The sequence below is a fragment of the Callithrix jacchus genome, chromosome 6, assembly GCF_049354715.1.
Source record: "Callithrix jacchus isolate 240 chromosome 6, calJac240_pri, whole genome shotgun sequence".
Classification (NCBI taxonomy): Eukaryota; Metazoa; Chordata; class Mammalia; order Primates; family Cebidae; genus Callithrix; species Callithrix jacchus.
Genome location: NC_133507.1, coordinates 155300564 through 155372652, shown reverse-complemented (window position 1 = coordinate 155372652; position 72089 = coordinate 155300564). Strand labels below are relative to the sequence as shown.

General features: G+C 41.7%; 1 protein-coding gene across 5 annotated transcripts; it reads right to left on the bottom strand.

The window, feature by feature from the left end:
- Nucleotides 1–30092: 30092 nt before the first annotated feature.
- On the bottom strand, nucleotides 30093–63106 carry SPP2 (secreted phosphoprotein 2). 5 transcript variants are annotated; one of them, XM_078329190.1, is made up of 8 exons: nucleotides 62957–63106; nucleotides 62733–62857; nucleotides 55109–55231; nucleotides 53264–53374; nucleotides 44478–44532; nucleotides 43791–43841; nucleotides 41343–41438; nucleotides 30093–32529 (listed from the first exon to the last, which is right to left on the bottom strand). In XM_078329190.1, the coding sequence occupies exons 1-7, from the start codon at nucleotides 63069–63071 to the stop codon at nucleotides 41353–41355; spliced, it is 666 nt and encodes a 221-aa protein (XP_078185316.1). In that variant the 5' UTR covers nucleotides 63072–63106; the 3' UTR covers nucleotides 30093–32529; nucleotides 41343–41352. The 5 variants fall into 5 exon arrangements, with proteins under 5 accessions (XP_078185316.1, XP_078185318.1, XP_035161998.3 ...); XM_078329192.1 differs by lacking the exon at nucleotides 30093–32529 and adding an exon at nucleotides 33382–33660; XM_035306107.3 differs by lacking the exon at nucleotides 30093–32529 and adding an exon at nucleotides 38940–40040.
- Nucleotides 63107–72089: the final 8983 nt, after the last annotated feature.

The window sequence follows — 72089 nt, the reverse complement described above, 5'->3', positions numbered from 1 at the left end:
AGGAACCCAGTTCAGCTTAGTCAAGTTGGCACATTATAAAGCCATGATTTCAAAAATCAATTTGAAAAAATATTGGCCCTTTACCTCTAAATGCTTCATTCTTCATGCCCAAGGCCCACTCTTCTACAGCAGAAGAGAACAGCTGACCAAGGAATGTACAATGGCAAATGCTCGGCTCTCACTTGTGGCGTGGATATAAGTGTCTACACGTGTAAGCCCATGTGTGATTGCCATTTGATGCTGCTCTCATTTAACACAGTATCTTCTTTTTAAAAAAAGATTTTGTTAGATTCATCTGGCCTGGTCTGGAGATGATTTTTATTTTCTTCTACCAAATGTAGAATGAAACCATCAAAATTCTTGTGACAAATATGAAACTTTTACAAATTTCTGCAGGAAAAAGCAGCACAAAATTTGTGATGGGGATACTGCCTTCCCACTATTAGCTTAAGCATTAGGGTTAGCCTTTTGACAAATATTTTTGTCTCCTTTTTTCAAGCTATTGCAGCAAAATTTCCATCCTGGAAAAGACAAACATTCCAAATCTTTCTTCTTAAGATCAGTACTAGCACTCTTATGAAAAATATCACTCTCCCTGTTTTGTTTTGTTTTTCTCTTAGTACTGGTTGGATAGCCATCGCTAGAGGAAAGACTAAAACTATTAAAAAAATGTATGAATTTTCTCTCATTAGAGTCAAAATATCCCTTTAGGTGCAGGAACTTGAGCGGAATTAGAAGCAACAGATGAAGAATTTGTAACCAAGCAAAACTCCATAGCAACAAGTAATTAAAGTTGATTATAATTGTAAGACATTTATTAAGGATTTCTTTAATTTGTAAGAAAAATTCAACATGAAAGAACATGTCTCAGGATTTCAAGGCACATAAGTTGGCAACAAGTAAAAACCATTCATGTTAGATTCAGTCATTCAAAAAGGGGTGCATATTTTAAGCTTGAGAAAAAGCTTTGCTGTGAGAATTCCAACGAAGTCCGAAATCCCAATTAAGCCCAGGCTGAATTCTGTATATAAGCTGGTTGCAACGCTCAGTAGATTCTTCCTCAGTGGAAACTTCATTCCTGGTGGTATGATTTCCAGGCTAGCACGCAAAAGCTTATTTAACCCACAAACACCCACCAGATCTAATCATACATTTTTTACATCTAGCTACATTGTTTTGTGAAAAATGCCTTGTGAATTCCCAGTTGCAATGTCAAGAACACATCTTTCCAGAACTCAGGAGCCTGAACAAACAACTGCAATAGAAAGGGGAGATGTTGGTCAAAGAGTACAGAGTGAAGAGCACAGCTGGACGGGGTCAGGAGATCAAGGCCATCCCGGTCAGCATGGTGAAACTCTGTCTCTACTAAAAATACAAAAATGAGCTGGGTGTGGTGGCGTGTGCCTGTAGTCCCAGCTACTTGGGAGGCTGAGGCAGGAGAATTGCTTGAACCTGGGATGTGGAGGTTGCAGTGAGCTGAGATTGTGCCACTGCACTCCAGCCTGTTGACAGAATGAGACTCCATCTAAAAAAAACCAAAAAAGTCTTTCTTGAATTAAAGTGATATGAGAGATTCCTTGTTACTCAAAGTATGGTCTATATATCCAGGAGGGCCTGATATCATGATCTGGGAGCTCATTAGATGTGTAGACTATCTCCAATTCTAATGAACTAGAATTTACATTTTAGTAAGAACCCAGATCATTCAGGGGGACATTAAAATTTGAGGTGCGGGCCAGGCACGGTGGCTCAAGCCTGTAATCCCAGCACTTTGGGAGGCCGAGGCGGGTGGATCACGAAGTCAGGAGATCGAGACCATCTTGGTCAACATGGTGAAACCCCGTCTCTACTAAAAATACAAAAAAATTAGCTGGGCATGGTGGCGCATGCCTGTAATCCCAGCTACTCGGGAGGCTGAGGCAGGAGAATTGCCTGAACCCAGGAGGCGGAGGTTGCGGTGAGCCGAGATCGCGCCATAGCACTCCAGCCTGGGTAACAAGAGCGAAACTCCGTCTCAAAAAAAAAAAAAAAAAAAAAAAAAATTGAGGTGCGCTCTTGTGGATAATTGATTTAAATAACCAGGCAAAAAATTGGTGATCCTGTGTTCCAACAGAAGGGGAAGGATGTTAGAGCTTGGCAAGAAACCTACCCATTCAAGTCAAAGGTCGTGAAGTTAACTTGGTCCACAGTGGGGATTCAGGTGGCCAAACACCACTCAACAATAACAACAAGCCTAATGTAAAAATAGAACTGGATATTGCAAAAGACGGTGGAAGGCTCCCACTCCAAAGGCTTTGACACAATGAGTAAAGGGGTCAGTCTGTCATTGGCCAACAGAACTTTCTAAGGTATGGTAGGGTCTTGTTACTGGGTTGGGATTCAGCAAAAAGTCCACATTCTCCCGGGGGAGAAGTTGAGAGGAGCAGGAGAAGGCCAAACAAAGCAAAGCAGAAGCCCAGATCAGGAAACCGAGGCCCAGAGAGACCAATGAGGCTACAACATGGGAACTGGGTAGCTCTGAAGATGAGAAGGCATCCAGGACTGAACCACCACAGGTCAGCTGTCGAGGCTCAGATGCCATCTGAACCACTCTGGAACCAGCGTTAGGGCAGAACAGCCAAGGGGAAGGAAGCCATGGGGATCTAGGGAGGCTCACAGGGATGAAAAGCCACAGGCTCCCCATGGACATCATTGGATATGAGAAGTCATCCCAAGCACCTCCTCCTTTCACAAATGCACACCAACATGACAAGATGTCCTTGTAGAAGGATCGCTCGAACGTTTGCTGCAGGAAAAATAGCAACCCTGAGAGAGAATGCTCCCTTTCCTATCCTATTTCTTCTTATCCTTTTTTTCTGATTGGGAGAGAACAACTTCTCTCTACCCCCATTGGTTGTGGCTGATATAATATAAAACTGTGCACATCTTTGGGTTTCTTTTTTCTTTTTCCTTTTTCTTTTCTTTTTTTTTTTTTTTTTTTTTTTTGTTGTTGTTGTTGTTGAGACAGAATCTCACTCTGTCGCCCAGGCTGGAATGCAGTGGTGCTATCTCGGCTCACTACAACCTCCACCTCCCAGGTTCAAGCAATTATTCTGCCTCAGCCTCCTGAGTAGCTGGGACTACAGGCGCCCAGCACCATGCCCAGCTAATTTTTTATATTTTAGTAGAGACAGGGTTTCACCATGTTGGCCAGGATGGTCTCGATCTCCTGACCTCATGATCCACCTGCCTCGGCCTCCCAGAGTGCTGGGATTACAGGCGTGAGCCATCATGCCTGGCCCACATCTTCTGGTTTCTTGCTGACAGACAGTGAAGCTTAAACTGTTGGCTCATCCTTTTCATGTTATTTTTAAATACATTATTTATTTCTTGAATAAATAGTACGTGTCTGTGGGTCAAAATTCAGGAAATAACAAATATCAAATAAGGGAAAACATCTCCCTCCTTTACCTTCTCCACTACTCGGTTTCCTCGTCTCCTGGTTTTCATCAGCTGCATAATTTCTGCATACCAACAACCAGAGCGCTTTGGTCTTAATCCCACACCTTAATGGAGTCAGTCAGTGCTCCCTGGTGGTCTTTTTACCATATTTTTTTCCCAGTAAAAAATCGGTTGAACATCATCCTCTAGTAGTTTCTTCGAAAGCAACTCATGGGAAGCACAACTCCCTTAGCGCTTGCAAGTTCAAAGATGCTTTTCTGCTGTCTTATTTATGATGCATGGTACAGGCGGCCACAAAATTCTCAGGCACACGTTTTCTCTTTAGGACTTTGTAGACGTTGCTCTGCCGACTTCAAGGGTCAACCGAGGCTGTGAAGTGCTTTGAGCCAGGCTGATAGTTTCCCATTCAGAGGTAATTTGATCCCTTGATCTACCTGTCCAAAAGATTCTTTCTTTCTCTCTGACGTTCAGTAACTTCACTCAGATGAGGCTCCGTATCAATGGTTCTGTAAATATTTCCCTCTAAGACATACTGTTATGCTCTTTCAAGTTGAAGAGCCAAGTTTTTCTTTATTTTTAGTAACTGTACTGGGATTACATCTTACTTTGTATGTCTCGGTAGAAAACTTGAATTTATTTTTTAATGACTGGTAAAACTGTGCATATTTACTCTGTGTGACATATGGTTGGAGTTTTGTACAAATTGTGGAGTGGTGAACCCCAGCTAGTTTTATCATGTTTGTGGTGAGAACACTGGACTTCCACTCCCAGCATTTTTCAACAATACAAAATATATAGTCATCGTGTTACATAATACAATAGATCTCTTGAATTACTCCTCTCATGAACCAGAATTCTGTATCCTTTGAACACCATCTCCCCAGTTTCTACCCCCGGACCTTCTTAAAATATGTAGTAACCTATTAGGCTGTTTTCTTCGGAGGCATCTATTATGGGTATGTTTGAACTCCTTTGTCTGTCTTGCTTATTTGTTACTTTCTCTGCAATCCTCTTATAACTCTTGGCTCATACTAATTTGATTTTTCTCATCTTTCTGCATCTTATCATCTATTACCTTTCGCATTTTCAGCATCAGCTCTTCCCTTCTGCACTGCTTCCCATTTGGCTTTCCACTCTGTAATTGTTTTGTTTCTCATCCACCCCTTTCAAGACCTCTCTCAATTCATGCTTTATCTCATTTTCTTATCTGACCATGTCATCCCTGAGTGCTTATCTTTGGGCTCTGGTTTTCTAAATAATTCTTTTTTTTTTTTTTAATTAAAGCAATATCTTGCTCTGTTGCCCAGGCTGGAGTACAGTGGCACAGTCATAGCTCACTGCAGCCTTGACCTCCTGGGCTCAAGTGATCCTCCTGCCTCAGCCTCCCAAGTAGCCAGGACTACAGGTGCATTTTGCCATGTTGCCCAGGCTAGTCTCAAACTCCTGGGCTCAAGCAATCTGCCCACCTCAGCCTCCCAAAGTGTCGGGATTATAGGCGTGAGCCACTGTGCCTGGCTTATTTTTGAAAAACTCACTATTTCTTCACTAAGATTTTAGAAAATTCTCAGCAATGGGTTTAATCAGAATGTTCACCGGATCCAATGTAATGTTTTTCCTATGAGGCCTGCCTATCTGCTGTATGTTTCCTTTTTCTTTTCTCATTTTTTACATACTGCTGTTGTATAGATTCTGTGCTGATTCCTTCTTTATTCAGACTCATTTGTTAGCGAGCTAAGCTCCTGGACAAACTACAGCGAGAGGCTTCTGGAGACTATGGGCCGGGGCCTTCTCCCAGCCTACAGGAATTTTTCCTGGTGTCCAGTGAACTTGCTCAAGACACAAGTTTATAAAAACTCATAAGTGCGTGTTTTTGTTTTGTTTTAGGGTTAGGTTTCCAATTTCCTTAGTCAAGAGAGATCAGAAGTTGCGGAAGAGACCTCCCTTCAGCCTTTGAACACACCTGGTCACACACATAGACGGATTTCTGCACACACCACGTGCCTGTGAGGGCCTCTCAGCCCTTTGGTTCCAGACTGGCTTTAGAGAAGATCATGTTGCTTCCCTGCGTATCCCTTTCCACATTTCCAAACAGAAGTTTGGGATTTTGCCTATTATTGATTTAAGAAGGAAGGGTGGATGGAGTGAGGATAGGAAGACTATCCTCAAAACCAGGGATAAAGTCAGGATTGGTGCATTTTCTCTCTAAATGAGTTAGTTCGTGTATTATTCTTTTCCCTGGGACTATGAGAAAAGTTATACTTGACTGACTTTTTTTTTTCTTTCTACCTTGTAATTCCTTCCTGCTATTTGGAACAGTTTGCCAAACCCTATAGGCAGGAAGATGGATAGATGGACAGACAGGTAGATAGATGATAGATAGATAGATAGATAGATAGATAGACAGACAGGTAGATCCTGAAGTTACTAGTTTATTGGGAAAATTCAGGAAAGAGGCAGGAAAGTGAAATATAGCCTTCTTTCTACCAGAGCTTCAGGAGGAAACTGGCAAGAGAGGAAGCAGTGGCTCAGGCCCTGGCTGAGAGAGGCAGGGGAGACCTGGGAAAGCATTTGCTGCCAGTCCTTGTCCCAGGAAGGGCAATGAGACTCTTGTTTCTTACTTACATTTTGGTTGATAGAATAATACCTCCCCAGCCCTGCACTATGAATGTGTACTTTATATGACCAAGGGCCCCTGCAGATGGGATTAACTTAAAGGGGAAGAAGGTAACTCTGGGCAGCAACAGGGAGAGCCAATGCTGGGGCTACATAGACACCAAAATCAAAATAGCGCTATTATGGAGCACATTTTTGGAAATTCTCCCATGTGACTCTCTCAAAAATGCTATGAGGTAATAAAGGCTCAGGTAAGTCAAATATTTGCTCAGACAAATTCAGCTAAAAAGTAGCTGCACGGTAATTTAAGTGTACGCCTGACTGTACACAAGGTCTGTCCCAGTAACCCCGCCATTTCACATCAAAGGCGGCTGACAGGAAGCAGCCACCTGTAATACCCTTTCATACAAAGGAGTCTCTGTAGTCCAGTGGTTTGGTGTGCACAGAACTTGCCCAACCTGCTTCTCCCTGCTGGAGTCTGCAGGATGACAAGGACCTGTGCAGGGCACTTGGGCTCTCCTGCCTCCATCTTCCAACCTCTGTGTGACCTCTGACCCTGATATCTCCAAGCCTAGGGTCCCATTTTCTCTTCTCATCCCATCCCTTGACAAGTCATGGAAAACTCCAAAGTGCAATAAACTTGGTGCTAAAAGAACCTCTCACTCTTTCCCCTACCTCCACCAAACCTTTGCAAAACTTCAAAAGAAAGTTGAGCTTTCTCTTTCTCAGAATGGAGGGACTATTAGAAGGAAACAGTAAGAATGGAAAGGGGATGAAGAAACAAGCCTTGAAGGGGGAGAAGAGGAAGCCAAAGTTTGCCGAACACCTACTACGTATCACATGTCACAGTTGGCGCGTGTTCATTCTTAATCCTCCCAACCCACTGTGGTAGGTGGTAGCAGCCCATCCTACAGATGGGCAACCTGAGGTTCGGTGAGGATAAATAACACACCTGAAGTCAAAAGACCCTTAAGAGGCAAAACTGCTTTGAACTCTCAATCTTCCTAGCCCATGCTTTTTGCCCCAGAGCCGGCTAACAAGTGGCCCGCTAGGAGAAACAAGCAGTAGACCCTCTCCTCAAAAATATCTCACAGACAGCCGTATCCCTGATGAGGTGTTAACAAGGAGCCAGATTGCTAACAGCCCCCAATGTTGGCCATGCCCACCATGCCTGCTCTCTGGAGGATAAAAGGGAAGAGACTGTACAAGACTCTATGTGTGTGTGCTTGTGTGTGTGTGTGTGTGTGTGTGTGTGTGTGTCAGTTTGCCTTTCTCTCTTTTTCTGTCTCTGTTTCCTTCTGTCTCATTCTGTCTCTGTCCCTTTATCTTTGTGTCTGCCTGTCTCTCTGTCTCTGTCTCTCCATCTCTCATCACCCTCTCCCCACCCACAGACCACAAAGGTATTCCCCTCCACTTTGCCATGGACAGAGCATTCACCGCAGTCTCCACTATACTTCCATGGACAAGTAGGCAGTCAATTTTGGACTTTGGATCAAACTATAATTTCTAATCCATCAGCCACAAAGCAGTTTTTATTCATAGTTGATACTTACATTTCTTTTTCTTTTCTTTTTTTTTTTGATGGAGTCTCACTCTGTCACCAAGTCTGGGAGTGCAGTGGCGTGATCTTGACTCACTGTAATCTCTGCTTCCCAAGTTTAAGCAATTCTCTTGCCTCGGCCTCCCGAGTAACTGGGATTACAGGCATGCACCACCATGCCTGGCTAATTTTTTTTTTTGTTTTTAGTAGAGACAGGGTTTCACCATATTGGTCAGGCTGGTCTCAAACTCCTGACCTTGTGATCCACCTGCCTCAGCCTCTCAAAGTGCTGGGATTACAGGGATGAGCCACCTCATCTGGCCAATACTTATGTTTCTAAGCAACACAGTTTAGAACTCTGATGACAAGGGATTTAGTTACTTATCCCTTTAAATCTTAACCACAAAACTTGTCTTGTGATCTGCCATATCTCCAGTGCCAAGCATAGCCCCTGGTGTATACTGCAGGCTCAGTATATATGTAAAGTGGTAGATATATGGATTAACGTTGTGTTCTAGAAAAGTAGCTTAGTATGCAAATACAAGTATTGGGCACACAATTTTGTGTTAAATCTCAGCTATGCTGCTGTTGTTTTTGCTTTCACCTACAGTCCCAACATTTCAGAGGACTAAGGCCTTACCACAGATTTCCCTAAACTATCACAAAAGGAAATGATAAGAAGCCTTCATTTTTAAATCATCAATCTATCTTATTTTGACATAGTTAAAAATATTACATTTCCAAAAATATATGAACTACAGAAAAGATAACCAAACATGTAGTCTTAGTTTAAGCAACAGTTTCCTTACAGTAAATATATTCTGCTTTTGTCCCTAAAGATTTTTTTTTTTTTTGAGACGGAGTCTCGCTCGGTCACCCAGGCTGGAGTACGGTGGCCCGATCTTGGCTCACTGCAACCTCTGCCTCCAGGATTCAAGCAATTCTGTCTGCCTCAGGCTCCCTAGTAGCTGGGATTACAGGTGCTCACCACCATGTCTGGCTAATTTTTGTATTTTTAGTAGAGATGGGGCTTCACCATGTTGGCCAGGCTGGTCTTGAACTCCTGACCTCAGATGATTAGCCTACCTCAGTCTCCCAAAATTTTGGATTACAGATGCCCAGCTGTTCCTATGGATTGAACAATTAGATTAAGATAAGCTATCTTTTCTCTTAGTATCTGAAGATAGATGAGCCTCCATTGCTGATTTAGGAGCCTACCCCAAGCCACCTCTGTCACCTGCACACTAACTGCCGCTGGGACCAGACCCCACCACCAGTTTATGATGGACTCTATCTCAATTGATTCTTCAGATGAGACACCAGCCCTGGCCGACACTGACTGCAGCCTGTGTGAGACTCTGAAGCAGAAGATGTAAATGAGGCCCAGGTTCCCGACCCATAGAAACTGAAATGGATGTTGTTTTAAGTGACTAAGTTTGTAGTGATTGGTTACAAAGCAATAGATAGCTAAGTACAGCACCATTTGGAACACCTCCTCTTCTCAAACGTCTTATACACTGTATTAGTCTCACAGAGCTTCTATAACGAAGTTTCCCCAGCCCTCCATATCTGTGGGTTCTGCATCTATGGATCTGACCAACTATGGATCAAAGGTATTTGAAAGAAAAGAACTAATACCTGCATCTGTGCTGAAGCATGTACAGAGATCTTTCTTGTCATTATTCCCTGAGCAATACAGTGGAACCACTCTTGACATAGAATTTTCATTGTATTAGGTACTATTACAAGTAACCTGGAGATGATTTAAAGTATATGAGAAGATGTACCTAGGTCATATGCTAATTACATTATATAAAGTAATATGCAATACACTACTTTACATAAAAGACCTGAACATCTGTGGATGTTGGTATCCATGCGGGGTCCTGGAACCAATCCTCCAGGGATACTGAGAGATGACTGTGCCACAAACTGGGGGGCTTAAAACAACAGAGATTGATTGTCTCACAGTTTTGGAAGCTAGAAATGTAAAACGAATGTGTTGGCAGGGCCATGCTTCCTCTGAAACCTCAGAGAAAAATACTTCCCTTTTTTGTGGTTGCTTCAATCCTCGGCATTTCCTGGGTTACAGCTGCATTAACTCTCATCTCGCCGCTGTTGTCACATGGTTTCTCCCTGTGTGTCTCTGTCTTCATAGACCCTCTTACCATAAAGACACCAGTCATATTGGATTAGGGGCCTGCCTTAGTCCAGAATGACCTAATCTCAATTTAACCAGTCACATTGCCTGGGTGCATTGGCTTACGCCTATAATCCCAGCACTTTGGCCAAGGTGGGCTGATCATGAGTTTAGGAGATCGAGACCATCTTGGGTAACATGGTGAAACCACGTCTCCACCAAAAATACAAAAACTTAGCCAGGTGGCGTGGGTGTGTGCCTTTAGTCCCAGCTACTCAGGAGGCTGATGCAGGAGAATCGCTTGAACCCGGGAGGTGGAGGTTGCAGTGAGCTGAGATCGCACCACTGCACTCCACCCTGGGCGACAGAGAGTGACTCCGTCTCAAAAATAATAATAAAATAAAATAAATAATCACTCACATCTGTGATGACCCTGTTTCCAAACAAAACGACATTCTGAAGTACTGAGGGTTGGAACCTTACATGTCTCTTTTTTCAGTGGGGCAGTGGGAGGCAGTGAAAAATTCAACTCATAGCCTGTACCAAGGATGCTTTTACTAGCATGCTACCTACAGTCTGAGTTGGACAAGCTTAATCTGTTTTGACTGCAATGTTTTCACAGGGAGTAAAGGTTTGTGTTTTTCCTGATCCATATGAGACTGATTAAATAAAAAACGAAAAGTGAGAAGTGGCAGGGACATCCATCACTTAAAATATTTAGCCAGCACTCTCAAAAGCCAATGGTGCAGGACTGCCGAGTAAACGCTTCACCGGGTGACCTTTCTCATATTGCCGGTCGACATGGTTATTGCTCAGTAGAGGAAGGTGACAGAGCATGAAAAAGATGGCATTTTGTTTTTCTCTCTAATGTGAGTAATAGAAGAGCTGGGAAGTTTATGGAGGTGGAAGGGAACATGTACTTGAAGAAGAAATAAAATGTTTTATGTAGTTTCCAGATGAGTGTTTTATTAATGGTAACAAGACCTTACGTTTAGATAATGCTCACAATTTACGTTGATATTTCCTCCCTTGCAATGTGCCTTTTACATGGTGGTTACCCAAAACATGTTGGAGAACTGATCATCACAACAAGGTTGGGGTGCACAGCAGCTCAGATGAGAAATGTGCTAGGCCGATGTTGTTTTCTTCATATTCAGATGGGTGGACAGAGTCTGGAGACCTTAGGTTACTCTGTTCGTAGTCATTTCCAGATGTTAAAGCAGGTTGTCTGATTTGCTGTCTAGTAACCTTTGTTTTCAGTATATTGCCCGGAACAACAACAACAAAAATGCGTGTTAAGGAGGGAAGGATTCTGGGGAAGAATAATGTGAGTCACAAAGAGGAGAGAGATAGAAGACAGTGGATTTGCCCACTCTGAAAATGGTCCCAGCCTATGGGAGGGAGGGATGTCCACAGGCTTCCCTGGTCCTCTCCTTCTCCCTGAGGAGGCACAGGCTAGAGTAGGCATGTGAGGAAGATGTCCTCAGGAGGCCAAGGCTCTTTCTGAGCATTCTAATAGCAACGGGCAGAAACATTCCCATCAAAAAGCAAGAACTAATTGGAAAGCCAGATTCTCAATTAGCATGTCTGCTCATATCAAAACGCTAAAACGTGACTGGCCAGGCAGGCACCTTAGTGCTTCTGCAAGCCTCAAGAAAGACCACGGGCTGGGCGAGGGGGCTCAAGCCTGTAATCCCAGTGCTTTGGGAGACAAAGAAAAGGAGGATCACTTGAGGCCAGGAGTTTGAGACTAGCCTGGGCAACGTAGCAAGACCCTATCTCTACACAGAATTAGATGGGCATGATGGCAGGCACCTGTAATTTCAGCTACTCTGGAATTTAAGATGGGAGGACTGCTTGAACCCAGGAGTCAGTTCCAGGCTGTGGTGAACTGTGATTGCACCACAGTGCCCTGGCGCCCTGTCTCAAAAACAAACAAACAAACTAGAAAACCTCAAAAGTTGGGCCATAAAGATATGATGTCCCAAACAAATGCTGCCTCACTGACTTTATCCACTCTCCTAACATTGAAGATCTCTCGGAGAAGCCTGTTGATCCACCAAAGCACAGCATGTTTAGAAAGGCGCGAGGAAGACGAACTGTGGGGTGGAAGGAACTGTAGACGGTTATCAGGAGACCGGACCCTGGCTTCGGTCTTGTTCTCAATAACCAGTGATCTTGGACAAGTCCTTTAGCCTTGGCCTGCTGGACTCTGGTTTCTTGCACAAAATGAAATGCATTGAACACGATAGTGTATCACGCTTACGACACTTCAGCAGTAACAGGCAGCCCAAAATGACTTAAACAGTGAAGAAGGCATTGGCTCTGGAAGTGCAGGATGGGTTTGAGGCTTAATTGAACTCTGCGGCTCTGGCTGAGTGTCTCTGATTCTCTCTCCTCCTAGCGGCAACTTCAGCTTCAGCTACATAGAGGAAGGAGAGACCCGTAAAGCAGGAAAACGTACCCAGCAGGCTCCAGCAAATTCGTTCTTGCCCATTCCAGCCTGAATGGACTCATGGGCCCATTTCTGAACCAGTCACTGGAAGGAGCTGGTGTTCCTACCACTGGCTGAGACCACATTGGCCCAAGAGACAGAAAGGATGTTGAAAGAGACTTTGTACTGCAGCAGGTCTCTAAAGTTTCATCTAACTCTAAAAAGTCAACAAGTTTTGTAAAACCATTTTAAAAACTTAAAACTTAAGAAAATCAAGGAAACCAAACTAGAGGAATACTGTTCAAGAAACATAATTCCAAATAATTTAGCAAAATTGTCCCTGGGTCTTCTAGTGATACTGTGTGCAACTTTAGGACCAATGACTTTCAGCCTTTCGTATACTTCAAATGGGATGTTATATGTGAAATATCCTGCTCATGACAGTTTCACTAAGACAGCCTCTGTTCATGCTATATGGTGGTGTTAGCTCTTCCTAAAGAAGAGACACTGGGGAAAAGATGCTGCAAAGAGGAAGGTGGAGAGCCAGCATGCATCTGCTTTGGACTTTTTGTGTGTGTGCACATGTGTGCCCGTGTTCATATGCACGTGTATGTACATGTGTGTATGAATGGGTGCATGTCTGCTTGTGTTTCTTCTTTAGAATCAAAGAGTGTTACTTAATAGTTATTGGCCAAAGTAATAATATTTTTCTTATTTAATTATATTAATCAACTTCTTTCTAGACTAAATTTTTAATGTCACTTTTAAAGGGGACGTTTGACTTGGAGTTAAATTACACAGACCTTTTCTTAATAAGTTTATGAGAAGCCATAGGGCACCTATAAAGTTGCAATTAGTATTCGTGCCTCAACACAATAGCTAGTTGGGTAAAAATTTCGTGATTTATTATATTGTTTCTAATTATAACCTCGAGTATCAAGACAGGTGTTTATATAACAATCAAATGTTTTATTCGACTGAAAAAAATGAGCTCATCTCCTGGTAAAATTGCATCTGTTTAATGCAATTATGACCTTTATGATTGTTATTTTGGCAAGGTCTAAACTTATGAATACTGTCTTTGAGCAGAGCACACAGAATGACTTGTCCAGATGTTGTTGTTCAGACACATTTACCTCAATTCTTGGAAATGGATACTCAAGTGGCCTTCACATAGGCCATATAAATGTTAGCAGGACGGTCAAATGTTGGAAGTCTTAGAGTTTACTTAGCCCACCATCCTTGTTGCCCAGAATATGTCCCCAAGTTTAAGTGATACTCACAAACATTCCCAAGGAAAAAATAATTGTAAGTTAGCAAAATACAAGTGGAATCCCAGATCCCTGGACTCTAGATGAACATAGTTTTCAGCAGCTCTTCTAGGCCAACTTCTTCAAAACAAAGACGCTCAAAGCCTTCTTGAGCTAACTTTCCTGCCCCAGCTGGTGCATGTATTTTATCAGACATTGAAGAGTGAGGAGGGAGCTGACCCAAACCACTTTTGTTCATGGGACTTAAGAATGGTTCGCTGTATTTCAGAATTTGCTTTTAGAGTTGAGACCAATAAAAGAAAAGCCACAAAGAAGCACATTTTTAAACACACATCTGACACCAAATTTGAGGGATGTGAGCTAATCGTGACTAAAATATATTGAATGGGTAACCCAGACAGCCTAAGTATTGGGTTGTGCCTGGTTTTCAGAGGGTTGTTTTCCATGCTCACAAGGACTCATTTGAAATCATTGTTACATAAATGAATCACAGTTATTACATGTCTTGTACCAACTAGTAGAAAATAATATTTATGGAAATTATAGGCTCTAAGCAATAGGCTTCAGGCAAGAGAGGCGCACACGGCGCCAATGCTGAGGGTGTACCCCTTGGCCCAGTAATTCCACCTCCAGTAAGATTTCCTAAGGAAATTGCCGGATACTCAAAATGTATGTTCAAGTGTCATTAATTTCTTATAAGTCATTGTAGTTCAATTTTCAAATATTAAATATTTTATGATAAAGAATAGGTTGGGTTCCTCATACTACAGAATACTGTTCTGCCATTAGGAAGCAATGTTTATATTATTTTTTGGGTATTAGTTTTCTGTGGCTGCCATAACAAAGCACTATGAACTAGGTGGCTTAAAACAATAGAAGGCCGGGCGCGGTGGCTCATGCCTGTAATCCCAGCACTTTGGGAGGCCGAGCCGGGTGGATGACGAGGTCAAGAGATCGAGACCATCCTGGTCAACATGGTGAAACCCCATTTTTTTTTTTTTTTTTTTTTTGAGGGAAAAAGAGAAAAAGAAGGGGAAAAAAGAAAAAGAGGGAAAAAGGAATATTACTTCATTCCTAAAATGGGTTTCAATAATGGCCGATCAATATTTTGAGTGTTTAAAGTGGTTAATGCATATTTTATGTGTTTAAAATGGAGACCTCTATTGTGTTTATTTGTTCTGGCTCTGAGTTCAAGTCCTGGATATCGTTATCAATTTGTTGTCTCGTTGAATCTAAATCTCATTACGTGTCTTATGTATCTGGGTGTTAAGATCTCTTATTGTTACATTAATCCTTTTACCCTTGCATCCTTGTAGCTTTGAAATCTATTTTATTAAGTGTGAGAATTGTAACTCCTGCTTTTTATTTATTTATTTTTGCTCTCCATTTGGTTGGTGAGTTTTTTTCCATCCCCTTGTTTTGAGTCTTTGTATATCTTTAGATAACGTTAGATTTTGTGGATAATGTATATTTTGTGTGTTTAAAATGGAGAGCTCTATTGAGTTTATTTGTTCTGGATCTTAGTTCCAGTCCCTGATACCGTTATCAATTTTCTGTCTCGTTGAATCTAAATCTCATTATGGGTCTTATGTATCTGGGTGTTAAGCTCTCTTATTATTACATTAATCCTTTTACCCTTGTATCCTTGTAGCTTTGAAATCTATTTTGTCAAATGTGAAAATTGCAACTCCTGCTTTTTATTTATTTATTTTTGCTCTCCATTTGGTTGGTACGTTTTTTTTTTTCCAACCCTTTATTTTGAGTCTATGTATATCTTTGGATATACCATTAGATTTTGTCTGTATCTTTTGATTGGAAGATTTGGTCGATTTAAATTTAGGGTTGCTGCCATTTGGTATTAACTGGCTATTTTGTCCTTTCGTTGATAAAAATTCTTCTTTATGTTAATGCTCTTTCCTTTTTGGTGTATTTTTAGAAAGGGTCATACTGGTTGTTCCTTTCTGTGTATAATGCTTCTTTTAGAAGTTCTTGTAAAGCAGGCCTGGTGGTAATAAAATCTCTGAGTACTTGCTTGTTCCTAAAAGATTTTATTTTTTCTTCAAATGTAAAGCTTAAATTGGCAGGACATGAAATTCTGGGCTGAAAGTTCTGTTGATTAAGTATATTGAATATTGGCCCCCACTCTCTTCTAGCTTGTAGGGTTTCCGTTGAGAGATCTGCTGTAAGCCTAATAGGCTTACCTTTATGGGTAACTTGATCTTTCTCTCTGGCTGCCCTTAATATTTTCTCCTTCGTTTTGATCTTGGTGAATCTAACGATTATGTGCCTTGGGGTTGGTCTTCTTGAGGAATATCTTTGTGGTGTTCTCTGTATTGCCTGAGGTTGAATAGTGTCCTGCTTTGCTAAATTAGGAAAATTTTCCTGAATAATGTCCTGGAGAGTATTTTCCAGCTTGAATTCATTCTCTCCGTCACATTCAGGTACACCAATCAAGCATAGATTAGGTCTTTTCACATAGTCCCATATTGCTTGGAGACTTTGCTCATTCCTTTTCATCCTTTTTTCTCTATTCTTGTCTTGTCGTTTTGTTTCATTAAGTTGGTCTTCAACCTCTGATACCCTTTCTTCTGCTTGATCCATTCGGCTGTTTAAGCTTGTACATATTTCACTAAGTTCTCGTGTTGTATTTTTCAACTCCATAAGTTCATTTGTATTCCTCTCTATATTGTCTATTCTTTTCAACATTTCATCTAATCTTTTTTCCAAGTTCTTAGTTTCTTTACATTGGGTTAGAACAAGTTCCTTTAACTCCCAGAAGTTTCTTATCATCCACCTTTTAAAGCCTACTTCAGATAATGGAACACAGTCCTTTTCCATCAGGGCTTGTTCCGTTACTGATGAGTCCTTTTCCATCAGGGCTTGTTCGGTTGCTGATGAGTCCTTTTCCATCAGGGCTTGTTCCGTTGCTGATGGGTTCTGATTTTGAGTATACTCGGCCTTCTTAGGCTGTTTTTTTCCCTTCATTGTAGATGAACCGCCTTTCTAATTAGGTTTCTGAGTCAACGTCCGACTTATTGATTCCCAGTGCTGGGATCCGAGCAACCCACTGTGGCAGCCTAAATAGCAGCGATAAGACTGATGGTGCTCTTCTGCCCGGGAATCTCTGGTCTGGCTTCCCTCTTGAGTCCGCAACACGCGGCTCTGACTTCCCAGAGCTCCAAACTCCGGTCAGTAGGGGAAGCAGTCCCGTTGGCTCTGCATGAAGAGCTGCTGAGCCGAGACGCCAGCAAAACCGCTGCGGCGGCCACAAGAGTCGCGCTGGCGACCCGTGGGGCTCCTCCACTGGGAATCGGCTGATCGGTGAGTGATGAAAATTCGTCTAAAGATGTGGTGTCGTCTCGTTCTCTGAGCTTTCACTGGGAGCTACAATCCTGAGCTGTTAGTGATCAGCCATCTTGGATCGATCTCTTGAAACCCCGTCTTTACTAAAAATGCAAAAAAAAAAATTATCTGGGCACGGTGGCGTGTGCCTGTAATCCCAGCTACTCAGGAGGCTGAGGCAGGAGAATTGCCTGAGCCCAGGAGGCGGAGGTTGCCGTGAGCCGAGATCGCGCCATTGCACTCCAGCCTGGGTAACAAGAGCGAAACTCCGTCTCAAAAAAAAAAAAAACAATAGAAATGTATTCTCTCACACTTACGAAGGCCAGAGGTTCAAAATCAAGACATTTATAGGGCCATGCTCCCTCCCAAGACTCTAAGGGAGGGTGCTTCCATGTCTCCCCTGCCTTCTAGTGTCACCAGGTGTTCCTTGGCTTGTGGTAGCATCACTCCTACATTTGCTTTTGTGGTCATGTTGCCTTCTTCTCTCTGTGTCTCTGTGTCTTCCTCTTTTCTTATAAGGACACCTGTCTCTGGGTCAGGGCCCATCCTAAACCCAGGATAATCTCATCTCAAGACCCTTGATTGAATTATATCTGCAATGATCCTTTTCCCATATGAGGTCACATTCACAGGCTCCATTTGGACATGTTTTTAGGGGAGAGAGGCTGAGGGGACCACAAGCCAACCCACTACAAGAAGTCAGAAAGGCAGGAGATGTAACTATACGTGGCCCTCCCTCCATAGTGGAAGAACATAGAAATGTAACAGGATGCTAAAATGGGCCTGGAGAACCAAAATGGCCAAAAAGACACTGCTGCCACCCCCAAATTCAGAAATTTCAAAGGGAATGAAGGAGAACTTATGGTTCATGGCATGGACCTCATGGCAGGACCACAGATTTGCAAAGAGGTCAAAGGGAGGGAGGCTTTGGAGAACAGACTGTGAAGAGATCTCTGGAGGGAACAGTTTTCTTGCTGTTGAAGCCCACCCTTGAGGAAAAGGAAGGGGATGACAGTGCCAAGCCATAGCCTGGGAGGGAGCTTCAAGGGGACCATTTGAAGTTAGTGACACCTGCTGTCCAATCCAAAACTGAGATGGAGAAATTGGACAGAGAACTGGGATCCAGCTGCCACCAGGAGATTGAGGGACCAGAGCAGAGCTGTGCCAGGGCTTTGGAGAAAGGACCAAGAGAGGACTGCGTTAGAAGGACCAGCCTGTCCTCCAGGGTTTATCAGGACAAACAATGCATGGGTGCTCCCTGTGGGCAAGTAGGCAGCAAACCAGTATATTCACTTCCGAGGGCTCCCTTAACAAATTCTCTCAAATGAAGGGGTTTATACCAACACATATTAATTTTTCACAGTTCTAGAGGTCAAAAGTCTGAAGTCTGGTTGTTGGCAGTGTCATTTCCTTTGGAAGTTCTGAGGGACAGTCTGTTCCATGCCTCGCTCCTAGCTCCTGGAGGCTCCAACACCACGTGGTGCTCTGTGGCTTGTGGGCATGCACCTCCCATTCTGCCTCCCTCAGCACATGGCCTTCCTTCCTCCGCCTCAGCATGTCTATTTTCTCTGCTTATAAGGACACCCATCATTGGGTTAGAAACCACTCTAATCTAGTATGACTTAAACTAGAATTTAACTAATTTAAACTTAACTAATTACATCTGCAAAGATCCTATTACCAAATAATGTCACTGTCTGAGGTTCTGAATGGACATGAATTTGGAGGTGACACTATTTAACCCAGGATGAGATGGGGTCATCCTGAGTGGGTTCGCGTGGAAGTGTGGAGGGGTGACACACTCAGGGAAGGAGGGCATGCTGCATGTTGGCGTGGGGCTGAGCAAGGAGCTGTGGGTAATATTTGGAATGGAGCTGGGTCCACTCTGGGCCCAGGGGAAAAGAACACCAGGGAAAAGGGAACGCAGATCATTTCTTAGGCTCCCTGAGTGGAAGAACCAGATTACCATCTACCAGGGCCAGGACACAAAGCTATCCAGTCCCCTGCAAACTGTCCAGTCCCCAGCCTGTGCTTTCAGGGTGAGGGCGGAGAACAGAAGCACCTCCTTTTCCCCTTCACAGGCTCAGCTACAAATGCAACTGAAAGGAAGAGGCAAGAAATGGTGATACTTGGCTAGAGTGTTGACTGTATTGTGGACATATGCTAATATATATGTATTGATACGCACTATGCGCAAGTATCCTGCAACCTGACATCATCCTAATTAAAGATGTGGGTCTCTTTTAGCACTGGAATTGACCACAGAGCTTTTAATTATTTGAGATAAGCCACTGCCAGTCAGCATTCCCATTCTTGGTCAAGGGAGGATTTCCACAATCGATTGTTTTCTTTTCTGAGACAGAGTCTCACTCTGTCACCCAGGCTGGAGTGCAGTGACAGGATCTTGGCTCACTGCAACCTCCGCCTCCTGAGTCCAAGCAATTCTCCTCCCTCAGCTTCCCGAGTAGCTGGGACTACAGGTACATACCACCATGCCTGGCTAATTTTTTTTGTATTATTAGTAGAGACGGGCTTTACCATATTGGCCAGGCTAATCTTGAACTTCTGACCTCATTGTCTGCCCACCTTGGCCTCCCAAAGTGCTGGGATTACAACCACAATAGATTTTAAAGGGAGCACAAGAGACACAAAATGTATGTGGTGGGATTCTTGATGAATTTTGACTTTTTTGAATCTGAAGGATCCTTTTACAATGCAATGCATATATTTTTTTTTTTTTTCCGAAAAATCTGAGTTTTGCCGCCGCAGAAGCAAACCTGTGAAGAGTTGAGAATGGAATGTTCCTAACGCCACATGCGGTTTGGGACAGAAAGCAGTGACCTCACCCGCCCTCTGAGACAGCAGGGTGGTAGACGGGGCTATGGGTCCCAGCCAGCCCCGGTCCAAGCGAGGAGAAGCAGGAGAGGGGAGATGTCATGGCAGGAAAAAAGGAGGGGAAGAGCAGGCTGAGAGAGGCAGGGAGACCTCAGCAGCTGCAGCAGCTGGGAGAGCTGTTTTGGAAGAAGCTGCAGCGGCTCCCGCACTCCTACCCACAGAACGACATGCATTTTCCAATTTAACTGTGATACTTGACTGGTGCCTGGAGAAAAGACCAAGCCTGCTCTCACTGCCATGAGCCCAGGGCCCTGGGAGCCTGCAGCACGGCAGTGCTTAGCAAACTGCCGCCAAGTGCCCTCTCTCTCAAAATGCACGGAACAGGTCGGGAATCAACCTTAGAAACCCAGCTTGTTTCGCTCTCCCTCCCCCTCCAGTCTATTCACAAAGCCTTTACCTCCCCCGCATCCTACTTCAGAGAAAAGTAAGTCTCAGATTTCCTATCTGTTCATTAATTTTGTTTTCCCTTTTGAGGCAGGTTTTATTTGGCTTTTCAGGATGCCAATTTTCTGTTGAGCGGAAGCCAAGGGAGTGTCTATTTGGATGTCAAAAGAAAGAATGCCAGGGTCACCGGCAAAGGGAGACTTGGAATGAACCCCGGCTCCTTGTCTAATTTCATGAGCTGAAAACTTCAGGCCTTTGGTCTAGGATTTAGGCAAAAGTGTGAGTGTTTAACAAGGTCCTTTAGGGTAAAACAATTCCACACCCCCATTTGCAGTTTCTGTAGCTGCATCAGACTCAGAGAACCAAGACTTCTGGATTTCCTTAGGAAGCTACTCAATACGTATTTTTCAGAAAGGCAGGCAGGACTGCAAGGGGGGCTTGCAATTGTTCTGTAAGAAGTGAACACTGGTAACATCTGATAGCCGGAGAGGAACATCAGGCCAGCAGCGTGGCTATCATCCCCTTTGCTTCTCATCTAGCCAGAGAACTGCGGCTCCATTGATTTTTTTCTTTTCTTTTAATAGAAGAGAGAAGACAGAAACCAGAGAGCTAAAATGTAAGTCTTGATTTGGCCTCTTACTAGAATGCAACAAGTTTTCCCTAAGCCGTCTTTTCCTTCTTGGTAAAATTGGGATAGTGATGGTAGCTACCCAGTAGGGTTATTTTAAGAATTAACTAATATAATGCATGTAAGGTTCCTGCCTGACCTGCAATGTTCAACACGTGGCAGCTGTTTGGATGGTTTGTGGTGGTTGTGGTAGACTGAAAAATGCCCTCCGACCCACAGAGGTGTTCACATCCTCATCCCCAGAATCTGTGAATATGTTACTTTCATTCTTGTTTGCGCTGCCATAATAACATACACAGGCTGGGTGACTTACACAGTAGAAAAGCATTTCGTTACAGTTCTGGAGACTGGAAGTCTAAGATCAAAGTGTCATGAGATGTGGATTCTCCTGAGGCCTTTATCGCTGACTTTCGGGTGGCCCTCTTTACCCTGTATCTTCTAATCACATTTCCTCTGTGTGTCTGTGTCCCATCACCTCTTCTTATAAGGACAGTGCTTATGTTGACCCACCTGTATGAACTCATTTTATTTTAGTTTCCTCTCCAAAGGCCATCTCTCCAAATACAGTCACATTCTAAGAAGCTGGAGATTAGGACTTCAACATACAGGTTTTGGGAGACACAATTCAGTCCATAACCGTTCCCTTACATGGTAAAAGGCAAAGGTGTGATTAGGTTGAGGATCTTGAGATGAGGAGATTATTCTGGATTATCCAAGCGGATCCAATGTAACCACAAGGGCTCTTCTAAGAAGGATAGAGGAGAGTCAGAGTCCAAGATAAAGCCGGCCATATGATGATGGAAGCCACGGCTGGAGTTTCGCATGGGGAAGACATGAGCCAAGGAATGCAAGCAGTCTTTAGAAGCTGGAAACAATGTGGAAACATTCTCCCATGGAGCCTCCGCAGCAACCAGCCCTACCAACACCTTCATTTTAGCCCAATGAGACCCATTTCAGATGTCTGTCTTCCAAGACTGCAAGATAATAAATTTGAATTGTTTTAATCTGCCAAGTTTGTGGCAATTTGTTTAGCAGCAATAGGAAACGAATACAAGTATAAAAACCAAAACCCCCCAAAATGTGTCACGTGAATCATGACACTGGGTCAGGCTCCTTCTTCAAAATTAATAAACTTTAATTTTCAGAGAAATTTTAGGTTCTTGGTCAAATTGAGTAGAAAGGACAGAGTTCCCATACACTCCCCACTACCACGCATGCTCAGTCTCTCTCATGCTCAACATCCCACACCACAGTGGTGCATTTGTTACAACTGATGAACGTGCATTGACACATTCATAGTTTCAGTAGGGTTTACTCTTAATGTTGTACATTTTGTGGGTTTGGACAAATGTATAATGACATTTTTCCACCATTGTAGTATCACACAAAATAGTTTCACTGCCCTAAAAATTCCCAGTGCTCCAACTATTCATCCCTTCATCTCCCCAACCCCTGACAACCACCAATCTTTTGACTGTCTCCTAGCTTTGCATTTTCCAGAATGTCATATAGTTGGAATTGTACGGCACGTAGTCTTTTCAGATTAGCTTCTTTCACTTAGTAATAGACATTTAAGTTTTTTTCCATGTCTTCATGACTTAATAGTTCATTTCTTTTTAGCAACTGAGTAATACTCCATTGTCTGGATATGCCACAGTTTATGTATCCATTTAACTACTGAAAGATATCTTGGTTGCTTAGAGGTTTTGGCAATTTTAAGTAAAGCTGCTATAAATATCCAAGTGTAAGCTTTCAGATCATCTGGGTAAACACCATGGAGCATGATCGCTGGTTCTTAGGGTACAAGTATGTTCGGCTTTGTAAGAAACTACAAAACTGTCTTCCAAAGTGGCTGTACCGTTTTGCATTCCCATTGCAGTGAATGAGTATTCTTGGTGTTACACATCCTCAGGAGCATTTGGAATGGTCTGTGTTTTAGATTCTGGCCTTTCTGGTAGGTGTGTAGTGGTATTGCATTGTTGTTTTAATCTGCAGTTTCTTAATGGCATATGATGTTTAGCATTTTTTTCATATGCGCATTTGCCATTTGTTTACCTTCTTTGAAGAGTTATACTCACATTTTAAAGTTGAATAGTATCAATCCTCTGGCTTTCTTGTTGTTCTTGATTTCTGTATTTGGTGTTTTCAGCATCTTTATATATATTTTAGCACAGTATTGACATCACAAAATACCTTCCTGGGATCTTTGTTGGGATTGTTTTGAATAATTCTATTTATACATTATTCTATTTGATTTGTTAGTATTTTGTTGAGAATTTTTGCATCTATGTTCAAGAGTTTTTTTTCTTTTCTTGTAACCTCTTTGTTTGGTTTTGGTTTTAAGTTAATATTGGCCTCATAGAATTAGGAAACATTTCTTTTGCTTCTATATTCTAGAAGAGATTGTAGAGAATTGATATAATGTCTTCCTTAAATGTTTGGTAGAATTCCCCGGTACACCCATCTGGGCTTTGTGCATTTTATTTGGAAGGTTAATCATTACCGATTCTATTTCTTTAATAGGTACAATCTTATTCCAATTGTTTATTTTTTCATGTGTAAGTTTTGGCAAATTGTGTTCTTTAAGGAATTAGTTGGTTTCATCTAGGTTATCAAATTTCTGGGCCTAGATTTATTCATAGCATTCCTTTATTGTTCTTTTAATGTCCATGGGATCTGTAGCAATTCCTCTTCTTTCATTCTGATATTAGTAATTTACATTCTCTTTTCTTTGCTTTCCTTTCCTTCGCTTCGCTTCTCTTCTCTTCTCTTCTCTTCTCTTCTCTTCTCTTCTCTTCTCTTCTCTTCTTCTCTTCTCTTCTCTTTTCTTCCCTTTGTTAGCCTGGCTAGAGCTGATAAATATTATTGATCTTTTCAAAGAACCAGCTGTTGATTTTATTCACTTTTCTCTGTTGGGTTCCTATCTTCAATTTCACTGATTTCTGCTCTAATCTTTATTATTTTTCTTCTGCTTACTTCAGATTTAATTTGCTCGTCTTTTTTTAGTTTCCTAAGGTGTAAACTTAGACTATTGATTTCAGATCTTTTTTTCTCTTTTTCATATGCATTTAATGCTAAAAAGTCCCCCTAAGCACTGCTTTTCTAGCACCCTACAAATTAAGCTATAATTTCATTTTCATTTAGTTAAATTATTTTTGGAATTTCTCTTAAGATTTTTTTTGACCCATTTGTGATTTAAAAGTATTTTGTTTAATCTCCAAGTATTGGGGAATTGTTCAGCTATCTTTCTGTACTAATTTCTAATTTAATTCCACTGCGGTATGAAAGCAGATATTGTATGACTTCTAGTCTTTTACATTTGTTAAGGTGTGTCTTATGGCCCAGAATGGGGTCCATCTTGGTGAACATTCCATGTGAGCTTGAGAAGAATGTGTGATATGCTGCTATTGGATGAAGTTGTCTGCAGACGTCAATTATATGCAGCTGATTGATGGTGCTGTTGAGTTCAACTACGTCCTCCTGATCTTCTGCCTGCTGGATCTGTCCATCTCTGATAGAAAAATGTTAAGAACTCCAATCCGAAGAGTGGATTCATCTATTTGTCCAGGCAGTTCTATTGGTTTTCGTCTTGCTTATTTTGATGGTCTTTTGTTAGGCATATACACGTTAAGGATGGTTGTTTCCTTGAAGTGCTGACCCTTTTATCATTATATTATTACCCCCTGTAACGCTGGTAACTTTCTTTGCTCTGAATTCTGCTCTGAGACTAATACAACCGCTCGTGCTTTCTTTTGATTAGCGTTAGTATGATATATACTCTTCCCATATCTTTACTTTTAATCTATATGTATCTTTATATTTAAAGTGAGCTTTTCTTGGACAAGATGTTGGGTCTTGTTTCTGAACCACTCTAACAACTTCTGTCTTTAATTGATGTATTAGGCGGGTGCAAAAGTGATTGCAGTTTTTGCCATAAAAAGTAATAGCAAAACCCACAATCACTTTTGCCCCAATCTAATATTGAGGAAATTGATGTTTAAAGTGATTGTTGAGATCATTGGTCTCATATCTACCAAGTCTGTCACTATTTTCTGTTTGTCACACTTGTTCTTTGCTCTTATTTTTGTCTCCTATGCTGTTTCTGCCTTTTATTTCCATCGAGCATTTTATATGATGCTATTTTCTCTTCTTTCATAACATTTTATATATATATATATATATATTTTTTTTTTTTTTTTTTACCTTTTTTAGTGATTGCCTCAGAGTTTCCAACACACATTACAACTAATCCAAATCCACTTTCAAATAACACTTTGCCATTTCATGGGTATTGCAAGTACCTCATAATAACAAAATAGTCCCAATTTCTTTCTCTTCTTCCTTGTGTTATTGGTACCATTCACTTCATTTATACATAAGCATATTATTTACTAACAGAACACAATGTGGCTATTATTATTCTGAACAAACTATTATCTGTTAGATCAAGTAAGAATAAGAACAATTAAAGCTCTACTTTGTCTTCACCTTTTCCTTCTCCAATGCTGTTTATTTCTTAATGTAGATAGAAGTTTCTGACTTATAACACTTTCTTTCTCATCAAACAACTTCTCTTAACATTTCTTTCAAAGGTAGGCCTACTAGCAACACATTCTCTCAATTTTTACCTAAGAATGTCCTTGTTTCTTCTTTATCTAAGAAGGATAATTACATGCAGACTAGAGAAGTGGGTTTCTTCTCTCAGCGTTTCAGATATTTTACTTCCCTCCTTCCTGGCTTCCGTGGTTCCTCAGAAAACATCACATGCAATTTATCTTTGCCTTTGTATAAGTAAAGTGTTTTCTTCTGGCTTCTTTCAAGATATTTTCTTTATCTTTGATTTTTCTGAAGTTTGAATATGATATGCCTGGCCTAGGTATATTTCTTTTGGGTATTTATCCTGGTTGATGTTCTCTGGGCTTCCCGGATCTGTAGTTTTGGTGTCTGACATTAGTTTGGGGAAACCATCAGTCCTTGTTGCTTCAAATATTACTTTGCTTCTTTCTCTCTTTCTTTGTCTTCTGGTATCCCCATTATGCATATGTTATGCTTTTTTGTAGTCATTTCACATCTCACAGTTCTTGAAAATATTCTCTTTTTGCAGGGGTCGAGATGGGCCTTTTTTTTTTTTTTTTGCTTTTCAGTTTTGGAAATTTGTATCGAAATATTCTCAAGCTTGGAGATTCTTTCCTTGTCTGTGCCAGTCTACTAATGAGCCTATCAACAGCATTCTTCATTTCTCTTTCAATGTTTTGTATCTCTAGCCTTTCTTTTCGATTTTGTCTTAGAATATACATCTCTCTGCTCACATCATCCTTCTGCTCTTGTGTGTCATCTATTTTTTTCATTAAAGACTTTAGCATATTGATCATAGTTTGGGGGTTTTAAAAATTATTCCTGTACTGAAAATTCCAAAATTCCTGCCATATCTTTTAGTCTCTTCTAACTGTAGGGGTTTTTTTTTCCCCTGTTAGTATGTTTTGAAATTTTTAATTAAAAGGTAAATATGATTCCGGGGGGTATTTTTCTCCAATGTTCACTGCGAGAACCCTAGAGAGTCTCATGGTGAAACACAAATGTGTGGCGACTTCCTTTGAGTAAGTCTCTTGGTTTAACACTCAGACTTGTCCATCCTGCAGCTTCAGCAATTCTTCAGTTACAGCTCAGCTTTCCCTGTCCTGGCCTGGTTTCCCCAGAGGTTTATGCTTGTTGATTTCTGCTCTGGAAAGTTGTGACTCTCCATACGCACCCATCTGTCTCTCCAACTTTTTAAGATCAGCAGTTTGTCCCGTGACCTAACTTCTCTGACAAATCTAAGAATCTAAAAATCTTGATTTTTCAGTTTGTTCAGATTTTACTTTTTGTTGAGACAGAGTGGAGACTTTTAAGCATCTTACATGATGGATCAGAAAAATCCAAGATTTTAATTTTTATGAAAGGGATTTCCTCCCAGTCAATAGTCCAAGGGTTCAGTCAGGGTGAATTTATTAGCAAGTAAAATATTGATTGAGAAACTGATATATATATATTGCCTAACTGTAAGCTACAGTCTCATCCCCCATGACAGACCCCTCAACCAAAGTGGAATCCATTACTTTCCCGGCTTGGTTCTTTAGCACGGGGAGGAACGTTGGGGAAAGTGGCATTGGTTGCATCGCCTGGTTTGAGGCTACCAGCAACCAAGAATGTTAAGGCATTTCCTCTGCCATGATGTGGTCATACTTGTGTTTGGGTAGGTACACAGTAAGGGTTAGAACTTTTATAATTTACACACAGTGGGAGGATAGTGGAGTGATATGTAGTGTTACCTGGCACCTTAGTCAAATGTGTGCCATTAATGAGGGACCCCACTGGGGGTAAGTCAACCCCTCCTAGCCAAGCAGTCACGTTATTAGAGGCTGGGAAGGGGTGTCCGCCTAGGTAATAGGATGAAAGGAGGGCGGACCTAAGAGATGGGCCCAATAGAGTATAGCAGACACAGGTTGCAGATAAAGCGAGAGTATAAAAAGGATCGATGCCCTACGCAGGTTGCAATGTGCAACAGAGAGCATAGCAAGGAGCAAATTATGTTGAGTGAAAGGTGTCTGTGTCCGGAGCAGGATTTGCTCAGCCTCCTCAGTTGCCTTTTTCAGCATTCCCCAGGCGATTTCTGGGCTTGTGTCATCCGAGGAAGCTGCATCGTTCAGGGCTGCAGGTCCTGTAGGGCCATTTTCTTCATCTCTGAGACTGGGTTGGATCCCAGCTATACCATGGTTGGTCTGATGCATCGTGCTGGAATCCAAAGGGGACCTGAGAGGGTGTGAACACAAGCATATCCTCTTCCCCATGTTAGCAATTCATTTGACCACACCATTCATTACCATTTACATCTTTCCATAAAACTGCATGTTTTATATTTTGAGAGGTTTTAGCAAAGGGCTTTTCTATAGCTGATTGAAACTCATCATCTAAATTTAAGAAATCAAGGATAAATAAGGCTAGTAGTGTTGCAGGGTCCTTACCTATACTCCTCCCTTTTTGTTTTCTGAGTGTGGGATTTTCTCCCTTTTCTTTTTTTTTTTTTTTTAAAGAAAGAAGGAGAGAAAGAAAGAACAAAAAAAGGAATGAAGGAGAGGAAGACAGAGGAAGAAAATGAGGGAGAGAGAACAGGAATGTTGTTTTATTCTAAAAATGGGTATTGAAAACCTCTTTTATGCCAATAATTGTGCCATTAATTATTAATATAGTCACATTCAAATAGAACTTTAGAAATAAGTAGACAGCATTTGAAATAGAAGAGGTCTGTCTGCACAACAAACAGCACAGAACAACAGTGGACAGTGAAGGGAAGTATTCAGCTCATTTTATTAACAGTGGACAGTGAAGGGAAGTATCAGCTCATTTTATTAACAACAGTGGACAGTGAAGGGAAGTATCAGCTCATTTTATTAACAGTGGACAGTGAAGGGAAGTATTCAGCTCATTTTATTAACAGTGGACAGTGAAGGGAAGTATCAGCTCATTTTATTAACGGTGGACAGTGAAGGGAAGTATCAGCTCATTTTATTAACAGTGGACAGTGAAGGGAAGTATTCAGCTCATTTTATTACTAACTCAAGATATGGTAGAAAATAAATGCTTGATACTTTGCATAACTTGTACCATAGAAGAATCATAGCCAAAGCAATCTACTACCAAGGAAGGAAAGCATGGGAATCAGTCACAGACATTTGGGACCAAAACCACCTCTGACCTTATAAGGGCACAAAAATACCGGGAGGGAGTTGTACAAACTTGAGCTGGGCAAGGAAGAAGTCAGCTCTGGGGCCCCACCCAGGAGTGGTAAAGAATATCGTGCTGAGGTGGAGGGCACAGATGAAGGTGGAATCAAAATAAGGAACAAGAAAATGTGTGGTTTGGGGGAACATAGGCAAACTCAAAGTGTGCATTTGAGAAATTTGGGGATCTCAGACTGTGGCTTTTGTCACTAACCTATTGCTGTTCCATGGAAATAAATGTGGTTAGAAAATCAGTAAGAATGAGCAGGTCGATGTGGTTTCTCTTTCTCTGCCCACTGGTACCTCCAGGAAGACTGGGTTCTTACCCTGGGGAGTCCATTCATTTGGCAGGGCGATCTGGGGGTGCTGAATTGAAACTGCAGCACCTGTGAGAGTCCAGAGAGGCAGGAGACACGCTCCTGCTGATCTGAAGAATGGGCTAGTGCTGGGTAGGGAAAGTGGGGGTGAAGTTGGTCAGCAGCTAAATACATGACCCCAGCTCTCAAAGCTCCCATAGTCAGTGGAATGTGTCACTGCTCTGGTGTGTCTAATGCTTCGTGACTGTTATGAACTGATTGTCTCCCCCTCAAGATTCATATGTTGACGCTTTAATCCCCAGTGCAATGGTATTTGGGATGAGGCCTTTGTGGGGGGTGATTAGGTTTAGATGAAGTACTGAGGGTGTGGCTCCATGATGGGATTGGCGGGTATCTTTATTAGAAGAGGAAGAGGGGTCAGAGCTCCTTCTGTCGCCACTGTGTGAACATACTGTGAGAAGTCAGCCACCAGCCCAAAAGAGGGCAGTCACCAGGAACCAAATCTGCTGGCACCTTGATGCTGGATTTCTTGGCCTCTAGAACTATGAGCCATAAATGTCTGTTGTTTGGGCATTGAGTCTATAGTATCTGGTGATGGCAGCCCAAGCAGACTAAGATATTGCCATTGTTTCCCTGTCCCTGCGTGATCCTGGACGCTCCCTACAGCTCACCCCAGTCCGAGACTTCATGTGCTCCTTGAACCAGTGGCCGCAGCCATTACCATAGCAACCGTAGCTGAGCCCCTGACTGTGCAACACCTCTTGCAGCCTGTGTCTTGACATCAGACCTCAGCCTGGTCTGCTAAATATCTGGGAGTACCACTTTCTCACTCAAATTCTTCCTCTTGCCAAGAAGTCTGATGTGACCGGCGTCTTGAGTAGAGAAAAATGGAGCAAGAAAGAAAGATAGAACTTGTTGCCTTTGCAGTACAGAACATTCTATGGAGTGATTCATAACCGGCCCCTTTCCCACTTCTCTTACATGCATTCTGTGTGATCCCTAACATCCCCAAATCACTGAAGAAATGAGACAACGTATTGTGAAATGCAATATAAAATTATTCTCATAATCAAAATCAAATATCTTGTTGCAATCGGGAAAGAAAAATAACATGGAACAGAATCGCCCTAGGAAGCTGCCTCCAAACTTGAGGAGGACACCAGCTGATTTTCAGGCTGACACATCCCCAAAGGTGACAAGAACTGACCATCCAGCTTCTCATACACGCAGTAACCTGGGCAAGTGAGGAACAATGTGGTGTACGTGTTGGCAGCAAGTCTGGCGACATTGAGACATTCCGAGGATAGAAAACAAGAAAAAAACATTAAATATTTGAACTCTGGCAATTTTTAATCCCAGCTGTGAAGGGACAGGAGGGTAAACAGTCCCTCTATAAAGGGTGTGCACACTCCCAGGGACTCCAAATAATGCAACATTGTTTTGCTCGTGCATGCGGCTGATGGTTTCATAGTAAAAAAAGTCAGTACAGACAAGTTGGCTCCAGTCACACCTGCCTCTGGAGAGAAGCCAAAATTGCTCTGCTGCAATCCTCACAGTGGCACACTGACATCTTAATAGAGGGGCTTTCCACTGTTTGCCTTGTGCCGTGATTTCTACAGAGGTTAGAGCTGAGAGGGAATCCTGACGGTGACCACATTCCGCAACCCCACAAGTGGGGACAGGTGTGCTCTACTCAAAACGAGCCATAGTTCTCTTTGTTTAACAGAAAATTAATTACACACCTGGATTCTGGCCTGAAGGAATTAGACCATGTTTGTTTTCCAAAACAGGCTCGGCTGAGAGTGCAGAGTATGTGGGTCTCACAGCCTCTGTCTGCATCTTTCACGATGTCTGTTGCTGCCAGCAACCATGTTCCCCACTACGTGTTTTCCTCTTCCTGCTGGTCTGCTAGTGTCCAAGGAAACACAGCGCTCTGAGAAGGCATGGGCTGAGCTGGGGCCTGGTAGCCAGGTTAATGATGGAATTAGCTCCCACAATCCTGAAGGACGTATTTATAGAACACACGAGATAGTTCTGATGCCAGTATCCCTTACACACCCCAGCACTCTCCTGGGCCGATGACCATTGCAAAGCAAGGATCGAACATTCCAAGACTAGTATTTGTTTGCTACTATTCTCTCTCTCCAGAAGAAAGGGGGAGAAAACTGAAGAATATTTTTGCCAACTTTCCATAAGAAAGTGGAAGAAGAAGGCTTGGAAAAGGCTGCTGAATTCAAAGATGGGCAGATTATAAAAATTATGTAAATTAATATATATTACTTTTTATGCAGTTAATATGCTACCATAAAGAAAAATCACACCCACCCTCCATGGATATTTAAAGATAGAGCCTTTACTAGACCAGAGTTGGAGGAGGTTGGTGGGGCAGGAGGCGATGCTGTGGAGAGACTGCAGAGATGGAAGAGACGTCACAACCCAGACACCAAAACCAAACTCACAGCACAGAAACAAACTAGAGCTGGTTCTCACTCAGGGAGCTTAATATAAACCACCTAAACAAAACAGTGGTGTATTTACAGTGTAGCAAACCATGGCCAAGTGGGGTTGTCCCAAGAAAGCAAAGATGGTCAAGACACTCGTTAAAGTTCAGTATACATCTATGTTGTAAGATCTTAATGGTGGAAGAACAGATGCAACTTTAATGTGCTTAAAAATATCGACCCTCTTACACCAACACAGATGTCAGCATTGTCCATGGAGAAACACTAAAATGCTTCTTAGAATGCTGTCAGAGTAAGGCACAGGACACAGAGGAGTCTATTATCACCCTGTAATTTAGTCCTGTTGGAATAGACTTACCAAGGAAAACAGGAAAAAGAAAGAAGTCATGTTTAAAAAATGAATAGAAGGCAAAATTAATATTATTTGAAAAAGGTATGACATGGACTATCCAAGAGTATCAGCTGAAAGCCTGTTAGTAACAATATGAAAAAGCAGGAAGAGAGGCCAAAATCTTATATTAGTCAATTTCATATTACAAAATGTAATGGCAAAAGATCCCATTTATAATAACTACAAAAAGAATTATAGCAATAAATATATCTCAGAGGAAATATGCAGAACACATACGAGGAAATTATTAAACTCAAGAAGCATAAAAGAAGACTTCAGTACATGGAAATGTATATCTTAGTCTTATGGAGCAAAACTCAAAAATCTAAAGATGTCATGTTTTTCTAGCTTAATTTGTAAATTTGATATAATCAACTTGATTTGAAATGCTAACAGTTCCCTTCATAACCTGACAAACCGATCTTACAGTTGAAATAAAATAAGCAGATGAAAATAGTAAAGTTCTGGAAAAAATATAGAAGGGTTGGGGTGAGATAGGGACTGGCCTTATCCGACATTTAAAAGCTGTGATGGGTAAAGCAGTTTGCCATGGAGCAGAATTAGACAGTCGCGTCCACACCCAGGCACAAATGACTGGTAAAGACTTAGTGTATCATTCAGCCAGTAAATGGTATTCAAGGGTTCATGATGTCTTCAGCCACTACCATCGTAACTCATGTGTGTTTCAGTCCTGGCAGGAAACTGTGGCTGGTTTGGGGGATTCTCACATCCTCAAATTCTTTCACTGCTCAGTCAGCCCCAAAGCAGGCCTGGCTCCAGGAACAGAACCTTTGGGAGCACATTTCTAAGTAAGTGGCTTGGAGAACAAAAGCCCCAGTCCTCTGGGTCTCTTCCTGGTGACACCTGCTTTGACAGAAAGCTCACTTTGCTGCTGATTCCCGTGACTGAGAAACCTGGAGGAAAAGAAGCAATAAGGGTATTTTCATGGAGATAACGTGATACCTCTTACTCCTCGGCCACCACATAATCCTTTTATTAATAAACTTTATTTTTTTAGACGAGTGTTAGGTTTCTTTAAAAGTTGAACAGAAAATACAGTGAATTCTCAGATATCCCGGTTCCCCACCCTAAACCTCACCCCACACAATTTCCTCCACCGTTGTGAGAGATGGAAAAGTTCTTCAAAGTTTATATCTTAGACTACATTATAAGGTAATTGTGTCAGCATGTGAAAGTTATAAATGCCCCGTCTCCTTTGCTCAGGTGTGATCTTATGGCAAGACTGCCAGTGAGACCCAATGCTGTCCCTCAGACCCTGCAGGAAGTAAACTAGCCTTGCTGAGTGATCTGTTGTCTCAGTGCGGATTTTTCCCAGTGTTATAAACCTGTTTCCAAGAACCACTAACATCTCTCGTGAGTGTGGCACATTAGGATGTGCGCTCAGTGTTACATATTCTACGGGTTTTCACAGTGCATGATGTCAGGCATCTCCCATTTCAGTATCATACAGAAGAGTTTCACTGTCCTGAAAGTCCCCTGAGCTCCATGAATGATTTTTCAAAATTAAAATCAGACAGAGAGAGAAAGACAGAGCTCTTCTGACATGGAGCTGCTTGTCTTCCTAATAACAATGAATTTACAACCATTGTGAGTTGACCTAAAACACGTCAAACACCATCACTTCGTGAGTCCTAAACTCCTAAAATCCTTAGCTAATACCAATCTTCTCAGCCCATTAATTTCTCATCAAAAAATTTCCTAACTAATGTTACTTACCAAAAAAAATGGCAATGAAAGAAAAAGTCTTACAGGAAAAACAAGACATTTATTACAGATTGAAACTGATCAGAAGAAAAATTACAGAATTCATAAAATCATTCTTTGCTGGAACTTCTCTTCCTTCCAATGCATTTTACAAGGAGCATGAGGGTCAGACCACTGTGGCATGCATTCACATTCCTGCTTTGGAGGTCTGGGACCCCAGAGTCCTGGGCATTATTCAAAACCAGATCCGATGGTACCAGACGCTAGAGCAGCTATGTGAAGCAGCAGCTCCTTGAACAAATCAAAGGGGTGAGAGACACCTACAGGAAGAAGAAGAGGTAACTGGGTCTGGGGAGCAGACACACAGCCCCAGAAAAGAAGCTCGAGTCTCATAAAGGGAAGAATCAAAGAGACCCCAAGCAGAGGCTGTAGTCAGGTGCTGGGCCCCAGGCTGGCCTATGAAGGTGTTTGTGGTGTGAGGTCAGGAAGGAAGGAACCAAGCAAAAGCGAAGGAATAGGCTGGCCAGAGCTGCCATTGTGTGCAGGAGTGGGGCTGGAGATCAGGATACTCCAACCATCCATTCATCCATTTATCAGTCCATCTGTTCGGTAAACATGTATGCACTGAGCATTTGCTGGGGGTTCCAAGGATCAATAAGGCAAGTTTTGACCTCAAAAACCTCCCACAACTTAGTGAAGAGGATGGAAGAAGTTAGAGTACAGCTTGGCAAATGCAGTTCCAGAGATGCCCATGTGTGGGAAACCCGGAGGGAAGGGGTTCCTGGAGAGGATGTGCAAGCTGAACTCGGAGGATAAGCTGGGGCGGGAATACTGTATCCCAGCAGAGGGGGCCTGGGAGTGGAGGCGAGACCACGACTGGGGCCTCAGGGGAACAGTCATCTGGGTGAGGCTCTCCCATGTGACTCAGGAGGCAGAAGCAGCAATTGAGGCAGGAGACACAGGCAGGGAGCACACTATCAAGTGGGTGTGAGAGGACTGCCGAGGTGCACACTCTGAGGGAGCTCATACCCCGTCCTCCAGTAGAGCTAAGGCCCCGGACTTGTGATAAGACGACTCTGGTGACAGTGCACAGGTGCTTTCAAGGAGAACAAGACACGGCCACCAGAAAAATGCTGAACGTAGCAGGCTAGAGATGCAGCTGAACTGAGGCCAGCAGCACGGAGAGGACAGAGCTGGGAAGCATTTCGGAGGGAGGATTAGCAGGCCTCTGTGACGAACTGGGTGAGGTGGGGAGGAGGTCTGAGATGCATCTGCTTCAGGCCTGGCGGAACTGGGAAGATGAGTTGGAGACAGGAGAAAAGTGAATCTGAGAGAAGAATTGCGTTTTGAACGTGGTATGGAATACCCAGACAGAGGCGTCTGGCAGGGTGCTGTTGACTCATGCCTGGAGTCCAGGCTGGAGGGACAGTGTGGAGGAGATGGGGAAGAATCCCTAAACAGCTAAGTGTCAAAACCCTGGGGGTGCTTGGCATCACCCAACAGAGGGAGGGCTGGGAGCAGAAGGAGAACCGAGGATGGAACCCTGGGGAACATCATGGTTTCAGGGGCAGCAGGAAGATGCCCGTCTGTGAAGAGTAAGACGTCTTGGCCTGAGAGGGACCAAATCTCAGAGGTCAGAGCGTTTCAGGAAAGAAGGAGTGGTCATCCACATCCAGAATGGCTGTGAGGTCCAGGAGGAAAAGGGGTGGATGTGTAGCGAAGAGGTGGCTACGGAGCAGGGCAGTGTCAGATGCAGGAGGAGAGACTGCGTGAAGCCCTGGGGAACACATGCAGATGGCGTTTTTAAAAAGACAGGATGAGGCCGGGCGCAGTGGCTCAAGCCTGTAATCCCAGCACTTTGGGAGGCCGAGGCGGGTGGATCACAAAGTCAACAGATCGAGACCATCTTGGTCAACATGGTGAAACCCTGTCTCTACTAAAATTACAAAAAATTAGCTGGGCATGGTGGTGCGTGCCTGTAATCCCAGATACTCAGGAGGCTGAGGCAGGAGAATTGCCTGAACCCAGGAGGCAGAGGTTGCAGTGAGCCGAGATCGCGCCATTGCACTCCAGCCTGGGTAGCAAGAGCAAAACTCTGTCTCAAAAAAAAAAAAGACAGGATGAGAAGAGATCGAGGGAAGGTAATGACAAGCTAGGGATAAACCAGGGGTCGGGCACCCACTCTGCAGTCAGTCCTCATTAGTCACAGATGCCGTATTTGAGAATTCACCTACTCACTGCTCACTAACAGTTACTTGATACCCCGAAATCAGTACTCGTGGTGCTTTCTCATTCATTCTCAGACACTCTCAGAGCGGCAAACAATTGGAGCCATCCTGCCCACACCTTCTCAGCTGAGGTCAGGCAAGGCAACACTCTGCCTCCACGTCTCAGCTCTCCTGCTGCCAAGTGTCCTTTTCGCGGTCTGTTTAGCGCCCCACTTTTGGCATTTTTTTGCTTTTTGTTGATGATGTCACCACTTAAAATAGCCCCCAAGTATAGTGCTGTCAAGTATTGCTAAGTGCAAAAAGGCCGTGATGTGCCTTGCAGAGAAAATACGTGTGTTAGAGAAGCTTCATTCAGGCATGAGTGATAGCGCTGTGGGCCATGAGTTCATCGTTAGTGAATCAACAGTATCTATTAAATACAGTTTCTAAATAGAAACACACACAAAACAAAGTTATATGCCAATCAGTTGAGGAAAATGTTGGGAAAAGAGGCTCAAAGAACGCTAATCCTGTGTTTCCTATACCAGCAATGATTTCATATTTCCTAATTCAATGTCCAAAGCAACTTTATAGACCATGGCTGCCTCAAATAAAAAGAGCCCACTCTACTTGGTGCAGTAATTAATAGTGTCCAGTGAATGTGAATCAGAGAAAGGGTAAATGAATACAAGAGCACATAGTCAAGTCTCTGCCTCTGGAGTCTCCGTTGGGGTCTCTTGCTCTCTTCAATAGGTGGGCTGTCATGGGTGACCATGATAGGACATTGTCACGAATGAGTCTGATACCTGAATGTGGAAATCACTCAGAAAGCCAGTGGACGTGGTAGGTTTTGGGGACCAGTTCTCCCACATAGTTGATGATAAGCAGATATCATGCTAACACTTCCAATCAATTAAATTCTTTGCCATCTAGTTGGTGACTACATTTCTAGTTTCATCCAACACACGGCAAATGATTCTTAAACAAATAAGCCTTGACATTTTGCCCTCTCGTGCTATTTTTTAAATACAGAAATATGAGAATCACAGGAAGGAAAAAGGAAGAGGCTTTGGAAACACAGACATCAAGAGTTAAATCCCAATCCCAACACCGTCTCTGAGAGCAGGGACCTCTAGATGCCTCTGCTTCTGCTTCCTTCTCTATGAAACAGAGATAGCAATACGAGTAAAATTTCATTTGATTGCTGCAAGATTCACGCAAGGCAGTGTATGAGATGGGTCCAAACACAGACCCAGTCACACCTGAGCGCTGTAATGTTGATGGGCACAGAGGCCAGGCACAAAGGGGCATTTAATGAACATTTGTTGAACAAGTGGATCATGACACTTATTCATTTTACTATGTCCTTATTAACAAAAGGTCTCAATGAGAACTGTCCCCTTTGCTGCGTTTTGTCATAGTTTAAGAACTCCACATTAATAATCAAGATTCTGACATAAAGAAAAATGCATCACTCACATGGCTATGGTTTGGGTGCTGAGGGTCTTCTGGCTACTGCATAATTGAAAAGTCAGAACTGAACTATTCCAGCCACAAAGATAAGGAAGTCTAAGATTCTCCAATAGATTTTTTTTCAACATGAGAGGTGAGACCTGATTTTCTGCATTTCTTTCCTACCTTAGAGTAATAAATAAGAAAAAAAATTTAGACCATTTCATTTAAATATTACATTTCACTATCCACTCACACATTAAATCATTTTCTGGTAACACTGAAGAATCCTAGAACAGTGTTTAGGGCTCTGGGGATTCCATAAGAAACAAGCCAAAGTCTCTACCTTCAAGGAATTCCCTAGTGGAAGAATGTCACTCACAATTTGAAAAGAGTAATTTTGTTTCTGGTCATGTATTCATTCATTCTTTCCTCCCAGCCTGATAGATTATATTCTATACACTGTTCTTAGCACTATGAAATTGACAAAGGATATTTTTAATAATTTCATGTAGATATATCATTAATAATATTTTTACTTATTATAAAACTGAAATAATTAACAAGGAGAATGCATCCTCAAGAAGTTTATGGCGGTGGCTCACACCTGTAATCCCAGCACTTTGGGCGGCCAAGGCGGACAGATCTCTTGAGGTCAGGAGTTTGAGACCAGCCTGGCCAACATGGTGAAACCCCATCTCTACTAAAAATACAAAAATTAGCTGGGTGTGGTTGTTCACGCTTGCAATCCCAGCTGCTTGGGAGGCTGACGCAGGAGAATCGCTTGAACCTGGGAGGCGGAGGTTTCAGTGAGCAGAGATTGTGCCACTGCACTTTAGCCTAGGTGGCAGAGCAAGACTCCATTGCAGAAAGAAAGAAAAGAAAGAAAAGAAAAGAAAGAAAGAAAGAAAGAAGGAAGGAAGGAAAGAGAAAGAAAGAAAGAGAGAGAGAAAGAGAAAGAAAGAAAGAGAGGAAAGAGAGAAAGAGAGAGAGAAAGAAAGAAATTGAGAGAGCGAGAGAGAGAAAGAAAGAAAGAAAGTAAGAGAGAGAGAATGAGAGAGAAAGAAAGAAATTGAGAGAGAGAGAGAAAGAAAGAAAGAAAGAAATTGAGAGAGGGTGAGAGAGAGAAAGAAAGAAAGAGAGAAAGTAAGAGAGAGAATGAGAGAGAAAGAAAGAAATTGAGAGAGAGAGAAAGAAAGAGAGAGAGAAAGAAAGAAGGAAAGAAAGAAGGAAGGAAGGAAGGAAGGAAGGAAGGAAGGAAGGAAGGAAGGGAAGGGAAGGGAAGAAAGGAAAGAAAGAAAGAAAAGAAAGAAAGAAAGAAAGAAAGAAAGAAAGAAAGAAAGAAAGAAAGAAAGAAAGAAAGAAAGAAAGTTTATGGTCTAGTATGGACAAAAATAAGGAAAAAGTAATAATAGACTCTTGAAGGAATTGCACCCTGAGAGGTTAAGGAATTCACAGATGGGAGAGCAGGCTCAGAACCAGGCCTGTGGATTCCAGATCCCATCGAATTGTCCTCCTCATTAGACCCACTGTGCTGGCCTCACCAGCTTCACTCTCTGATTTCAGGGAACCCAGCGCAGTGCAGAAACCTGCCCTGCTAAAGGTCATGGGAGGGCAGAGCCATAACTGGGACTTCAGTCAAATCCTGTGTTCAGGTCAGGGCTGTGGCGCGGCTCTTTAGTCAGTGCTGTCTTTAAAAATAAATGCTTTGAGTGATCAATCTCTTCATAAAAATCAGATGATGGCTTTATATTGCAATACGCATATGTATACACCCCCAACGTTATCATATTACTAAAAAATGAAAAATCCAATCCATCAAGAACTCTATCCTCCCTGCCCCCAACCCATGATGTTCTGTAAGAAAAAACTATATCATTTACATTTATAAAAAGGGAATATGATGTGTCTGTTTCTTCATAATGAGTGGTTTCTTGATCTCAGCACAGAACTGGTTTTTATTTTTAGAGTTGCACCATAGATTAAAAAGAAAACCTACCATTTGTGTCTTTCATCCAAGAAGTACTCACTGGTAAGTTTCCCTTCTATTTTAGTAAAATGTCAGTTGACTTCTTTCAGATTCCATGGTTAAAAATTAATTATACTATGCTTAACTGATTTTTTGGAAAAAGAATTTCAAGAACCCAAAGGAAAGGATGTCATTCACTTAAAGAATATGTACTGAGTGTGATTTATTGGGTGTGTCGGGCTGTGTGAAGGGCACCAGGGACAGTGGCAGCTGAAGTTTCTTGAGACCTGCTCTTGGGGAGTCTGGTAGTCAGATGGGTGTCAGGAAACAGCCTATTGCAGGCCCTGTGATGAGGACCTTACAGAGGCCCAATCAGGGACATCATCTCCGATCCAGTGGTGGTGGTTTGTGGTGTCAGCAAGGACCTCCAAAGGGAAGCGACAGCTGAGCTGGGACCTGAACAGTGAGACAGAGCTAGTCAGGTGGATGATCCTGGTAGAGGCAGCAGCCAAAGAAGCTGCAAGCACCTCAGTGCTACAGGAGCAGAGGGGCCAGGAGGACTTGGGAGAGGCGAGGCTGGAGATGTGGGCGGAGCCAGGTCATGAAGGCCATCGTGAGCTACACTTGGAGTTTGGACTTTATACCGCAAGCATGCAGCATTACACAGACTGTAAAGCCCGTGAACACTCCAGCTTCATTATTAACGCATGTGTGTGCATGTAAAATACCTATGTATGGAATCAACCTCTATCATTCCATCTTGAGATTCTTCTTACGTGTGCCCTTCACGCGAGCTACATTTGCTCCAATCCCATCACTAGTAGCAGGGAATTGATACACATGTGGGACTCTATGAAGCTCAGTGTCAGGGTGACAAACCAGGACTCCATCTCTAGCTTTCTACAGAACTGGGGCAGATGGGCCGTTCAGTGTCTGGTTGCTGCCCAGCTCTGCTCAGTTCCACAGCTGAAGCAACCATTAGAGAGTTTACACGGGGCAAGGATCAGAGTCTTCTCCATGTTCACAATAAGCCTGAAGACAGCAAGCAAGGTAGACAACGTGGGATCAGAACCTAAGGCAAGAATACAATCAACAGTTCATTGGTGATAGTAGTGAAATGATGGGCCAATGCCAGAGAAAACGTGTTGGGGAAATGAACAAGACTGGACCCCTATGTATGTTACGAGAAGATGAAGGATGAAGGGGAGTCAGTGATGCCCTCAAGATCTTTAGCCTGAGCAAATTAGGTGTATGGTGATGCCATGAGTTAAGAAAGGGAGCTTGGTAGAAGCCAGTTGAGTTTCAGGGACTCCCAGGATGCCCAGTGGCAACTGCATTCAATAGGCAGTTGATATAAGGGCCTGGTTCCAGACATAGAGTGTAGTAAGAGACGTGTTTGGAAATAATCATCCATCATTGATAATTAAAGTCAAGCAAGAAGAAGAGATAAAAGAGTAATCGGCTGGGTGCAGTGGCTCACATCCATAATCCCAGCACTTTGGGAGGCCAAGGCGGACAGATCAGGAGGTCAGGAGTTCGAGACCAGCCTGGCCAACATGGTGAAACCCCATCTCCATAAAAAAAAAAAAAAAAAGTAGTCTACAGAATTGGAAAATGATTAAACTAAGGAGATCATACAAATGCTCACCGGTGTTTAAATTATACACTGGCTGGGCATCCCAGCACTTTGGGAGGCTAAGGCAGGTGGATCACCTGAGGTCAGGAATTTGAGATCAGCCTGGCTAACATGGTGAAACCCTGTCTCTACTGAAAATACAAATATGAGCTGGGCGTGGTGGCGGGTGCCTATAATCCCTGCTACTAGGAAGGCTGAGGTTGGAGAATCTCTTAAACCCAGGAGGCAGAGGTTGCAGTAAACCAAGATCGCACCATTGCACTCCAGTGAGGGCGACAAGAGCAAAACTCCCTCTTGAAAAATAAACAATTAATAAAGTACTCATCAATAAAAGGAAGCTAGATCAGATTTCATAGATGAGGTGAGGAGGTTGAGGAAGCAACCAGAGACCACAGTTGGGTCTAAAAGTTTAGCAGGGAAGGAAGGATGGAGGGAAGGCAGTTGCTTGGATGGATGAGATGGCCAAAGGAAGGAGCTGTGCCCTTGTGGTTTGCTTGCTCTTCAAGTGAACAGACTTAATCACATCAGTGGCAACAGAGACAAATGTCATGGGAAAAAGATCGAGGTGCATGAGATTGAAGAGGTAACTGAGGAGAAGTCTTGGGAGGAAGTCAGAGAAGCCGAAAGGTGAGGATTTGAATAGCACATTGCAGATATTTGGAGGTCGGCAGTTTTAATGCATTCACTCCACGTGGCTTCTATTTCTAAATACACATGTGTTCACCTGTGTTTTCTTACCTCAAGGCTGTTACTCAAAGTCAGTATTTATTCTTGCTCTGTGCCGGTAATTTGGGTACCTTCTATTTCCAGGAGGAAAAGCCCTTCTCATGATCTCTAAACACAGAAAAGGGAAGCATAGGCTCTGTCAGTCACATGAAGACCTGAGATGGTGTGGACTATGTGACTACAAATTAATGAGAAGCACTGTGACAAGCATAACCCGAACCCATCTGCCACGAGAATACCTGGGGATGCAATAACTTCTTCTTTATTCCACTTTCTCTCCTTCTCCCCTGTGTTGTGTTACAGCTGGGTCCAGCACACATTTCTCCCCACTCTGTATTACCACATGTGATATCACAACCACCATGGATGCCCCTGAGGGAAGGAACTGCCACATTTATCTTTCAGTCCTCCATGGGATCTGCCCAGTGCTTGTCACACACATTTGTCAAATTAATTTAAATCATCATGTTCAAAGCAGTCTCTAAGACAGCTGTACTTCTGTGTCAATGATGCTCCCCCAGGCCCAATGTGGTTTTAGATTTTGACTTAGAAATCTCTTCTGAGACATATAAAAGAATTGGTCACATTAATTTATATCCATATAATATTTTTAGTCTTAAATGGCATTTGTCCAGTCATCAGTTTCCAAGACGGCTTTCTGGTATTCACACTCCTGGGCAGTCCCTTCCCACACTGGGGCAGGACTGCCTTGTGTGTTTAATAATAAACTATGCAGAGTGATGATACATCACTTCAAAACATAGGTTATAAAAGACTGTGATTTTTGTCTTGGGTGCTCTTGCTTGCTCATTCATTCTCTCTCTCTCTCTCTCTCTCTCTCTCTCTCTCTCTCTCTCTCTCTCTCCCCTTTCTCCTCTCTCTCTTTCTCTCAAATCATCATCTCTGGGGGGATCCAGCTGTCATGTTTTGAAGATATTCAGAAGTCTTATGGAAAGGTCATATGGTGAGAAACTGAAGCCCTTCGTCTACTATCTTGTGAAGAACTGAGGCTTCCCAATAGCATATGAGTGAGCTTGGAAGTGGCTCCTTCAGCCCCAGACAAGCTTCAGATGAGATCACAGCCCAATCAACATGTTGTCTGAAACCTTTTGATAGACCCTGAGCCAGAACCACCCAGCTAAGTTTCTCCTGGGTCTTTGACCCTCAGAAACTGTGAGATACTAAATGTGTGTTGTTTTAAGCTGTCAAATTTTTGGGTAATTTGATATATAGCAATAGATAACCAACATGCCCAAGTTGATTATTAATCTGATTCATCAGATTTATTTCCAAATGTCTTTTAGATATTTCCAACATCAAATCCAAGGACAGATATTTGCCACCAGTAATGAGATTCAAAGTATAAAAAAAAAAAAAAAAAAAACTCATGGATTCTGAGGACAATTCCTAAAGTTCATAAAAACATTTCAGCAGTGGTCATGCCATCATAATAACTGTATATTCTCCCAAAGTGACAACTTGGATGAGGTATAAAACAGGCATTAAAACAAAATCAAGCATCAAGTTATAAGCCCAGCACTTCAGATAAACTGGAGTATGCTTAATGAAGGTCAGACTTTGAGCTCACTGAAATGTTCATGTCTGTGTTATTCATTTTAATGGGAAATGCTGAACATCAGGTGGATTTTGCATCTCTTCTGGGAAGCAGCATCAAACAGGCACAGGTTTTAGATTCTGACAAATCTGATTAAAGTCCTACATTGGCAATGTAGCCACAAGCAAATTACAGAAACTCACTAAGCCTCAATTAACTCACCTACAAATGGGAAAGAACATAGTCCTACCCCACAGAAGGAGAAAATTATGTTACAATTAGTACAGGATAGGTAATTTGCATATGCCAATTAATGTCATGAGTTCTTACTGCTTTCTTCGTCTGTGTAAGTGGGTAACACACTTTACAGGGCCATCACGAGGACCAAAGGAGAAAACTAATCTGTATAGGAGAGGGACAAAATAACTTAGTTTCATCCATTTGATGAGAAGTTTGGTTAAATATGGCAAAAAGAAGATCATTAGGTACATTGTGTGCCTGTATCAAAATATCTCATATACCCCATAAATATATATATATATATATATATACCTCGTATATACCCATAAAAACTAAAAATATTTTTAATTAAAAAAAGAAGATTATTAGAGTTCATGCTATTTTTTAAAAATGCTCCAGAAAAAAAAAAAAAGTCAATGCTTATTTCCTGAGCCAGATTTGATATTTTGACTCTTGGTAACTTTAAGTCAGTTAGTGCCTCAAGGTTACCTTTTCAATGCAAAGCAAGTTTATTCATTACTATTCTTTTCATTTTTACTTAAAATGTTTTGCATGTCAGAGATTTAACTCCTACGGAACAGGAAACAGCTGTAAAATAGGATTTCTCAGGAGTCCAGATTGATCAGAAAAGGGTCTGGTGGCACAGCAGGACAGAGACAACTTACCAAGTGATCGATCATACAGTTGTTCACTTATGGACTCATCTGGAATGAGACCTGCAACACAGTAATAATCATAAGACAAGACTCCTCTGACTACTCCAGAATGTTCTATGACTTTATTATTAATGCCACAAACATACTTCTTAAGCAAAGACACAGTGAGAGATCACCATTGAGTTTTGTTGCCATCAGCACTAATAGTAAAAACACCTCCTAAGTCATAGAACACTAACCCAACCTACTTTGTATTAAAGGCCACACAAGAAAAGGAAGAAGGAGAGCCCTTTCTCCCTGAACCAAGACACTCAAAGAGATGATTAGCTCTAGTGGTATGACTGAAAGATGATAGAATTAACCCTGTTTAGTTCTGATTCTCCCAGCTACACATTCTTAAGGGGAAAACCAATACCAGCTCTGCTCACTTGGCAGAGATGTTGGTGCCATCAAATGGAATTAGGTATGAAAAAGCTCTGCTGTGAATACAAAGGAATATCTTAATGAATAGTTGTATCATTATTATCTAGTGATAAGAAATGAGCAAAAGCAAAACAAAATGTTAATTTTCTATGACTGTAATTGTTCAAAGGTTATATACATATATATTTCTAGTTTTAAGTGACTCACTAACAAAAAGCTGCAATATGAAGTTATTTTAAGCAAAAAACTTAAATAAAATAGACCTTAACTTACCAAATGGATAATTGTTTCTCCATTTATGAGATCCCAACATGTCCCCAAAAATCATCTGAAGAAATGTAGGCATCAGAATGTGTCAGCACATGAAAGAAAGAAAAAGGAAAGACACTGAAAAATGTAAATGTCACCTGGAAGCCTCTGATATAGGTTATAGAATCCATTTTCAATGAAATAGGTAATACGTTATATTCAATAACTTTATATGGTGTCAAACACATGAGTCTAAAAAACACATGGGGAAGAGCAACCTACATGAAGTGTAAATTGCCCACCGATCTTTCCCTAGACTGAAAACGTACTCCCAAACATTGCCGATCCCCAGAAAGGCAAAACTCTGTTACACAGACTTGCACAAAGACTAAGTTTAGGTCCAATTTTAGAGCTTTCTCTCTACAAAGTCGCCATAATATGTTCAGTAGGAAAAGTTGTCCACAAGAAGTTTTTATGAGACCACTGAAAGTCCATGCAATCATTACAGAGTGAAGTGGCTGCTTGGCTCACAGTCTTCCTACCAAGAGTCTTGGCAGGCTGCCCTCTCCATCCTGCACAGTCACAGGTAGTCTCTTGGCCTCCATCACAGTGATTGGACCAGGAATACACACCAAGGCAATTTAAGAGAGAAATAATACTCTTTTCAACAAATAGTGCTGATACAACTGGATATGCATGTGCAAAAGAATGAAGCCAGACCCCTTCCTCGCATCATATGCAAAAAGCAAATCAACATGGATCAGACCTCATGTAAGACTACAGAAGCAACAAAATAAAAAACAGGTAAACTAGACTTCATCAAAATTTGATTTTGCTCTTCAAAGGACACCATCAAGAAAGTAAAGGACAACCCACAGAGGGGGAGAAAATATTTCAAAACAATGCAATGAAAAGACAAATAGTGCAATTCAATCATAAGCAAGGATTTGAATAGACATTTCTCCAAGGAAGATGTACAATGGCCAATCATTAGTCATTAGAAAAATGTAAATTAAACCATAATGAGAGCCAGGCACAGTGGCTCACACCCATAATCCTAACACTTTGGGAGGCTGAGGCAGGCAGATCACCTGAAGCCAGGAGTTGGAGACCAGCCAGGCCAATGTGGCAAAACCCTGTCTATACTAAAAATACAAAAATTAGCTGTGTGTGGTGGCACACATGTGTAGTCTCAGCTTCTTGGGAGGCTGAGGCACTACAGTTACTTGAACCCAGGAGACAGAGGTTATAGTAAGCCGACACTGTGCCACTACATTCCAGACTATGTGACAGAGTGAGACTCTGTTAAAAAAAAAAAAAAAAACCTCCACTAGAATGGCTAAAATGAAAAAGACAGGCACAACACATATTGACAAGAATGTATAGAGATGGAAATCCTCCAACATTACTGGTAGGAATGTAAAATGGTACAGCTACTATGGAAAAGATGTGGCAGTTCCTCAAAAAGTTAAACACAAAGTCACTATATGGTCATTAAACATGGAGTTACTATATGATCCAGGAATTCTGTTCCCGAGAGAATCAAAAACACGTGTTCACAAAAACTTGCACATGGATGCTTCAAGCATCATTATCTATGATAGCCAAAGAGGGAGAAATAAACCAAACTTCGATCAACGAACGAATGGATCGATCCAATGTGGCTCCATAAAATGGAACAATAGGAATGAATGCAGCACTGATGTATGCTACAACACAGATAAACCTCCAGAACAGGATGCTAAGGGAAACAAGTCAGTCACAAAACACAGGCTGTATGACCCCATTTGTGTGCAATGATCAGAATGGACAAATCCATAGACACACAAAGTGGACTAGTGGTTTTCCAGGCATTGGGAGGAAGGAGGAATAGAGAACGACTGTTATTGGGGTCTCTTTTCAGCACGATGAAAGTGTTCTGGATTTAAATGGTGGTGGTATTTGTGAATATAGTAAAAACCATTGAACTATACACATTAGAAGGGCAAATTCTATGATATGTAAATTATCTCTCCACCAAAATGTATTTTGAAAGGGGGATATCAAAACATCACATTTTACACAGTAAAGATATAAAATTTAAGATAAATTCATAATAAAGTTATAAATGTATAAAAGATTAAAAAAAAAAAAGAGGCGACACCAAAGCCAGGCCAATAGGAGCAATGCCAAGAGGTTTCCCTAACTGGCAATAGAGAGAAATGCCTCCTTTTCCCTGTAAGTACAGAGGACAGAAGTCTGGACACACAAGTACAGAGGACCTAAGTCTGGAGTAGCTTGAGGTTCTATTTCCTACTGCAAGGAAAAAGCCTCTCTGCAGTAAAGGTGGGCGTAGAGTCAGGGGGGCACAGTGACAGAGAGAAAGAGAAAGAGAGACAGAGAGAGAGGAAGGAGGATAAGACTGAGGAGGCAGAGAAGGAAGAAGAAGGAGAGGGAGAGGGAGGAGGGAAGGGAAGAAGAGAGTGAGAGAGACAGGGGAATGAGAAAGAGGAGGAGGAGAGGGGGGAGATGACAGGGGAAACGGGGAGAGAAGGGGAAGGAGAAGAATGTGGCACATACAGGATGGGAGGACATTCAGTCGAGTTGTCCATGAGGCCAACTTCTCTCCTTCCTTTCTGGGAATGTGATCCAGGGAATTCTCTCTTTTTGGTTTCGACTACTTCTAGTTGAATATCTGCCTTTTTAAATGAAAGGCAGTAAATAAATTAGATGCCTGTCACCCCTCCCTTGAGCTTAGAATTCCTGTCGTAATTCTTCCTCAGTTTCTTTCTCTTGGACTATTTTGGGCCTCTTCTCTGAAACCCTAGCTGACTGTATTCTATCCACTCCAAATCAGAAGGATATGTCTAAGGTCAAGCTTACTTATTAGAAACTGAAGAGAGAAAGAGAGCTTGTACCAACCTACAATTGTACTAAATTGTACCATTTCAGCTTTGTGCTCCTGGTGACGCCTGCACCATGGTGAGCTTGAGTGAGTGCTTATACGCCATGTGGAAGGCTTTTCTCCTCTACGTATTTCTCTTTCAGGATTGAAAAAGAAATAATAAAAGCTACCAATAATTCACATATCTATTTGGTTAAGGACAAAAGAATATTTCCAAATTTAGAAATTTATTTTCTCAATTTTTTATGGTTACTATACCTGTTAAAATCAGGTCATGGAAAGTCCAAACATTTTATATTCAGGTCTCTCATTATGTCCTTACCAGACTTGCTCTATGTCTTTATTAGTCATAATTTGGATTTTGGGGCTTATTTGCTATGGCTTCCATTTTTCTTCACCTTATATTTCTCACTCTGAAAATTCTTCTACATTCTCTATATGTTTATCATGTGATCTTTATTTTTATTGCTCTGGGAGGTTTTTTTAGTTTTGTTTCTTCTATTTCTTCCTTCCAACAATAATTTATTTGTTCTATGACTAAATTTATCATAGCCTATTATCTTTCTTATTTATAATATTATCACTTTTTTCACTGAAAATGATTACCAGCTGTTCTCTCCTTTCCTCTCTTCTGTTTCATGTAAGAAATTCATTTCAGAGTTTCCAGGAATTTTAAGTCTCTAACTGCTTTCTTCTTTTTTTTTTGAATTATAGAATTTTTAAATTTGAGAATTTTTTAAATAGATTTGCTCAAAATATTTTACAATCACCTAATCTTTCAGGACAAGCAACCTGGAAGTTTATTTTAAGATCTAGTTTGTTCAAAGGGCTAACTTAATATCTGAGTCTTCTTAGAAACTTGGAATTGGAAGAAAAGAGAGTGGACTTCACTACGCAATTCGAAAGTTGCAACAGAAACAATTAGAACCCATTAAATCAGGGGTGGAAGAGGGGTTAACTTAGCTAATCATTTAGTAAATTGATTTTGTGTTAACGGTCATAAAATGAACCAGAATCTATTTCTGTCAACATTCACTACTAAACCCTAGACCCAGTTAGCATTCTCTCTCACCTGTTGTTTATTTCATATATTTTCTTACCTAGTTCCAATCTATTCATCATCTGATTCTGTCACCATCCTCCACTCCCAACATACACACACTTAAATCCCTTTCATATCCCCCGTGTCATTAGGATAAAGCCAGGCGTCCTCAACAAGACCCTCGAAGTCCATCTTGACTGCGAATGCTCCTCTGGCTCCACCTTGTGCCTCTCTCCCCATGTTGTTTGTTTGTTTGTTTGTTTGTTTGTTTGTTTGTTTGAGTCGGAGTCTCACTCTGTTGCCAGGCTGGAGTGCAGTGGCCTGATCTCGGCTCACCACAACCTCTGCTTCCAGGGTTCAAGCCATTCTCCTGCCTCAGCCTGCTGAGTAGCTGGGACTACAGGCATGCTACCAGGCCCAGCTAATTTTTGTATTTTTAGTAGAGACGGGGGTTTCACTATATTGGCCAGGATGGTCTCCATCTCTTTACCTCGTGATCCACCCACCTCGGACTCCCAAAGAGCTGAGATTACAGGCATGAGCCACCGCACCCCCCACCATATTTTTCTCATTCCTGTTATAATGGAGTTCTGTCCATTTCAACCCATCAGCTTTTACGGCAATCCAGGGTACCCCACATGATTTCCCTTATACTTGAAATACCCATCCCGCTCCACCCTCTGCCTGCTCTGTTCTGACTTCCACCCACCTTCCAGTTCTTGACTGGAAGGTCAGTTCCTGAAGGATGCTCTCTGCTCCCCACATGACATGCATTCCTCTCACTATGTGGTCCCCAGTGCCTGCCTGGCAGTCAGGATAATTCCTGCCTAGTGGGTACCTTTCCCCAGATATGTCTATAAACTCCACAAAGGCTAGGACTGTGCTTGTCTTCCTCCCCACAGTCTTTTTTTTCTGATATAAACCACAAATCAAGACTAACAAAAGATTTGTGAAGTGATAAATTTGGCCCTTGTCATTTCTGTGTTAGCTGGACCATAGTGTATGAGTGTGTTACAACAGAATGTATTCAACTTCCTCAATATTTCAATAGGGTGTAGGGAAGCAGGCCCTTGATCACCGCACCAGCACTCAGAAAGGATTCTTCAACTATGGCTCCAGGATGAGTTCAGAGATCACCTGAGAGTTGACCCTCAAAAGTTGCCAGTGTGAACGGGATCAATCAATAAGGCCACGCTCAACTGAACGTTTTGTGGAGAAAGTCCTAATAAACTACGAAGTCCTCTTTGTACCAATAAGGCCATCCTCTGTGATAGGAGCATCTCAGTCATGAGTTTCACTACTTTCTAATTCTAAAATGTACTTCCAGACAGAATAGTTAAGGTGTGCGTATGTTAATTATGTGGAAAAATTAACTCTTATGTGTAATTCTTAAAGTAGAAATCTTATAATATTTTCATTTAATTTTTAGTACAGAGTTAAACCTTGAAAAACTGAACAAAAATATAAAATGGAAAGAAAGATTATGTTTGACAGAATCATCCATATAATGTTGGAAACATTTTTAAAAATCTGTTGATAATAAAACAATGACAAATAATATAATGTGACAAATAATATGTCACGTTTTTATCCCTAGTTTAGAGTGAAGAGATGGCCTCTTCACATTATATTCTTGTCCATTTCTTCCCCAGTTTTCTTGCATTTATGCAAGTATTTCGTGAGCTGTGTCAAACATTGTCCTAGGCTGACAAAAACAAACATTCCCTGCCCTCATGAGACATACAGTCTAGTAAGGAAAACAGGCAATAATCAGACAAATATATAATATAATTTCAAGGCAAAACTGTACATATTATTAATCTCACAGTATGATTGCAAATCACTTTTAATGCAGTTGAGGAAAAATAAGGTTCCTGCCACCCAGTGAGTATCCCAGTGCCAGGCCAGACCCTTCATGACCATCAGCTTACCACATTCTTTGAACAACCTATCAGGTGGTCTTTTTTTTTTTTGGAGGAAGGCAGGAAGGGAGGGAAGGAGGACGGTAGGGAGGAAGGCAGGGATGAAGGAAGGAAGGAAGGGAGGAAGGGTGGAGGAAGGAAGGGAGGGAGGGAAGGGAAGGAAGGAATTCAAGCAATGAGAGAGACATTGCCGACCTGGATCTAGAGGTTTACACGATGATTTCTTTTTTTTGAGAGAAGGAAAGAAAAAAAAATAAGTAAAGGAGAGGAAGAAAGAGGAAGAGAAAGAGGGAGAGTAAATGGAAATATTGCTTTATTCTGAAAAAAATTGGGTATTAATAATGGCCAATCAATGTTTCATTTAAACCTATGGGTAGGTGTGATGTGGTATTGACAAGAATGTATATTTTGTGTATTTGAAGTGGAGAGCTCTATAAATATTTACTAAGTTTACTTGTTCCGGATCTGAGTTCGAGTCCTTGATATCCTTATTAATTTTCTGTCTCATTGAATCTAAGTCTCTATGTACCTGGGTGTTAGGATCATTAGCTCTTGTTGTTGTATTGATCCTTTTACCACTATATCTTTGTTGCTTAAAATCTATTTTATCCGCTACGAGAATTGCAACTCCTGCTTTTTATTTATTTATTATTTATTTTTGCTCTCCATTTGGTTGGTAAATCTTTCTCCATCCCTTTGTTTTGAGTCTTTGTGTATCCTTGCATGTGAAACAGGTCTGGATGTAACCTGCCATTGGGTTTTCGCTGTGTCTTTTGATTGGGGGATTTAGTCGATTTAAATTTAGGGTTACTGCCATTTGATGTTGACTGGCTGTTTTATCCATTCGTTGGTGTAAATTCTTCTTTATGTTGGTGCTCTTTACTTTTTGGTGTATTTTTAGAAAGGCTAATACTGGTTGTTTCTTTCTGTGTGTAATGCTTCTTTCAGAAGCTCTTGTAAAGCAGGCCTGGTGGTAATAAAATCTCTGAGTTCTTGCTTGTTCATAAAAGATTTGATTTTTCCTTCAGTTGTGAAGCTTAGTTTGGCTGGATATGAAATTCTGGGCTGAAGGTTCTGTTCTTTGAGGATGTTGAATATTGGCCCCCACTCTCTTCTGGCTTGTAGAGTTTCTGCTGAGAGATCTGCTGTGAGTCTGATAGGCTTGCCTTTGTGGGTAACATGACCTTTCTCTCTGGCTGCCCTTAGTATTTTCTCCTTCGTTTCAACCCTGGTGAATCTAACGATTATGTGCCTTGGGGTTGCTCTTCTTGAGGAATATCTTTGTGGTGTTCTCTGTATTACCTGGGGTTGAATATTGACCTGCTTTGCTAGTTTAGGAAAATTTTCCTGAATAATATCCTGAAGGGTATTTTCCAGCTTGGATTCATTCTCTCCGTGGCATTCAGGTACACCTATCAAACGTAAATTTGGTCTTTTCACATAGTCCCACATTTCTTGGAGACTTTGCTCATTCCTTTTTATCCTTTTTTCTCTAATCTTTTCTTCACGTTTTATTTCATTAAGTTGGACTTTGACCTCTGATATCCTTTCTTCTGCTTGAACAATTCGAGTGTTTAAACCTGTGCATACTTCTCGGAGTTCCTGTATTGTATTCTTTAGTTCCATTAATTCACTCATACTCCGCTCTAAGTTGTCTATTCTCAATAGGATTTCATCAAACCTTTTTTCAAAGTTCCTAGTTTCTTTACATTGGGCTACAATGTGTTCTTTTAACTCACCGAAGTTTCTTATTATCCATTCCTTGAAGAGTGATTCTGTCATCAGGATGCGCTCGTTCTCCATCAAGCCTTGTTCCATTGTTGATGTGGAACTGTGATCATCTTTAGAGGGAGAGGCGTTCTGACTTTGAGTATTCTCAGCTTTTTTACGCTGGTTTCTTCCCATCATTGTAAATTTATCCTCCTGTCGTCTTTGAAATTACCAACTTTCAGATTAGGTCTCTTGAGTGGACGTCCAGGTTGTTAGTTCCCAGGGCCAGAGCAGAGGCGTTAAAACTGATGGTGCTTTTCTGCCCAGGATTCTCCTGTCTGGCTTCCTTCTTGTGTCCATAGTAGGCGACTCTGCCTTCCCGGGGCTCCAAACCTCGGTCAGAAGGGGAACCGGTCCCGTTTACTCTGCACCGAGCGCTGCCGTGCCGAGGTGCCGTCACAGCCGCTGCACCGGGCTCTGGTGTCCTGCTGGGGACCCTTGTGGGTCCTCCGAACCTGTTTACTCTGCTCAGAGAGCTGCCGCGCCGAGGTGCCGGCGGAACCGCTGTGCCGGCCTGGAGAGTAGCGCTGGCCACCCGTGTGTTTCCTCCACTGGGGGATCTTCTGCTCCGTGAGCGACCAGAATTTGTCTGAAAGTGTGGTGTCCTCTAGTTCTCCGTGAGAGCTGCAATCCCAGGATGTTAGCGATCGGCCATCTTGGATCCATTCCCCTCAGGTGGTCTTTATTATTGCTGGCATTTAACAGATGAAGAAGCTGTGGATCGTGAGGATTAAATGATGGTCAAGGTTCCTGACCTGGACTGCAGAGCTGGGAGATAGTTTTGAACACTGGTCCTACAAATATGTCCTTCTTGATTGCACTAAACCACAGTGTCAGGGAGCCACATACTTAGATCTGAAACTTCAGAGGTTTGCTCATTGTTACTTTAAGGCCATTTCTCAAATCCCAGGGAAATCGAGAGAGAGAGAGAGAGAGAGAGAGAGTGTGTGTGTGTGTGTGTCTGTGTGTGTGTGTGTGTGTGTGTAAGAGCAGGAGAATAGTCTGGGAGAAGTAGGGGATGTGGACAATAAGGCTGTAGGTGTCCAAGAGAGAATCCCACAGAGGCAGCAGAGTTCTGCATCCCCAAGCCTGGATGATGATCCAGCCACCCAGCAAACCACTCTGCTTTTTACAAAAACCCCCACAGAACCTAAGAGATGCAGTCTGGGAAGAGACAGGGCCCCAGTCATACCTCTTCACTGCTGTAAGACTCAGACGTGTAAGAGGACCAGCTGCAGCGAGCACGCACGCCCTGCACCTGCTGGCCAGATACCTTCACGGTGCTTCTGCAAACGGCTGTGGGCTGGAAAAGACAAAGCAGTGAGTTCTCTCTTCAGCTGCTCATGGAAAGGGTTAGCATCCATCCAGGAAATCAAGCAATACTGTCAGGTTTGATGAAATGACGAAGAAAGAAAAACTTCACAGAGGAATTTTGTTTTTCCAAAATGAAAATTCCTCAAGACTGAAGCAGAAACAAATGGAATATTTAAATATCTCTTTGGTGTTTGACCCATTACGAGTCTCTAAGAAAAGCAAACATTTCCCCCACGAGTGCTGAGTAGGCTTCCCTAAGTCAATTCTCATTCAGACAAAAAGAAACGATGAAGAACCCCACAGGACTTCACTCTCTTCTCCTTTGCCCTCAGATTTCATTAGAAATAGAAGCTTGTGGCCGGGCACGGTGGCTCAAGCCTGTAATCCCAGCACTTTGGGAGGCCAAGAGGGTGGATCACGAGGTCAAGAGATCGAGAGCATCCTGGTCAACATGGTGAAACCCCGTCTTTACTAAAGATACAAAAAATTAGCTGGGCACGGTGGCACATGCCTGTAATCCCAGCTACTCGGGAGGCTGAGGCAGGAGAATTGCCTGAACCCAGGAAGCAGAGGTTGCTGTGAGGCAAGATCGCACCATTGCACTCCAGCCTGGGTAACAAAAGCGAAACTCCATCTCAAAAAAAAAAAAGAAAAGAAAAGAAATAGAAGCTTGTGACACTTTGGTATGAGTCCTTTGTAAAACAGAGACACAGTGAATAGTTTCATGAAACAAATAACAAATTAAACAATCCTCTTTTAAATAACAGAACCCACAAGCTTAAACCTCAGACTGCAAACACTTTGGAAAGCAAATTTTGGACTGCAGGCATTGCCCTGTTCAGATGGGATTAATGCTCATGGGTGTTGATTAAGTGTCTGTGGAGACCAAAGGTATTCCACTTTAGATGCCAATCCACCATGTTGATTTCTCATTAACCCATTTCTGGGAATCCCTCTAAGAGTTCCACTTTCACATACATACTGTAAATCCTGACCTTAGGTCAAATCCCCTACAGTACATAATCACCGGGTCGGAGAGGTAATGGCATGGGGATCCATGGTCTCACCTCCACCCCAGACATGGGTTCTGTTTGTAAGTCCCTATGAATTGTTCTTGTTTGTTTGGTTGGTTGGTTGGTTTCCTGAGAAACTGGATTTGGCAGCCTCTTACTTCAGCCTCTCAGCTCCCTTGGCCTTTGGTGTTAGGTTTGCATGGGCCTGCTCACCGTGGAACAGTACCTGTTCTGGTCATGAGAGACACAAAAACGAACATGCCATGTTCCTGATCTCACTGACCCTGAAATAGTAAGGAAGACAGATGCTATTCAACAGTCAACTGCAATTGAACATGACATGTGCCGGGAACACAGTGTTTCATTTTCCTTTGTAAAAGAATCTTAAGTGTGTCTGGGATTTGTCTTTGCTGTTGGCTTCTTTGTATTCACTTTACCTGATAGAAATTCATCCTCATGCTAAAGAACAGGAAACTGAGGCACCAGGGATTAAGTAATTTTCAGGATCACTCAGGATCTCAGACTCCACAGCTCAATGCTCAGCCACTGTGTGACATTTCCCCCACCAGGGGAAACCGTGTCCACACAGTTAGTGGTGTGGCCAAATGCCAGCCAGGCAGGGGCCAAGTTCTTCGTGTGACTCCAGGTCATTGAAGTGAGTCTCTTCCTTGTGTTAGTTTCTGGGTCTGGTCTCCTTCCACCAGACTTACCACATAGTAGTCCCTCTGGAAGGCACACGTAAAGGGATCTTCTCCAGAATCCCTCCTGCATGTAGTCTCCCGGATGCTGAACTCTAAATTCATGACCAAGTTGTTCTCATCCAGGACCTCAACCTTTCACAAAAGTAAAGTTATCGGAATGTGATCAATGCATTTCTGAAGTTTATGATGCTATAAACCATTCTTTCTGCCCCATGAGAAAAAAGTAACAGAATCATCCACCATGAAAGCAATAAATTATCTTAGCAATCATTGACTTCCATGCCTTCCTTCTGCAGCCCAGAGAGGAAAAGTGACTTGCCAAAGTTGTACATAGTTTAGCGACAAAAATGAAATCAGAATGTAGGTGTTCTAACTGCAAGGCCAGTATTGCTTCTAACACTTTAACAGAGACAGCTGATCCTCACTATTTGTGGATTCCACACTGGTGAACTCACCTACTCACTAAACCTTATTTGTAACCCCAAAATCAACACTGGTAGCACTTACTTTGGCAACCATCTATGGACAAGTGCAGAATGATGAAAAACTTGAGTCACCCAGCGTGCATGTTACCAACAGAAGCGGACCAAGGGGTCATTCTGCCTTCCTGCTTCAGCTCTCATACTGAAAACAAGTGTGCTTTTGTATGGTCTATTATAGTGGCTTTATTTTTTAATTCTTGTGGGTTCTGTTGGTAACTTTAGTGTTTAAGATGGCCTCCAAGCCTGGTGTGGAAGAACCCACTAGAGTTCCCAAGCACAAGGTTGTGATGTCCCTGACATGGAAAATATGTGAATAAGGTAAACTTTGTTCAGGCAGGAGTCACAGTGCCGATGACCATGAGTTCAGTGTTAATGAATCAACAACATATATTAAATTATGCATCTTTAAGCAGGAACTCACACACACATGCAAAAAACCCATTGATGGCTTGACAAAAATTTTGTGACCTGAGGCTCACAGGAACCAAACCTTTTATTTCCTGTAGGAGCAATGATTCCATGTTTGCTAATTCAGTGTTGATGGTGGTTTTATACAACATAACTACTACAAATATAAGAATCAACTATGCATATTTCTAAGTGTCATTTTCCTAAAAGACGGCTCCATAATTTCTTAATAATTCCTGAAGTAAATAATTAAGCAACAAATGCATCTATGCAGTACAGACTGTTCTCCAGCCCTAGCTTCCTACTTGAGCAGTTCTAATCTATGAGTGAATTTAAATAATTTTATACTCCTTTCCACAAAGAAAAGTTGTCTAAACTTCTTGACAAATCTGGGGAGTTCTGATGTCATGAAGTCCAGTGACTTACACTCACTGTGAGTTCAGCACCAGAGGCAGAGCAGGGAAGATGCCATGTGGCTTAAATTCCAGAGGAGGTGCCACACAGTAGATGCATCAAAGAAAACAATACAAGATCATCATCCCAGATAGTTATGGGACTATCAAGAAAAACGACAAGACAATGGGGGTGAGGGAAGGGAGCAGCTACTTTAGAGAAAATGCCAGAAAAATCTTCCCAAAGAAGGCAAATTAGAACCGAGCCTTGAAGGATGGGAAGAAAAAGCAGAGCTAATTTCCTGGGGCAGGGAGAAGTCTGACTGTTGAGGCTGGAGCAACCTGACCAAGGTGGGAACTATGCCCTGTAACTTCAGAGAGATGGGGAGCAGCAGACAGGGTATGGTCTTGGAGCCCATGGGAGGGTGTTTAGATTTCATTCTCACTGCAGCAAGATGCTACCAGAGGGTTTTAAGAGCTGCACCTGAATCGCTGTGGCTGCTGCAAGGTTAAACAGATTGGGGCTGGAACAAGGGGGCAGCAGGAAGCCAGCAGGGAGCCCGCCATGGTCCATCACCTACCACCCCCAGGATCCGAGTCACTTCTTCCCTATTAGTTTCTGAACCCACCTGGCAGTAGATTGAAGTCAGCAAAACATTGAACCTACTGCCCTGGAGGAGAGAGATGGAGGCAGCACTCTTTCTGTGAGAGCAGGAACGACTTACAAGTAGGAAATGATAGGCACACGCAGAACATTTTGTTTTGTAAAAGAAAGTGGCAAACTCCAAGCTTAGGATGGGGATCTTTATGTCTCCTGACATAGGATGCATAATGAGTGCTGATAAAAGCAGAATTTTCTGAAAACAAGTAGAAATAAAAACTTAACCTTAAACCTTACCATCAATTACTACGTCGTATATTTATTATTTTAATATATCGGATGTTAAATCTGAATCTCATTAAAAAATGAAAACCTCTCCCATCAGCTGAAGTCTATTGTGTGGGAGCCTCCACTGCAGAGCGTGCTTCAGCAATTCACCTTCATGCAATCTGCTGAAAGCACACTGGCAACACGAAAGCCTCGCTGAAAAGATGAAAATGTGGGCTTTTTTGGGGGGGTACAGATCACTTTATTGAGTTCAGAGGCGATTTTGCAAATTCTTTTGCATCTTTAAGGGTTCTTACAAGAATAGGGAGAAACACCTAACATTTTTGCTGTTTCATTTGAACTCATTTTCTGCCAGTAAATTTCTATGCTGTGTTATTCAAAAAATGTGGGACAGCCTAAATGCTCAACAATAAGAAATCAACTGGAGAAAATTAAAAACCCAGCATTACTGCTGAAATACGTTATGGTAATTTATGATCAGTGTTGCGGTATGGTCCTATTTTTTTTTTAATATATTTTATACCTTCATATGGAGAAAAAAACCCCAAAAGGATATCCTCTCATGGGTTTATAGGGAGTGTTTCTCAGAGAAATAAATAATGAATGCTCTTTTTCATTTTCTCTTTCTTGTGTTTTCTTTTTCTAATGACTATATTTTAGTTTTTATTTTTAAAAGAAATAAAAATATGTAAAAATAAAAGACCCAGAGCAATTCCATTCGACAATTGTAGTGGTTAATTTTACGTCTTAAGTTGACTGAACCGTGGTGCCTAGATATTTGGTCAACATTATTCTGAATGTTTCTGTGAAGCTATTCTTTGAATGAGATTAATATTTAAATCAGTGGATTCTGAGTAAAGCAGATGACCCTCCATCATGTGGTGGGTGCATCAAATCAGTTGAAGTCCTTAATAGAATAAAGACAGAAATCTTCCCATCAGAAAGGAATTCTACCAGCAGACTGCTTCTGGATCCAAACTATAAATTGTACCTGAATCTCCAGCCTGCTGGCCCACCTCGTCAGACCTTTTTTTCCTTTTGGACTTGTCACCCTCTGAGATTGCATGAAGCAGTTCCTTATAATAAATCTCTCTCTCTCTCTCTCTCTCTCTCTCTCTCTCTCTCTCTCTCTCTCTCTCTCTCTCTCTCTCTCATATTCATATGCATGCATTTATACATGTATACATGTCATATTGGTTCTGTTTCTCTGGAGAACTCTCACTAATAGAGTGTCACTGATCACTTGCATTTTTCAAATGAATCCCTCATTAATGGACAAAAAGTAAAGATCAGAAATGGCTAGTTGAGAATAATTTGGCAAACCAAAAGCCAAACAATGCAAAGAAGTTGAAAGGTAAAATGAACACATACAAAAAAGGCATGGAAATCTCAAGGACCCCAAACCTCCATGGTTTTGCCTCCAAATGTGCCTCAAATCTATCTACTCCCCTCATCCTCCCTGCCCTGACTTAAGACCCCACCCCAGCATCTCACCATGCTCAGCTTCCCACCACACACCCCACTCCACGTGGCAACTAGAGAGATTGCAATGGACTGTTTGTCCCCGGCCCCAATCCCTACGCTGAAACCCTGATCCCTGATGTGGTATTTGGAGGTTAAGCCTTTGGAAGGTTATGAGGTCTTGAAGGTAGAGCTCTCATAAGTGGGATTAGCATCCTTATAAGAAGAGGCTGGAGAGTTAGCTAGCTCTCTTTCTGCCATGTGAGGATACAACAGGAAATTAGCAGCCTGTAGCCCAGAAGAGAGGCCTCACCAGAACCAGACCAGAGTAGCATGCTGGCACCCTGATCTTCAATCTCAGCCTCCTGAACTCTGAGAAATAAATTGCATAAAATATAAATTATACACCACCTAGTCCATTTTGTTATGTGTTTCCGGCCCAAATTAAGCAGAGATGTTTTGCAAATGCAAATGTCCCCAGGGAATATCCATTGCCCTTAAAACTGACCCCAGGCCGGGAGCAGTGGCTCACGTCTGTAATCCCAGCACTTTGGGAGGTCGAGGCAGGAGGATCACCTGAGGTTGGGAATTCAAAACCAGCCTGACCAACATGGAGAAATCCCATCTCTACTAAAAATACAAAATTAGTTGGGTGTGGTGGTGCATGCCTGTAATCCCAGCTACTTGGGAGGCTGAGGCAGGAGAATCACTTGAATCCAGGAGGCGGAGGTTGCACTGTGCTGTGAGCCGAGATTATGACATTGCACTCCACCCTGGGCAATAAAAGCGAAATTCCATCTCAAAAACAAAACAAAACAACAACAAAAACAGACCCCAAACTCCTCAAAATCATGACCTTGGCATGTCCCACTCATTCCTACCTCTCTGACCCCTCTCCACTCCCACGTTTCTCTCCCAGGCTCGCTTGGCTCTATCCAGCCTCCCTCTCAAGCCCTTTTGTCCTTCAGGGCCCTCCCACTGGCTCTGCCAGCTCACCCCAATATTTCCTCAAAAGGTCTTTCTATGGTGGGAACTTCTTGTCACTCGAGTGAGTCTTAACTCAAAGATGCATCCTCAGTAGAGAGTTTTGCCCCATCTGACTGCTGCCTGAGACTGGGTCCATCATGTCAACCTGCTCACCCTCTGCTATGGTCTTCTCCACTATCGGAAATGAATTTGGTTTACTTAACTGTGTCCTCTTTTTCTTCCCCTATCTTCCCCTTCCTCTCCCTCCCCATCTCCCTTCCCCCTGCCTGATAGAAACTGCTCCCTGTGAAACTACAACCTGAATTGTCCTCTTTGCTTCCTCCTGCCCAGCACAGAGCCAGTGCTCACCTTTCCTTTCTCTGCTTGTGTCCACTGAGGGAACAGTCCAAGTGAACCTAATGTCAAGGTTGGGGCAAGAAAACCATCAGTGCTGAAGTCATGTGGTTTTTTTTTTCCTTTCTCGTCCTTTTTCAAATTTGGAGCCCAAGAGGTGAACAACTTGAAATCAATTACAAGGATATTTGATTCAGGTCTGTTGGTAATACCCAGTGGGTCTTCACCCAAACTGCACATTAGAATGAGCAGGAGAACGTTTAAGAATACGAGCCCCACACTCAGAGACCGGGATTTAAGGAGTTGACCATCCCTCCTGGACACCAGAAATATTTAAAGCTCTCATGCAATAATGATGTGCAGTCTGAGTGGAGAATCACTGGGCTTAATAAGCAAACTCGGGGAAAAGCAGAAGGGCCCAACCTTTTCCCTACAACCATGGAACTGTACCCCAAAACACTCAGGACTAAACCACATCATGAGTATTTTGCTTTGAATATATTCTTAGAAGTGAAACTATGCCATTGAAAGATTTAAGTATTTACTTATTTTAATGTTTAACGTGCTTGTAAATATGCTTAACACACATTTCCAACTAGCTTTTCAAAGACAGTTTTAGAAAATAACAAACTCGAGCAGTAGTTTGATTTCTTTTTCTCCTTGTTATTCTTTTACCTTGTTATTATTCTTTTTCACATTGCTATTTTAATTCTGCATTTTTTCTTTCTATTAGAAAAGTTGAATGCTTTTCCAAATCCTTCTTAGTCTTTTATATTTCCTCTTTTGTGAATTGTTTGTAATCCCACTGTTAGTGATCTATTCACTCAACTCTCTCCTAAGGGCTTTCCCTCTTAGTGTATCCCTCACATCTGCTAAGGTAGAGAGAATTGGTATATTTGGAGCCATCTATAGGGTGTTTGTAGAAGACATTGTTAATACACACATCCTAAATCAAAATATGAAACACTCTCAATAAAAAATATATATATGTATCACCAGGAGAGATCAAAGGAAGAGAATCTTCCTTCCAGTGGAAGAAGAAATAGAGTTCTCAACAAGAGGGCATGGTGACTGTAGCTTGACCAGTGAATTTGAATAATTGGAAAAGGCTAGGGAGAGGCAAGAATTGGCAGACCTCCGGGTAAAGGAGCAGTGTACTCGAGGTGGAGAGGCAGCCTTCTTCCTGTGCCCATCAAGAGTCACACACATCAAGTATAAGTATACCTATTTTTAGGTGCATGTGTGGCTGGGCTTACGTCTGGGTGACTATACCAAGATGACGCATGAGCCAGAACATGCTCTGGTGGCTGTGCCTCCTAATAGCTCATCCCCACAGGCCAGACTTCCATGGTATCAGTAATTGGTCCTCTTGGCATCTGTCCTCATGCTCAGATTCATCTAATAAACTACTAACTTTCTTCTGTAGTGAGCAATAGCTGAATCAAAAGTAAATTTCAACTGTTCCTCTGCAAGGTTGGCAACAAGACCTCGATTCTACACCACCGCCAGTAGATTTCATTAAATGCCCATGGAAACTGGCATTTGAAAAACCATAAAAGCAAGGAAGGGGGTTCTGATCCAGAAGCAGCTCAGTCTTTGGTGTGGCAGCTGACCAGTGCCTCCACACCACAACATCCAGATCAAGTGACCTCACTCTGACCGTGATCCTGGGATGGCACCCAACAAAAGCACAGCCCATAGTTTTTATGAACTATAACCAAACCAGAAAAGAAAACTGGGACCATTTGATTCATTTCCTTGAAATTTGGAAAAGAGTAACTGGGAGTCAGGTTCTGAAGAAGATCAAGCTAGAACTAGGAAACCATGAGACAAGTGCTCTGCAGAGTCGCAGAGGGAACAAGCTAAGAGTGAGTCCAGGAGGAATGAGAGAAGGGAGTAGGCAGGCAGAAAGAAAGCAATGCCCATCTGGTCTCTGCTGCCAGGACCTTCAGTCGTGTCTTCGTTTCCATTCTCATGCTGCCTGGCTGCACAGAACTTTCATTCCTACAACATGCAACTTTATAGAACCTCCCTACCTCCCACCTTAATCTAAATTTGCTTGAAAATGCATCCATTCCTACTTCCTAATGAGCCTCATCAAGATGATAAAAGGCAGTGAAATTACCTGAGGAACAGAAAGAAAGGAGGGGACTTGCTGCTTATGTTTCTCATTTCCTTTGAAGGATATTTTTACATTTATTTCCTTGCATATCACAGACTTAGTCACTGGAATCCCAAGTGATTACTCTTTCTCTAGCTCCCAAGGCCAAGAGGAAACAGACTATTACCAAATTGACATAGGAAGGTGAATTTCTTTGGCTCAAAAGCCAGATTATTTTCAGTAAGTATTAGGAGCAGAACTGCTGAATTTGAAAGGAGATTCACTTCAATAAATGAGAAGTTCTTAATAAAACCCCTCAGAAAGAACCATGAGGACTTCAAGTACAAAAAGCAAGATGCAGGGAAACAGAAGGCAAAGTTAGAGAGAAGAATACAGTCATCAAAAGTGGCTTGAAAAGCCTCATGACAAATATTGTAATTAAATCCTTTCTCTGTCATGAAAGAGAGAACTAACTGCTTTCATTTTTAAACTGGAGAAAATGTCTTAAAAGTATATCCAATGAACTGACAAAAGGCAGACAGCATTGTAAGGAGCAGAGAAGACTTCACTGTGCACTTACTCTTTTTAATGAGCTTCTGAGTGCCCGAAACAGATACGGACTCAGTGACTGGGAATTCACTTTTGCCACAGAGGCACTGAGGGCATCACTTAAGGAGGATGGATCGTAGTCGTACACTGGGAAACCTGGGCACACAAGCACATGGGGCAAGGTGAGACAAGACACAGGTGCCAGTGTGGCTCTGCATCATCCAGAGCAGGTGGCCAGGTTGGTGAATACCTTACCTGAGCAAGACCAGTAGTTCATTCCAAGAGCAAACATAATCAATATCTTCATCATCTTCTTCTTTATTCTGGAAATAATGATTTTAATTGAGAGACAGAGAGAATGTCTCTCCATGTGTTTGGGGATGACAATTCTTCCTAAGAGGAGCTGTCTATCGAACACTGGCTGCTTATTTTGACTGCAGCAATCTGAAACTTAAACAGAAACAATTGATCCTGGGGTCAATATTTTCTGCTGACTTTTCCTATGGAATGGTTCCAGTTTGAGGACACTTTTGAAATTTACACCTCACCAGGGAACTTTAGTCCAAGGCAAAAGGCATCAACAGGCTCAGGATTCCACATGTCCTGTTTATTTTCCTCTATTTTAATTTCATTCTTTTGGGGGAGGGAATATAATCTTACGTTCAACAAAATGATTAATCTTAAATTGTTGTGTATTGAGTTCCCCTCATGGTTCTAAAGATCTTGCAGTTGGCTGCTTATAAAAATAGTGTGGGTATTTCAAGATCTTCTTGGAAATTATGACTTTGGAGAATTTAATTTTATATAGCGTCCTAAATATTCCAAGCAAGTCCATGTGCAGTAAAAAGCTGGAACACACCATCCTGTTAACCAACCTTCTGTGCTACTGGACACTTTTGCATGTCACCTGGATAATAAAGTATTTACATATTGATGATTCCCATGCACTGTAAGATCCCAAGGTAGCTTTTGAATCATTAAAAAGGAGAGCTACTTTATCGGAAGTACAGTATGTAGGTCATTGTGTTCTTATTTGTGAATTAAAGTGCATAAGAAGCTGTTATGGCTCAGAAAGGCCTGGACTGGGATCTTGGCTCGACCGTGTACCAGGTGTATACCCTTGGGCATGGTACTCAACACTTCTGAACCTCACTTTTCTTATCTATAAAATGGGCTTAAATTATTAGATGTCAGGTGTGTTATTAGTCAGGGTTCTCCAGCAAGGAGAACGAAAAGATAGAGGGAGAGAGAAAAGGAGGTATTGAGGAGTTGGCTCGCACAATTGTGGAAGGCGGCAAGTCCAAAGTGTGTGCTGTAAGCTGGGAGGCTGGAGCCCTCGTGAAGATTTGCTGTTTCAGCCAAAGGCAATTGACTGACAGAATGTCTTCCTGCTCCGGGGAAGTCCGTCTTTTTCTCTTCAGGGCTTCAACTGATTGGATGAGGCCCACCCACATAATGGAGGGTAATCTACTTTACATAAAGTCTGTTCATTAGAATGTTTATCTCATTTAAAAAAATACCTTCCCAGAAACATCTAGAATGGTGTTTGACAAAATGTCTGAGTACCGTGGCCTAGCCAAGTTGACACATAAAATTAGTCATCATATACTAATGAATAACACGCTCTCAGAAGAGTGCTTGGCAATTAATTGCTCAACAAATGGTAACCACTAGTAAGAACTCAATTCAATAGATACTTTTAGTATCTGCTATGTGTAAGGCAACCGGTCCAGAGAATATCTGAAATGAACTGATAATCTAGCCTGTCCTTCATAAACAATGCAAATATGTGTGCCAACAGAGGAAGTACAGATCCCTGGAGGAATTCAGAGACAAGCTGAAGAAAGACTTCCTGGAGATGGTGGAAACATTGGTGGTTTGTGTTCTTCTCTCAAGTTCAGTGCTCAGGAGATCATGTGTCTCTTTGATCTTGACCTTGATGGATGAAAACTCATTCAACAGGAGAGAAGGACCCTCAGCCCAGGGCAAAAGACCAGAAGAGGCAACACTGGGAAGGGGACTGCAGTCATTTGCCAAGGGACGTAGAGGCAAGCAGGGATGTTCTTTAAAAGCAGGCCAGGCACTGTTACCAACCAGGAGGAGGAGGAGACCTAAACATAATAGATGTTCCCTCTAGGAAGGCAGTGATGCAAAGTTTCAATTACTGCTACTAATATATAAGGCAACTTTATGAATCAAAGTATTGCCTCAGTTCTGCCTGCCCTCTTCAAAGGACAAAAGTATGCTTGTGATGACTTTACATACCGACCAGGTCATGATGCTCTCATGAGTATTTACTGCCCTGACCCAAAAGACATTCTTGCTATAAGTCTTACTCATCAGCACTTTGGCACAAAGGCATATTTAAAACCCCTGGATAATCTCAGGTTCTAAACGCTCATTCATCTCACTCATGCGCAACTCTGGGTCCAGCAGCTTCTGGCCACTCTCCAGCCTCATCTCCAGCCATCCTCCCTTCCTCACTAGGTGTCCTTGAGTTCCTTGGGGACACCAAATGACTTCCATCCAAAAGCCTTTCCACGTGCTATTCGCTGCATCAAACAATAATGACATTCCTCTTGCATGCCCCAAATCGGCTTCTCTCTACCATTCAAGTCTCAGCTTAAAGAGCACCTCCTCGGAGAGCTTCCCTCGATCAAGCCCTGACCTAAACCACTCTATCCTTTACCCGTCCATGCCAGTTCCCTGCTTCCCCCATTCCTAGCACTTACCACAAATGGATAATGATCTTGCTGGTTTGCTTGATGCTGTCATTCTCCTCTGGTAGACTCTTAACTCCGTGAGGCAGAAACCATGACTGTCTTATTTATGGTATCCCGAGCACCCAGATAGGAATACGATTAAGTATTTGTTGAATGAGTGAGTGAGTGAATGAATACTTGGTCTGTCTAAACTTTAGTCCAAGTCTTTCTGTTTGAAGCCGGCACTAATTTCTGGTATGTAACAGGTACACAGAGCAATGTGCTATGAGGTGATGATCATTAAAATTTGTAATTCTGTTACTTTTAACCTGCTTTGAACTCAATTCCATTAGAGTCTTCCAGATTTAACTAATGGCACCATCTGGCACCAAACTCCATGGTCTCATTAAATGAGCAGTAGTAATAAAAGTAATTGCAAAAGAGTAGAGGAGATTAAGGAGACAACAATAAAATAATGTTGCCAGCACAGGGCTATTGATTTTGTTTGTAGCTTGCTGGTGTGGGGAGAGATCCTTTCATTTCTCAGATTCTCTTGGCTACAATTAAACATTGGTACCAGACACGCAGGGGCAGGCACCGATTAGTGCTAAAAAGTGATGGTCTAAAAATCCTAGACTTATTTCCTGTCTAGTAAAGCTAGAAGATTAAATACAAGCCATCTATTAAGTTTCAGGCCATAATTATTTGATTTACCAGTCTTCCTCCCATCTGCAGAAACGTGTACAGCACTAATGCCCCCCAGTTTTCTGCTGCTCCAACACAAATTATTTAGGTAAGGTATTAAAAATTATATGACACTAAGTGAAAAGAGTTGTGTATAATAGCTTTTTTTTTTTTTTTTTTTTTTTTTTTTTTTTTTTTTTTACATAGCCTCTGGAAATTTATATAAAATTTACCACAGAAAGCTTGACAAGCACAACTGGAAACCTATCGAATAAAGACGGGTGGGCATGCACATTATAGACTAATAAGATTCATTGCTATCATCTTTATTATTTCTTTTGAGATTATTCTTTTCATCTTGATCATCTCTATTGTTTGAGAAAAATCACTGCATTTAGAGCAAATGTAAACCAAACCTTCATCTAATGCATAAACCAAGGTTTTTGGCGTTGCCTTCCAATTTCATGTAATAGCATGATTTCTAAAATTCTGACCTTCACTCTCAAGATTTACCTTGATGGCCTATAGTTTGCAACACTTCCATGTTCAATGCTATGGTGACATTTATTTGGTAGGAGCCACAGATTTATCTGTTAGGCAAGGTAGTACAGATCAGCAGTTCTCACAGTGCAGTGCCCAGACCAGCAGCTTCAGCACTTCCTAGGAACTTGCAAATTCCCAAGCCCTATCCCAGACCTGCTAAATCAGGAACTCGAGGAAGAAGATCCAGCCATCTATGCATGAACAGGTGTCCCGTGATTCTGACTTACACTCAAGTCTGAGATTCACTGGTACAGAGCAACAGTTCTCAGCAGGAGTGATTTTGCCTATTAGGGAGTACTTGGCAATATCTGAAGTCACTACCAATTGCCACAACTGGAGGAGAGAGTTCTACTGACATCTAGTAGGTGAGAGCCGCTACTGAACATTACTAATATAGTACACAGGATAGATGCCCGCAAGAAAGAATTATCTGGTCCAAGATGTGAGTAGTGCCAAAGTTGAAAAACCCTGGTGTAGGAAAGGACAAAGAAGAGTGAGCCTCATCTTTTTAAGGACACTTCCCAAAGGTCACATACAGCCGGGCGCGGTGGCTCACGCCTGTAATCCCAGCACTTTGGGAGGCCCAGGCGGGTGGATCAGGAGGTCCAAGAGATCAAGACCATCCTGGTCAACATGGTGAAACCCCGTCTCTACTAAAAATACAAAAAAATTAGCTGGGCATGGTGGCGCATGCCTGTAATCCCAGCTACTCAGGAGGCTGAGGCGGGAGAATTGCCTGAACCCAGGAGGCGGAGGTTGCGGTGAGCCGAGATCGCGCCATTGCACTCCAGCCTGGGTAAACAAGAGCGAAAGTCTGTCTCAAAAAAAAAAAAAAAAAAGATCACATACAGCATTACTGCCTGCATCTCATTGGCCAGAAATAAGTTATAGAGTTAACCTACTGTGAGGAACGGCAGGAAATGTAATCCACTAACTGAGAAAATAAATGTTGGAATACTAAGCAAGACTTTGCCAACTTGAGTTGCAGAAACCAGGGAGTTTATGCTGCGTAGTACAGAGGTGAAGGGCATCTCCAGGAAGACAGTTGTGCGGGAGGCTGGAGGGCCATCCTTGCTTGGAAAGTCTCAAAGAAAAGATGAAATTAATAGAGTCGTTGATAAAGAATATTCAGAAGAGATTCATATTTCTGATGGAAGGTTTTTGAGTTTAATTTCTGGTAGGTACTGAGAAAACAAAGCACTTTTTTTCAATGAAATGTTATTTTCAGGAAAAATAAGCATTTATTCAAGAAATGTTTATCAGTTGGGAAAGTCTTGGTTATACTGTGGTAACAAACATTTCCAAAGTTGCAGTAGCTGAACATAATAAGGTTTCATTTTTTGCTTATACTACATATCCACCACAGGTTGAAAGGGGGTTCTGTTCATCATAGTCACAAATGGATGCAAGGTAATGAAGCAACCATCTATTATTATTATTATTATTGTTGTTGTTGTTGTTGTTGTTGTTGTAAATAACACATAGTAGTAGATCTTCTGTCTTAACAAACTTCAGGTATACAATGCAGTATTGTCAACCACAAGTACAAGGTCACACAGCAGATCCCTTGACTCTTTACATCTTGCACGACTGAAACTACACCCATTAACAACTCTCTTTCCTCTTTCCCCCACCCCTATCCTCCAGCAACCAGCATTGTATTTTCTGTTTCTATGAGTTTGGTTACTTTAGAAATCTCATATAAATGGGATCATGTGATGTTTATCCTTCTGTGATTGGCTTATTTAACTTAGTGTTACGTCCTAGCATAATGTTCACCCGTGTCATAGCATATGATAGGCTTATTTTTATAGCCAAGCAGTACTCCTGTGTACATACCACATTTGCCTTATCCATTCATCCATCAGTGAACAGTCAGGGTTCAGGGTATTTCCACCTCTTGGCCCTTGTGAACAATACTACAATAAACATGGGAGTGTAAATATCTCTTCAAAAACATGATTTCAGTTCTGTTGGATAAATTCCCAGAAGTCGGATTATGACTCATAAGGTGATTATTTTTAAGTTTTTGAAGAGTCACCATACTGTTTTCTATAGCAGCTGCACCATTTTACATTCACATAAACAGTGTTCAAGAGTTCCAACTCCTACGCATGTTCACCAACACTTGTTATTCTCTGGTTTTTGAATAATGACCATTCTAACAAGTGTAACGTGACATCTTCTCATGGTTTTGATTTGCGTTTCTCTGATGACTAGTGATGTTGAGCATCTTTTCATATACCTGGTTGACTAGCTGTATGTCTTATTTGGAAAAATATCTATTCACATCTTTTGCCCATGTTTTCATTGAGTTATTTGTGGGTTTTTTGCCATTGAGTTGTAGGAATTCCTTATGTATTTCAGAGATTAATCTTTTATCAGATGTACAATTTGCAAATATTTTCTCCCATTCTGTAGGTTTCCTTTGAACACTGTTGGTTGTTTATTTCACTCTGCAGAAGTCTTTTAGTTAAATTAATTCTATTTGTCTATTTTTGTTTTAGTTTCCTGTGCTTTTGGTGTCACGTCCATGAAATCATTGCCAAGACCAATGTCATGAACCTTTTCCCTTATGTTTTCTTCTAGGAGTTTTACAGTTTTAAGTCTTATGTTAAACTTTTTATTCCATTTTGGGTTGATTTTTGTGTGTGGTGCAAGATTAGGATCCAATCTCTTTTACACATGGATATCCAGTTTTTCCAATACCATATTTGTTGAAGACACTAATGCTTCCTCACTGTTTATTCTGGGCTCCCTTGGCAAAGAGCAATGGATCGTTTTTTGCATGGATTAATTTCTGGGCTCTCTATTCTGTTCTATTGGTCTGTTTATCTGTCTTTTTACTTCTTCTTTCTCAATTTGGATGTCTGTTATTTCTTTTCCTGGCCTACTACTCTGGCTAGGACTTTCAGTACAATGCTGAGTAGAAGTGGTGAATGTGGACATCCTTGCCTTCTTCTTGATCTTAGAGGAAAAGCTTTCAGTTTTTCGCCGTTGATATATGATGTATAGCTAACAGTATGATGTTAGCTATGGGCTTTATATATATAGACTGTATTATATTGAGGTAATTTCCTTCTCTTCCTACTTTGATGAGTGTTTTTTATCACGAAAGGATGACAAATTTTCTTAAATGCTTTTCCTGCATATATTTAGATAATTGTGTGTTTCCTATACTTTGTTCTGTTAATGTGCTGTATCACACTGATGAATTTCTGTACATTCAACCATTCTTGCATCCTAGAAATGAATCCACTTGGTCATGGTGTATAATTCTGCTAATGTGCTGTTTAATTTACTTGGCTAGTATTTTGTTAAGGATGTTTGCACCTATATTCATCAGGGATATTAACCCATAATTTTCTTTCTTTGTAGTTTCTATTTCTGGGTAATTCTGGTCTCATATAACGAGTTTGAAAGTGTTCAAGTCTTTCCAATATTTTTGAAGAGTTTAGGAATTGGCATCGATTCTTTAAATGTTTGATAGAATTTCCCAGTGAAGCCATCTGGTCCTGGGCTTTTCTCTGTTGGGAAGTTTTTGATTACTATTTAATCTCGTTACAAGTTATACACCTGTTCAGATTTTCTATTTTTTCATTATTCCATGTTTGTGGGTTGCATGTATATTTAAAAGAAGATCTCTCATTATGTGTTATTTGCCAGGAAAATCTAAGTTTGCCAACGTATCGGCATCTAATTGTTCATGGTAGTCTCTTAGAAGTCTTCTTATTTATTTGGCATCAGTTGTAATGCCTCTTCCTTTATTTCTTATTTTATTTATTTGAATCTTTTTGGTCTAGTTAAAAAGTTGTCAATTTTATTGACCTTTTCCAAAAATAAACTCTTAGTTTGGCTGATTTTTCTATTGTTTTTCTATCCTCTATTTTCTTTCTGTTTGAATCTATATAGTTTTATTCATTCTGCTAACTGTAGGGATAGTTTGTTGTTCTTTATTCCTGTTTTTTGAGGTGTACATTTAGGCTGTTTATTGGGGATCTTTCTCTTTTTTTGTTGTTTTTTTTTTTTTTTTGAGATGGAGTTTCACTCTTGTTACCCAGGTTGGAGTGCAATGGCGTGATCTCGGCTCACCGCGACCTCCGCCTCCTGGGTTCAGGCAATTCTCTTGCCTCAGCCTCCCGAGTAGCTGGGATTACAGGCACGCACCACCATGCCCAGCTAATTTTTTGAATTTTTAGTAGAGATGGGATTTCACCATATTGACCAGGATGGTCTCGATCTCTTGACCTCGTGATCCACCCGCCTCAGCCTCCCTCTTTTTTTTAAATGTAAGTATTATCACTTCCCTCCTACTACTGTGTTGTCTGTATCAGGTAAGATTTGGTATATTACTTGTTTTCATTTGTATCAGTATTTTCTGATTTCCCTTTCACTTCCTCTTTGTCCCATTGGGTGTTTAGGAAGGTGTTAATTTCTACATATTTGTGAATATTTGTTTTTCATCTGTTATTGATTTCTAGTTTTATTCCATTGTGGTTGAAAAAGATACTTGATGTGATTTCAATCATTTAAAATCTATTAAAACTTGTTTTGTGACCTAACATGGGTTCTGTCTTGAAGAATGTTCTGTGTGTTTAAGAAAAATATATATTCTTCTGCTCTTGGGTGGGATGTTCTGTATATGTCCATTATGTCCATTCAGTCTACAGTGTTGTCCAAGTCCTCTGCTTCCTTATTGATCTTCTATCTGGATTTTCTATCCATTGTTGAAAGTAGAATATTGAAAGCTCTTACTATTGTTCTGTTGCTGGCTATTTCCCCCTTTCAGTTCTGTCCATATTTGCTTTACATATTTTTGTTCTCTGATGTTGGGTGTATATATATTTATATTTATGTGTATCTTCCAGGTAAATTGACTTTCTTTAAATCACAATATGATGTCCTTCCTTGTCTCTTGTGACAGTTTTGACTTCATATCTATTTTCATTGATATAAGAATGGCCACCCATGCTCTCTTTGGGTTACCATTTACATGGAATATCCATTTCCATTCTTTAACTTTCAACCTATATGTGTCCTTAATTCTAAAGACAGCATTTTGTATACAGTGTACAATTGGATCTTGTTTTTTAAAAATATATTCCCCGTTCAATATCTTTTGACTGAGATTTTTTTAATTGCATTTTAGGTTTTGGGGTACATGTGAAGAACATGCAGGATTGTTAAGTACACACATGGCATGAGATGTTTAATCCATTCACATTTAAAGTAATTATTGATAGAGAAGGAGTTACCATAGCCAACTTTTAATTGGTTTCTGTCTTTTTTTACAGCTATTTCATCCCTCTTTTCTTGTTGTCCTTCTTTGTGTTTTGTTGACTTTTTTGTAGTGACATGTTTTAATTTTTAAAATTTTTTGGTAGATCTTCTGTAGGTATTTTTTTATAGTTACCACAGGGCTTTCATAAAACATAACAAATGATGTTAAGCTTGTAGCA

What these genes read in the sequence shown, in the direction of transcription:
- SPP2 (XM_078329190.1), bottom strand. Translation starts at nt 63,071, where the DNA reads ATGGAGAGACATTCTCTCTGTCTCTCAATTAAAATCATTATTTCCAGA. An exon ending in TCAGAAGCTCATTAAAAAGA is followed by an intron (nt 55,232 to 62,732) that starts GTAAGTGCACAG and finishes CTTTTGTGAAAG; the next exon opens with GTTGAGGTCCTGGATGAGAA. An exon ending in AGTCTTACAGCAGTGAAGAG is followed by an intron (nt 44,533 to 53,263) that starts GTATGACTGGGG and finishes ACATTTCTTCAG; the next exon opens with ATGATTTTTGGGGACATGTT.